The sequence below is a fragment of the Accipiter gentilis genome, chromosome 26 (genome assembly GCF_929443795.1).
Source record: "Accipiter gentilis chromosome 26, bAccGen1.1, whole genome shotgun sequence".
In the NCBI taxonomy this organism is placed as follows: Eukaryota; Metazoa; Chordata; class Aves; order Accipitriformes; family Accipitridae; genus Astur; species Astur gentilis.
Window position 1 is genome coordinate 7777386 of NC_064905.1, and position 71019 is coordinate 7848404.

Consider the following 71019-nt stretch of genomic DNA (forward strand, 5'->3'; position numbering starts at 1 on the left):
GGAAATTATTGCAGTTCAACTGCGCATTTGTCCCTTTGTCTGCTTTTGCCTGCAGAGAGCACATGGACTGGAAGAAGCAATAGCTCAGTTGACCTTTGAAACCAAAATGCTAATCCAAGCCCTATATCACGTGTGGCTCTGAATCCTGTTATGCTTTCCGTTTGTTCCCAGTGGTACCATTTAAGTAGCTCAGTATGAACTTAAATTTTTACTTCTTAACAGCCAGCATGAGCAAGTGCAGCCATTGTGTGTAGAAAATTTATTCAAAGCACTGGCACTGAGTCTTATGCAGTTTTCCTTTTATAGGGAACAGGAGGAGGGCTCTAATTAGGTCAGCCAGGTTGAGGATTCTAGCAGCTCTTCGTTTTATGTTTAAACTAAGTACAACCCCGATCTTCCTACAATACAGAGAGATGGATGATCAGAGAAATAATTTCTTGTAAAATTACATCTTTTTTCAATTAAAAAATGGGTGTGTTCTACAACATGAAAGTAATTGATTCCTGCAGTGAATACTTAAGTCAGATGAGCTACCAGTATCAAGGTTTCGGTTTTTAATACGTTTCACATGTGCATGAAACTGACAAAAGCACTTAGATTGAAGTTGACACAAAGCACTCAAAATTCCCCCTTTAATTCCACTTTTTACATGTCTCCCCACCTGCCCTACGGTATTTATCTATATTTTAAAGCTAAAACCAAAATCAACATTGCTGTAAGGCTAGCATCATTATTTGCTAGAATTTCCCTATTCTTTTGTCAACATAAGCATGCTCTTGATAGCCTAAAAAAGATTTAAAAAATGACACTTAAGCATAACTGCCAAATAAGCTAGAAAGTTTTAAAATAAAGGCTGCGGCCATCATAAAAGCATAGTCCTGCAATATCTGCAGTATTTTGCTTCAATTGGTATACTTTCACCTTTGGACAAACTCTTGCTAACTTGACACATCAAACACCAGAACTGAGGTTCAGTTAAAAAATGTACCTTAAGTCAGTGTCCCCATTTTCACATTTTGAGTTTTGTGGAACCTTCTGTTAACACTCACTTGCCCTCATCTCTCGAAATAAAAGGCTTATTCACATTTTTAAAAACACATTAAACAAAGGATGTATTTCATTTTTTGGCATGAAGGCTTTTCAACAGACTTTGACGTTCCGATTTATGAATAGTGATTTTGCCTTAAAAATCCCCCTATGAGTAGAATCCTGGAATGATTTTGGTTGGAAGGGACCTTAAAACTCATCTAATTCCAACCCCCCCTGCCGTGGACAGGGACACCTTCCACTACGCCAGGTTGCTCAAAGGCCCATCCAACCTGGCCTGGAGCAGCACAGAAAGCGTGCAACTTCCAGCAACCATGCATGAAAGATTAATGCCACCTTGTGATAAAAACTCAGTGTGATTAGCTGTGGACTGTTACTTCGTCCATTTTCAGTTATTTACAGATTTCTACCACCACCACCCCATTTTGCTATTTCCCCTGCTGTTTGCTAGGAGTTTGGTTTAAGCAACTGCTCATTTCACATCCACTGGCTAGTGGCTATAAAGGCTGTGTAACATCAGGATTTCTAATAAGTCTGTGTTCTCATCAAATGAGTCACACTAATGGACGTTTCCTCTACGCTTTTCTCTCACCCCACTTACATCTTTCGGCCAAGAAAACTCTTATCTTTTTCTCCATAAGGAGAGATAACTCCAATATTAAATTCTTTCAGCCACTTCCTTATTAAAATATGCCTCTCAACACTTCAGGCAAACTGCTAAATTGAACACTAAGTATTTCTCAATTCAAACACCTGAAGTTAATCCTCATCCTTAGTCTTCAGAAGTTCAAATAATCCAGCAAATACACAAAGTTGACATTAACAGAGAAGACATAGCAATTTCTTTCCTTAGACTTAATATGCATTTTTGATATCTTATTTCCCCGTATTATCAATCCTCTGTAAGCTTATAATATCAGTATAAATGGCAATATAGTCAACATGCTAAGCTTTGTGTACTCTCTGCAGCACCCATATGCAGAATATTAGTAGATACAATAACAGAAACAGAGTTCCACATTTCACTTAAGTTTCAGTATTTACTTTTGTATTAAGAGAAATTCACAGGAAATGAGAGGATAAGGGAATTGCAGGTTGTATGTATTGTACAGCTCAGCTAAATAATTTCTGTAAGATTAGAAAATATACAGTCTGAGCAAGACAGACATTGGGCTTTGTTATGAAGATTTAAGCCTCGAACAAAGAACATTACATCAATTACATGATGGAATTTTAGTTTGGTTTTTATCCCTGATTTATGAAGGAAATAGACAAATTCTTTAATTTAAAATTTTTATTGTTCTAAAACTTTCTTAATTTTAGGTGCAGTTAAACAGATCCTTTCCACCCTGCCAAAATTCAAGTCTGTTCAATGTGAATGCCTGTACAGGGGGTATCCTCCCACCCAATTAAGACAAGTTCTGTTGTTATTCCCCTTCACTTAACATTGATCAATTACAACATTGGCTACAAAGATATGACAATTTAAAAGCCCAGTAAGCACAACACTCATAAAATAGACGTGTCTCTTAAAGCACTAATCTTAATCACAGTATGCAGACCTTTACATAAATGAAGTCAATTTGAGTTTGACCTGAAAAATCCTCTTCTGAAGATCAACAGCTGCAATATCTAGCCCCAGGATTTACATCAGCATGTCCTGAATATAGATACCATTAAGAATATCAAAACTAACTGTACAGTCCAATTTTCTACATTGGTTCTACATTATGTAGGCTGCAGAGGAAAAGGGTCGCTTGGCAGCATTCCTGCCATTGGTATTGAAGCAACCATAAAAAGCAAAATTAATTTAACATAAAATTGTATACATGAGATAGATGCAAAAAAAAATAACCTTCTATGAAATCAGATTTCATCTGTCATCCTTCTTCTCCAGTGCTTATTCACCCTTTTCTGAACTGAAGCTGCTCTGTAGAAATGAAGCTAAGCAGCCTCAGCATACAAAGTAAAACAGTGAACACTCTTCAGAGTTCAAGAGTGCGACGATGTTACTAGGAGTCTGGAACATCCAGACACCCGTGGCTTCTCAGTAAGAGTGTAAATAGTTTTTCTAAAAATGTAACATTTTAGACCATTTCTCTAGTACTACTACTAATCTGTAATGTATACAGCATCCAAGTTCACCTTGAACAAGTAGTCTGTTGAAGTCTTCGGTAGCACATGAATTTATTGGCGATTTATGTTATTTTTCTTAACACCAAGAAGAGATTAAATTTTGTTTTTATTACCTGCAATGGAAGAACGTTACTAAGTTTCGGTTTTTTCACTATTGCTCCCACCACATCAAGTAATTATTTGTTTGCTGAGGGGGGAAGAAGGCACTACACTCCACATAACAGGCAAGACAGAATCTCAGACCCTGGAATATACTATAAAATGAAGGTCTGGTTGAGATCTATACCCTCCCACACTCTCTCCTACACTGCTACCCTTTGTGTGCCCCTACATGCTTGCCATCCTTCCCTCCACTCTACATTCATCTGCAGGCCTTTTGCATCTTACCTTTACATCTGCAGCAGTATAAGGGCCCACCAGGTAGCAGCTAAAGAACCAGGGCTCAAACCTCTGGCTGAGCCACTTCCACCCCTACCACCCGTGCAGGAGACACGGCCTGTCACCTGACTGGCTGTAATGGGTACACTGTATGACAGAAGGAAGATTGTAGGTGATAAACAGTAGCAAAGCAAAGTTCACATCTTGCAAGATCAAGCAACCCAGCTGCTTCCCTGTAAACCACTCCTTCTCCCCTACAAACACACTTTCTGTTGTCTGACCTGACATACCACCTGCTCAGGTCAGGTTGTAAGAAACTGGGCTGGAAAGCACAACAGCAAACCATACACTGGAAGTGCGCCATTTATTCAGCCTTCCAACATCTGCTGTGAAACACACAAGAGATGCCATTCTCCTCCTTTCCCCAAATGCAGCAGACTATGCAAGACTGCCATATCTTTGGTTGAGTTTAGGAGGTATGAGGACATGGTTACATCAACATATAAGCTTACCTTCTTTAAGAGGAGTTTTTGGAGGAATGTTTTCCTTGCTATCATGCTGGAAGGCTTTGGAAGGATCAAAACGCCTAATGCCCTGAATTGCACAGAGTTGCTCCTGAAGATCTCTGTTGGTTTGCTTTTCTTTTGCTAGCAATGCACGCAGTTTTGAGACATCCTAAAGAAAACATAATACTTATAAGTTAGATTAAGAACAGGAGAAAAGCCTGCTTCATGATTTACTGAAGTAGCCCTTTTGACTAATGCTAAGCATAAAACATACACACACAAAATTATTGGTGGCATTAAAAAACAAACCATACAGTTGTAGAGAAACCAGCACCACTGTGTAATTGCTGTATAACACCACTAAGCAGTATGGTAGCTTGAAACTTTCCAGTGCTGCTTTCAGCAGCTAGTTTACAAAGTCTAGAACCTCCAAAAGAGGTAAGAAAAACCAACCAAGCTAAAAGTAGGGGTGGTTATTTGCACTGGTGATCCCTCTATGTATCATATATTCAGCTGAAACTGAAACAGATTATCTTGGTGTTTCTGAAGGCTGGTGGTTTGTTCTAATCTAGCTCTCGCAGGGAATTTAAGAACCATAGAAAGCAAGTAGTTTGCAGGACTAGTCTATAAATAGAGAAACAAACAAAGGAATCAAGCAAATGAATAACAGATTTCTAACTTTCCATTTCACAAACCTGCTTCAGGTGGGTATTGTCTTCCTTCAACTTCATAACATGCTTGATTTTTTGCTTCTGATTCTGGTGGCCAAGTAGTTTAGCATATGCATCACTTAGTTTATTCAGTTCTTCTTGGGCTGCACCGTGCTCATTTAAGAGTGCGTTCTTCTCTGCTTCAAATGCATCTAGCTGTTGCTGAAATATATATTGTATCTTTGAGAAAGCTTTAAAATAGCTTGTTATTGAACTGAAATCTATAAAGAAAGATTGGTTTGGGAAGGGGAATAGCTGGCTCAAGGGACAGCACCTTAGGAAATGGTTGCAGGATAAATGCCTTAGAATGGGAAATAGCAATGGGAAACTGCTCAAGAATAGAACTTGAATCAACTGCACAAGTCTTAAGTCAAGGTATACTAATAAACACCTACTTCATAACATACCTGAAAAGGCTTAGTTTTGTTACATAAATCTTCATATAGATTACGCCAGGTCTTTATCTCTTCTTTTAAGCTAGAGGTCACATCTTCATTTACGGTTTTCCTAAAAAGCAAGAAGAGGAGTTTCATTATGTTCATCATTAGCTTTCAGCACTTCTTCGCACTAAAACTTTGATGTGCTACAATATGCAGGTTTAGTTTGACAAAAGTCACCTTGATCTTTCCACTTCCAGTTTCCTTTTCAGATCTTCAGTTTGCTCTTCCAGTTCTTCCTGAAGTTTAGTCATTTGTGCAAGGCAAGACACTTTTGTTCTCTCTGTTTCTGCTTCTTTTAGTGCAAGCTTTGTCTGGACTTCTAAAAGCATCCTGAGGAAAATATCATCCATCCTTAATGAACCCTTAAATTTATTTTACCTTTTTACATTACTCTAAATCTGAAAACAAAAGTAACCATGATTGAAAAGCTGTTAGCAGAAGAACAGAAATAAAGGCTTGCACAAACAGTGCTATAAGAGAAGAACAGCAATGCAGAAAGCAATCAAGTTCAAGATGTACAACATTAACTTCTCCTATGAGGAAGCAAGCAGTACTTTTGAAGCAAGGAAAGACCATATGTTTCTTATTTATGGCTGTTTAATGCCAGTAGCTTTTAGAGGAAGACACTTTAGTAGTTAGACTTTACATACAGAAGTTTGCTCAAGCAGAAACTGGTCAAGACTGTTCAGTGTGGATATACTCAAGGGTTCAAAAACTCTACACCTAAAAGCATTGCCTTCCCTCTCCAAACTCAGCTGTTGGTTATATCACCCAGGTGGAGACTAAGAATTCTTTCCATGCCACACACAACCAGGAAATCAAACAGGAAATAACTCTTCAGTTGTTTTTCTTTTACCAGCTCTAACAGAAACTGGAAGGTGGGGAGGAAAGAAAGAGCAACATCTTAAGCAGCACAGATGTTTTAAAATAAGCTGGGATAAGGAGTAACTGTTCTTTGAACAATCTTAATATACTGGCTATGGGTGAACAAGACAGCAGAAGCATTACAAAACTTTACAGAAGCATTTGATAAATCAGCAAAGAGTTAAGCGTTGGGAAGATCAAAAATGCCCAATTCAGTTTGGCCAAAGCAGCATTTTAATGCAGTTGAGCAAGTAATTTATCCACATGCAACAGTTACAAGTGTTAGAGCATAGTTGTGATTTAAATCCAGCTTCAGCTTTAGAAGCTAGTTAGGAACTACATTAAAAGAAGTGGGAAAGAAAATCTTCCAGCACATACACAGAATTTTCCATAATGCAATTCGTGTACAGGCAGTTACCACAGTTGCCTAATACAGGTGATGGTACACTGGGACCTTTTAAGACCAAACTCCCCAATTTCCTCAAATAGTCAGTTACTTGCCCACAGCAAGGGACTTTCTCATGTTCTGCACAGTGAGCTGGAAGGAGAACATACACCGCTAAGCTGCTGTTACAGTCGGAGAAACACATCCTCAGCTAGTGGCCTAAGACAATTTTTCAGGTGTTACTACTTATCAGCTGCACTGTGGTGCTTCGTATTTGGCAGAGGGAGGACCTTTGTTTACCTCGCTGTGGTGTGGTAATTCATGGATGGTTAACTGGCACCTGCTTGTCAGCAGGATTTGAGGCAACACATCATTCAGAGTAGAGTGGCAAATGCCGAGCTCTGCATTAAGTATTTGTTTGTCTGCCCCTGTGGATCTTATTTGTGGAACAGTCACTGTGACTGATATTTCTGATAAAGACAATATTACAACATATTTCAGTTAAGTATTTTCCTTTTCCTATATGTTCCACTTAAAGGAAAAAGTCAAAGCAATTGATTGAACAAACCAGTTTTCTAATGCATATATAAACTTAATGAATTTGTTTGTCAATATTTTCAACCCTCTGCACTGGGAAAAGGAAGAAACTTAAGCTTACACCAAATACTGATTTTATATGGTAGCCCACCATGTTACATTCTAGTTAACAAGGCAAGCCTTAGTTGGCATTCTTTAGCTTAAGGAAAAGTTTGTCTCTCTAGTACCTTGCGCATTCTTCTTTTGCTTTGGTCTTAGTGTATTCTGCTTCCTGAAGTAGCTGAAGATTATCTTGGCCTATTTTTTTTAGGTTGGCAACTTCATCTTGCAGAGAGGTGTTCTCCAGTTTAAGACTGTGTATTTCTTCAGCTACTGTCTTCTTGTAGCTGGTATTACAATGCAAATAAGAAAAATCTTGTTATTTTAGGCAAAATACAGATTGACATGTTCAGGCCTTAAAAGATCAATACAAGCTCATGCTAACAAGTATAAGAGGTTTTATAATCTGGAGATATGGCAGTGTCCAGGCACTGATAAATCCAAAGTTTAAAAAAAAAGACAACAAAACCAAACCAAACCCCCAAAAACCCCAAGCAAAAACCCACACATTTCCATCAAGCCATAAGCAGTAACACTATGACAAATTCTGTGATACAGGTATTTTCACATTTTGGTAGATATTTTAAAACACAAAAGATCTACTATATGTAAAGCTTATTTAAAACACCAGAAGAGTTACTCTCTGCAGCTTGCATTGGCTAACATGCCAGTGGATCCTTCATGGGTGCATTGCGTACTTAACAATAACAGTATCACTTTTTAAATACTTTGACAACCTGAATATCTGAGAGGAAAGATCTGCAAGAACTGTAGGAAAACAAATCTCGATTCTGTGCAAGTTTTGAGCCTAAACAAGAAGTGTTTTTGCAAGAGATTTTAGTGCTAAGAGAACACCATCACTAGTTACAGCTCTCATTGAGATTCAAGAGCACTTGAGTATTCTAATTGGTTGCATTTTGGAAAAAGAAACAGTTTCCTGAACTAGATACCGAATACATCATTACACTTGACTAGTACTCAAAAAGCATAAATGAATTTCTTAATGCCATTAAATACTCCATCACAAAATCCTCTGCTCTAATACTGTACCAATGCTCATATATAGTGTTAAGTACCAAGGCACATGAATAAACAGCATATTTTATTGTAATCTTAGAGATAATCCCAGTCCTAAATCTTAATGAAACTTAAATACCTTTCAAAGTCAGCAACAGTCTTTCCAAGTTTACGCAATGTATTGCTATGCTCTTCTTGGATTTGCAGAACAGCATTACTGTGCATTTCATTGATTTGCTCCAACTCAGCATTCTTCCTGAAATAAAAATTCAGCATTCCACGCTGCAGATAAGTACGTCTGAACACATTACCAAATGCTGTTATCAGTTACAGAAGGCTTGCAGTGGCAGCAATAAATTGTGACAAACCAGTAACTTCTCTGACAGAACTTCTCAAGTATTAAAGCACAATCTTCATAACAGATTTAACTAAAGCATTTCCCTCTCCCCTTATTTTCCAACATAGCTATAGAATAGATTGAACACCTAATAGTAAATTTTCAATACGTGAAAGGAAGAAAAAACTTGCTTGAAAATCTTTCCTAGTCATTGCCCTCTCCAGGGCAGAAACATCCGATACAACATGCATGTAGTTGGCCCTTCACAGCAGCATCACTTTACTACAGTACTGGCGTTTCAAGCAAGTGTCAGCATATTAATTAAATATTTTTAAATTAAGACAATATAAAACTGATTCAAGTCATTTTTGATAGTGATTAGTTCTAATCACTATCAATAATCAACAACCAGGAAGAAATAAGTTTAGTTCTGTTCAGGTCTCTTTAAAACCTGAATGAGGCTCAGAAGCTTTGTTCATACTACTGATTTAACGTTTTTTTCTTTCAAAGCTTTACAATCAGAAAACTTATTTCACAAACCCTTTCAACTTTACTTCCACCTGCGCAAGCTCAAGAGCTTGAGATTTGATTTCTTGTTGCAATTGCTTCACCAACTTCTCAGCTTTCTTTTCCTTAGCATGTAATTTATTCAGCTCATTCATTGTATCATTCAGCTCCTCTTGAAGAAGTTGTCTCTCACTTGTTACCTCATCTTGAAACTCTAGTAGCTTCTGGTGCATTGACGCAGATGACTCCTGTAAGCCGAAGTACCACAGATTTTAAAACTAACAGTACTTCTCCAGACATTAAAGGCTAATTTGCAGTGTTCAAACTTTAAAGCACAAGAGTAAGGTCAAATCTACAGGAGGAACCATAACACCCATCATACCAGCTATGATTCTTAGATCTATTGGATAACACACGGTTTCTGCTGGCCAGCACCCACTTGTACATTCCACAGATTAGACCATTATTAATACAACAATCTCATGTGTAACCAAAATCAGAACCTTTAGTGCCAGTCATTGGGATTAGAGTCTATTTTTAGACTGTCTAAAAACATGTCTAAATTTATCTAAAAATTTGTCTGTATTTACCTTCTCTTGCTGCAGCTGAGAGACCATCTCCTCATGTTTCTGAAGCAGGTTTTGGTGTTCTTGTTCTTCTAAGGCAATTTTTTTTTTCAGGTCTTCTAATTCAGCACTTATACTCAGGTATTTTCCTTTGGTCTCAGACAACTCTTTCTCTGCACAGAGGAATTATCAATACAACACAAATCCCATTCTCTATATTCAAAGAGCTACAACATCTATTCTTCATAGTACTTTGATTCTAGCTTTAAAGTTAAGCTAAGTAAGGAGAAAAAAAACAAAAACACCAAAACAAACCAAAACCACAACTTTAACCCATCTGGAAACTCCTCAAAATTGGCTGCAACTTTGAAACCACTTTGAAAATTATTTTCAAACAGCAGGAATCTTTGGATCAAGCAATTTGCCTTCATCAGAACAGCAGTATGGCTGGGGAAGAACAACTAAATGATTTCCCCAAAGCTTCTTCCACATAATACTGGCACATACAAGCCAACTGGTACACAGAGAACTGACTACCAGTCTCAGGCTGCAGAGTTGCTAGTTTGGGGGGAGAAGGGGGAAAAAGGTGAAGAAGGATTCCTAGGCACATTCACAATACCTCAGTGAACTTGCGCACAAGCTGCTAACAGTGAATTGAGACAGTATCATACTTCTTCTCAATGAAGAGTAAGGAACAAGTAATTTGTGTTCACCTTTTAGATTAAAGCTATTCCCACTACGTAAACAATTTTCATCCTATACTATTTACCTTAGTAACCCTCTATGGCAATACAAATTTAGACTTAACAGATGTCAGATTCAAGGTGGTTTCCATACTGTTAGAAATATTGCCTAGCTGTTTTCAGCTGGAGCTCAGAGACATGACTTTCAACTCGGAACAAAGCTGTCAATTGACTTTTTAGAACTAACCTATTTGAGGTGCTTTAAGACACAGTAGTGATCCCCCCATATGGGAACAGCATACAAGTACTAACAATTACCTTTTTCTTGTTGAAGCAATTGACACCTTTCATTAAGTTCTTTTATCAGTTTAAGTGATTCTTCCTCTTTTGTTTTGAGAGTACCCCTTAGGAGCTCAATATCTTGGTCTCTCTTCATCAGTGTCTCTTCCATCTGGGCAATATCTAGTTTGTATTTCTCAGCTGTTTCTGCAACACTACTGTAGGAGAAAATTCAGGTATTGTTACCACTAAATTTTGTTTGTAAGCTTACACTTCAGCACAAAGGAAAAATGCTTAGGACTGTTGGTTTCCAACAGGAAAACTGCCTTTACCTAATTTCCCAGACACAAGTTTTTGCACATTAAGGCATGTTAATTAAAATTAATAGCAATTTATTTCAACATTATTTTTTTAAAAAAGAAACATACACAATCACACAAATAATATATAAAGGTTTGATTAAAACAGAATTAGTCAGTATAACTGATTTACAGATGACTGCTACATCCAGGTTTTTTTTACAAAGCTGAGTTTTCACAGAAAAGCATACACATTAATAAACCAGATTTTACAAGAATAAGCAGGATATTAAGATACATAGCCAGTTGATGAGGTATCTCAATGAGTAAATTGACAGTGGGGGTGCGCAAAGAGTGAACGAGTTAAAATTAAATACTGTTGTATTTTCACCATGTTCTGAGCTAGGGACACATTACTGTGAAGACCGGTTAGAGTTTCAGTCAGTTACAAAACACTGGATTAGTAATTTTTAGAATCAGACTGATGCTCATACATACATAATTCATCGCAGCTCTTAAAGACAAGTTGGAGTATTGGAAAGTTCACTGGAAGCCAAGATTGTGTGGGTTTTTGCCCTACTGTGCATTGTTTTACAAGCAAGGGCTAAAAGACATTACTGACAGTACCTTAGAGAAAAAAGATTTAGCTTGATTTATGTACAAGTAACTCAGGCTAAAAACATGATTTCAGGACCCTGATACAAAGCTCTTCCAGTAGTATTGCTTAGCCTGGAAAAGCACAGAGACATTTAGACAGATAATTAAAATAATACCTTATGACTCCTTTCCATTGTGTGGAAAAATACCTGATTTCTTTTCCCCCTCTATTTTAATACTGTTAAACAGAATTGTTGCCAAGGTACTACTTCACCAGTCATAAACGAGGCTTAGTTTTACTGGCTTTTAATTTACCCAGTCCAACTCAAGAACAATTTGTTGTTACCTGAGCTCTGTGATATATTCCAGGAGTTTTTCAGTGTCAGACTTTTCTTCAACTTTCTCTCTCTCAGTAGCAGACCTAAACCCAGGAGGTTTTCATGATGGATATATTTAAACAAATTCAGAGCTACTTGTAAGCTGTTTGTTTACAGATAAGCAAGTAGAAATAAACCATTGAATCACGACTTAGGAGTAGTAAAGATGCTGAGCCATATTCTGCCACAAGCAAGAATGCTAGAACAGCTGCATTAGCTAAACAAATTATCATTTCCTCCCTTTCTGAATTGTACTACCTGCATTATTACCTTTGTGTATTTTAATTCTAACATAAATATAGAAATTTCTACTCGTATTTGAGTACTTGGATGTTAAGTAAATGCAGAAAGCTTAAGAAGGATACTGCAGTGCAAAATTGGCATAATATACCTTATAAGTTCATCCTCCTTAGATTACCATCCTCAGAAATAGCCTATATGGTAGTGCACTGTTCCTGTGCAGCAAATGACATTATTTGGGCAGAATAGAAAGCATTGATTTAGAACTCTCTCTTCTGCTTCTTTCTACAGCTGCTTAAGCCAAAACACTTGGTAGTCGCCTTTCTTCAGAGAATCTGGCTGCTATGAAGCAACTTTGAAGGCACCACAACTCTTCAATACACTTAGCTGGAGAATACACACACGTCCATCAAATTTGTGTCAAATGCCTGGCTACTGAATTAGGATCTCAACTCCTGGCCCAACACTTTTTCATTCTTGCTTATTCCTAACTTACTAGTCTAAAGGGCCAGACACCAAGGTATCCAATCTACACGAATGTCTTGGTCCAAGATGAACAACAATTCTTTTCTCAAGATAAATCTTCCCTCCCCACTCCATACCAATGAAAACTCTACCTACACCATGCTGGAAGACAAAGGGTTGAGATGATACATTTTTTTGGAAAAAGGTTAGATACACACAGCAGTTCCTAAAACTTCATTCCATCAAATTTATTCCAGGCTACAAATGCTAATTATTTCTGTTCCTTCTTAGTAGGGAGACCACCAGTATTTTCCCTAAACTACATGCCTACCATAAGGTGTAAGCATGTAAGCACAGCTAGATGATATAATACCATCTAAGTCAATTCCCTTCCTTACTACTTACAGTTTTTCTTCTAACTGTGCTACTTTTCCTTTTGAATGCTCTAGATTCCTTTGCACTTCCTGCAACTTCACTTCCATGTCTTCCTGCTTTGCAAATGCAATCTTAAAAAAAACAAAAAACAAACAAATATTACCACCAAAATGAGATTTAGTAAAAAAAAAAGAAATCTATCATCTAAGAGACAGTGGTAAACTGAAATTAATTTGTAACTACAATTTAATGATAGTGCTTACTACTACACTAAATGTGATTCCAAGTACCCCTCTGTAAATATATTAGCCATTTCTTAAAACCACCACCACCACAATCCAAAAACTGCAAACATGCAGAAGAGTTTCAAACTATACCTAGGACCACTAGTTTTCAAAGAAATTAAGTCTGACCAACAGATTAATATTGTAACAGAGGTATTTCTAGGCTTCCTTACTTTAACTCAGATTTACTCTGTGCATCAACAGCAAAATCAAGAACATTCATTGTTTGATCTTTCTCTATTTTCACTCTACAGAAAGTAGAAGAAATTACTGAGTTGAGGACAGAAAAAAAACACATAATCTGCAGTTCTGTGGTAAGCCCTTCATTGTCTGTTCCTGAACAGCTCAGAATTACTATCCTGTACAGTGCAAGTGGTCATACCTTTTCCTTAGCATCCCTCTTGTTTCTGAGCTTCATTAACTCCATGCATAGGCTGCTCATTTTCTTCTGCATGCCATCTTCAGACAGCTTGTTAGAGATGAATATAAAACCACTAAGCATAACTCCTTCAAATGAATTACTTTTCACACTCTTTAAAAGTGTCCCCCTCCCACCCACAACACTTATCTCTACCCATCCTTGAGATGGATGTTAGCAAGTCCCGCTCTCTCTTTAGACAGAGGCACACAAGATCACAAACCAGACATGCTCTATCCCCGTGCCAGTGAAGGGGCACAGGGAACAAGAAAACAGATGCTGATCAGCAACTAGAGTTTGTTCTTGCCCAGGGAGCTTAACAACAGCAAAGGAAAAGCAAAGATGCACTTATCTGTCTGAATACCTTTGACTTGAGAAGTTCATTGGTTCTCGTTAGTTCCAGAAGCTGTTTTTTTAGGCATGCAACATTTGCCAAAAGAGATGTTTTCTCCTGAACTGCAGCACTCAGCTTTGCTTCAATCTTAACAAAATCCTCATCCAGAGCCTGAAGTTTTTTATCCTGCTCTCCACGCTCTCTCACTAATGCACGAATCTAAAACAAAAGAGGTATTTTCTTAATTTCCTATTATTCTTCTTAGATTACATCATTAATTTATACCTGTGGTTTTCTTGGAGAGGCTAAGTATCCAAACTGTATTAACCTTCATTGAGAATACATATCTTCAACTTTGTCATTCACAGGAAAGGAGGTAACAGAATCACCACAATTCTCTCTTATGACACACCACAGATTTACAGTCCTAGCATTGCATCTGACTTATTTTATGCTATTGAGCCACTACAACATGGTCAAGTTAGAAAAGTCTTAGCTTCAACTTGCAACAGAAGCCAACTCTCTCTCATTTTTGGCTGTGGAACAGAAAAACAGAATGCGACATTTGAGACACGAGGCAGAGATTAGTACACGAAGTGTACTGATAAGGTAAAGCTAGCTGCCTCTTAAACTTTAAAATTATGTTAATTACTAAGCAAAAATCCCAGCAAACAGTTGCTAAATAAAACAGAACCTTTTTGAGGCAGAGAACATAGGACTTGGTTCTTTAAAAAAAAAAAAAAAAAAAGACTGGCTGCTTAGCTGCTCACAATCAACAGGAATTAATGTAACTCCATTAACAAACGCAGTGCTTTCTACATACCATAACATTTGATAATCGCTGCTCTGCACAGAGCTGTTTGCAAACTACTTGTATACTATGTTATGCAAAGGAGGCTAATTTTACCAGCTTATTTTTTATTACAGTAAGTGGGAAAAACATTACAGGACTCCACTCGCATAATGTGTTCGTACCTCCTTCTCCAGTGTCTTCTGTTTCTTTTTCTCTTTCATAAGGATAAGATCTTTCTTAGGCTTCAGAGTCCCATGAGCTGGCTTTGAAAACAGATGTATTAAAAAATTTAAACTGATCTCTAGCTGCATACTAGTTTAACAACACAGTTAAATATAGGAGTGGATGCCTTCATCTAGACAATACATTAAAGATACACACACACAAAATAAAAAGCAAACATCTCTCTCCCACACATAGGGCAGACAAGTATCAGACTAGAGTGGGTTTTACTATTGTACATTCTCATAAGCATTACTCTGAATGGACAGCACACAATCACCGTGACAGGAAGGAGATTAAGAAAGTTTGAGATATTAGTACCCCCTAAACTCCATAAAAACTACTTTAATCTCTTAACCACAGGTTGGTTTGCAGAATTTCATCCTACATCATGAGTACTAGTAAACAAAACTAGTAAGTCAGAGTTATCATTTTTCAACTTGTTAAGCTATGCATCTTCAAATCCACATCCTTGCACATTGCACTGAGAACCTGTTTATACAGTATCATCCCCTCTTTCTTTCTTTTATGACTAGGTTTCTGCTCCACCCTGTCCACCTGCCCTGTATGAAAACAGAAACAGGGTCTTCTTAAAAAGAAGCAGACACAGTGTATTTACGTGGTGAGCAAGAGGCAAAAAACCCCAGTATTGTAACACCAAAGATTACAAGCCACTCTGTAGTCCCAAGTAATCATCATGTGATTCCCAAAGACGCTGCAATTTCATTTTTCCTTCTTAGTTACTAAGGAATACAGGCATAATACTGTGTTTCATGGTTTGCTCAGGTAGGTTAATAGTAACTGTGTAAAGGGGCAACATGATTTAACTAGTCACAGTGTGGTTTAGCTGGAATTTAACAGTGCTACAGACACTACAAAAGTCTTACTGTTGATCCGAGAGATGTGAGCCTCCTTCCAATTAGAGGGGTCGGTGCACTCTTTTCACTGTTCAGATTTACCTCACCTGCAGAAGGATGCAGAACAGAATGGTGAAGGAAAAGGGTGTGCATGCACACAGTGAGGGAAATTTAACCAAACTAGACAAGGTTAATTAACTTTTTATACAAAAGACAGAAAGCCACCTGATTATTAAGACTATGCACTTCACCACCTAACGCCAGCTGTTTTCTTACTGCCAACAAGCAGCCCAATATTAGTCATCTGGGGACTTGACAGAGTTTAGAAAGAGACTACCCGATGACAGCCAGCTTTGAGAATTCAGCTTCTGCCAAGTTTTCCCCCCACCTTCCAGATCCATGCTGTCAGTTTTCAACTGAGGGATGCTTTATATCTGAAAAACCCATCAAAATATCACTAAAGCCAAGGTTAAGGAAGTAGTTAAATAATTTATTTCATCTCCAGAGGTCCCCCTAATTAACAGAAGTCATATAAAGCTATTTTTGGAAGATTCAGTTAGATGTGTTTTTACAGTTGCTGTCCTCTTGACCTAGAAGGTAGGCAGTGAGTCCCTTCAACATAAAATAATTTCTAAACAAGAACAGAGAAGCAATAGCATGTAAGCACTAACACTTGTAGCATTCAAAGATATTATACCATTGTGTTCTGTGCAACTTCTATGACTACTTACCCTTCTGTTTCCTAACCCGTTGACATGTTTCAGAGAACAGAGAACTTTTCAGTGCACCTGAAGATTTAGCATCATAGGATCCTTGCAGTGGGGTACAAACTAGAAATGAGATTTTCAGAACAGCAGAGAACTATTAAGGTAAATGATAGGGTTTTCAACTTCAATGAGTTGAGGCTTGTAACACATTTAAGTTAAATCCGCTTAAAAAAAGAAAAAAACCCAACCAACAACTGGAGTTTCAGTTCTCCTCATCCTCCCCACAGACATGAAAATTATACAGCGCACATGGTAGGGGAAAGGGTTGATTTATTACACATTAATAAAATTAGAAACTGTGATTTACATATACAATATTGCAAGGCATCTTACTAGTGATAGCAGTGCATTAACTTCCATAAAGAAAAAACGCAAACGGTGGGAAGATCTTAATGGCAATTGGTGAAAAAGGCAGCCTAAAGCGTTAAAGGATAAAAAGCAAACTTAACTGGGTTTTTTTTTTAAAACATCTTCTTCCAGTTTAGAAGACACTACTTAGATGTTGTTAAATGCCAAACTTTTCCTCCAAAGAACTAAGTTACTTAAACTTTTATTTAAAAAAAAAACCTAAAAGTTCTTCTAAAAAAATAAACATTTTTAAAGGGAAACAGCAGACAGAAACAAGATGGCTACAAATTCTTCATGCAATTATCGTTATAGTCGGGTGGTCTCAAGCCCAGTAAACGCTTACCTACTTGCTTCAGCTTTCTGCAAATAAGAGCAGCTTCATTTAATATGAGAACAGGCAACGGTAGCAGAGAGGTATTCAGCTACAGCCAAAAACTCATTGTGAGAAACTTTTGCATTAGAAAATGCTCCCAGCAGCAGTACTTCAGTTGTGACTAGCTCTGTAGGTTTCTCTTGTAGTTTTGTATCAGAAGGCTAGCAAATCCTGGTTTGTCACTGTTTTATTTACTACGTACATATATATGCGTGTTCGCTGCTGTATTTAGTAGCCCTTTACCTACGACCAGGATTCGACCTGTGGTTGGAATTTTTTTTCCTCAGAAGAAGACTCCTACAAGGGCTTGGACAAGGGGCTCTCAGATACACCGTTACAGGCAGCCGCCCACACAGGGAGAGCAGAGGCAGAAGGACTGGGACACGCGGAGGTAACCGCAGCCGGTGCTCCTTCCCCCGGCGCTACCACGAAGGACCCGGGGTCCCTCCCCGCCCCCGGAGGACCGCCGCGCACGTACCGGAGCTCTCGTTGAAGCGCCGGAGCGGCGCCCTGGAGAAGGCCATGGCGGCGGACGGAGCCCGGCCCGGCACAGCGCGGCCCTCTCGGCGTTCAAAGGGACCAACGGCCACCGGCGCGCGCCCCGGCGAGCCAATCACCTCCTCCCGTTCCGAGGCTGGCTCAGCCAGTCAGCGCCGCTGGCACAGAGCACGCGCACCGCCGCTTCGGCGAGATGCCGGCGGGTGGGAGGAGGGTGATGGCAGGGCTGTGCGCATGCGCGGGGCGGGCTAGTCGCCTCCGGGCCCGGGCTGCCAGGTGCGGGGCCGCCGTCTCCCATGTCGGCCCCGTTCGAGGAGCGGAGCGGGGTGGTGCCCTGCGGGACGCCCTGGGGCCGCTGGTATCAGACCCTGGAGGAGGTGTTCATCGAGGTGCGGGTGCCGCCGGGCACCCGGGCTAAGGACGTCCGCTGCAGCCTGCAGAGCCGGCACATCGCCCTCTCCGTGCGGGGCCAGGAGGTGCTGCAGGTAGCGGGGGAGGGGGGGGCGGCCTGGGGGGGCGGCGCGCTGTGAGGGGGCCGGGGCCGGGGCCGGGGATGGGGGGGGTGGAGGGCAGCCCGGGGGTTGCCGCGCTGTGAGGGGGACGGGGATGGGGGGAGGCGGCCCGGGGGAGCGCCGCTGCGTCCCGAGGAGATTGGAATACCTCTCCGCCGTGTTGCGCTCTTTCTCCTTCTTCTGTAAATATCTGGATTTTGCTAAATTAAACGTGAAACTCGCCCGAAACGGTTCTGTCCAGCTGGACGATCTTTAAAAGACAATGGGAAAAACAGAGGCGACGCGTTCAGGTGGATTCGCATTCCTCTTTTGCAGTGACTTGGCGGTGTTGAAGTGCATGGCTTCGCTCACCGCTGAAAGCCAAAAAAAAACAGATCAAAAGCAGATTTACTTTCACATTGGTAGCGAACAATTCTTCGTAGCGTAACATGTATACATTGTGCCATAGCTGTACGTTACCCTTGGCAGAGACCCTGGCATTTTCATGGCAAGTCTGTTAAAAATGGCATTACCCTCTGAGAAACACAAGCCCTTTCAGTGAATTGATGTAGTGGAACAGAGACAGGTATTTTTACTGTATTAAATGTTTCATTAAAAAAAAAAAAGTTGTGTTACAAAAAATAATTCTTTGATAGTCTGTGTGCAAGTCTGTACTTGGAGGGCCAGATCACCCTGTTCATTTTCAGTAGAAAACAAGACAGTAAGTCAGGAGTAAAACTTCACAAGTCAATATGAACTGGATTCTGAACAGGTTTTCCTGGTTTGTAATATTGTACATGTCTTTTGCAGGGTAAACTTTTTGACTCCACAATAACTGATGAAGGAACATGGACGTTAGGTAATAACCTACATCTGAAATGACATTATGAGGGCAGTAGAACGTCTAAAAGTATGCTGCAGACGAGCTTACCTCCTTCTTTTAATGGGAAGGATTACTTGCTTCCCTGTACGTAGCTTTGTAAAAAAGACAATCATTATTGCCAGATTAAGGAACTGAGGTAGTACAAAAGCCCTTGAGATTAAAATTAACGGAAAAAATGCTGTGTCTTGGAAGGTAGTATTCAATGGATTACAAACACTTCTGTATAGCGAGAAGCTTTTTGCACACCCTTGTTAAAGCTAGACAGTTATGGTACAGTTATGTGGTCTGTGCCATACTGTTGCTTTTCTTGTTTTTTCTTCTCTTATGCATTATTTTAGGGGGATAGGTGACATCATAACATTATATTTTTGGGATGTGTGACAAAACCTACAGTCCAAGAGAATCAAAAGTAAATCTAAAAATCACACTGAGATACCTACAGATAATGAGCAAAAAAAGCTTCTCTGACCATTACATCATAAATATTGTGAAGTGTTGAGAATATTTTGGGTTTTGGCAATCATATTCATGGACAGTGTCTCTCACTTAATGTTTTCCTATGATGGATTTTGGTTTCCATTCAATATTTATTCTAAATATTGAGTAATAATTTAATAAGTTAAACATGAAAACTAGAAATGTAAACAAACGTTGTGAAGTGAAGACTACTCTTTTCCAGTATGTGAATAATCTTCAAAGTGCACTTTATGATGCTGTATTTATTCAATTAACTAGAACTAAAAATCCTACATATTAACTTTGAAACGTACTTCCAATATATTGTCTATAGGCATACTGTCTGTGTTTAAATAAATTGATTATACCTCCATATGTTGCTAAAACTTAATGCTGGCTTTTGTTGGTAATAACTCTCTGTAAAGCCTTACCTCAAATCCTTCATTATTGCCTTAGCTGAGAGGTATATGTTAATAGATTAAACATTTTCTCTGTTGTGAACCTCTCTAAAAGGTTAGTTTATGTTTGTAGTAGAGGTACTTATGAACTGTGTTTTAATCCCTGAAAACAGCTTCAGCATTTTACAGGCCAGAACGGGGAGAGGTGGCTGTATAGGCTATCTTTGCTTCAGCCCTTCTGCTTTTTGTTAATGTTTGTTTATTTACCAATAACCCTGTTGGCACTGGCGTTAAGAATTTAAATTACTTTGCCAAAAAAATGCTTGTTAAGGGTGAATTCAACAAAACAACAAAAAAGACTAGCAGATAGGACTGAGTTTTAATGGTTGTTTTATGTGTCTGTTTTCCTTCAACAGAAGACAGGAAGCTGATTCGAATTGTTCTAATGAAGACAAATCGAGATGCTGGAAATTGTTGGACATCTCTGTTAGAAGATGAATATGCTGCTGATCCTTGGGTGCAGGACCAGATGCAGAGGAAACTTACACTGGAGCGATTCCAAAGAGAGGCAAGTTAAAGGACCATAATTATTCCTTGTATTTCGTGTTTGCACACAGAGGTTACAGCCATGAAAGCTGAGCAAAATTGTTCTGCTGTCCAGTCCCATGGAAACATATGCTGTAGTTCAATATATACAGAATGCTTATGAGGCTTTATCAGTGTACTTTCAAGAGGTTATTCTGTCTGTAGTCTGTCTGAAGGTTTTGTAAAAATTCAAGATGAGTTGGGGTGGGTACTGCTGGTTTAGGGTTTGTTGCATATTAACAACTTTTCACTTAAATTAGGCTACACACAATTTCTCTTACTATCTGGAATTATGACACACCCATATTTACAACAAAATTCTAACATCAAGTTCTATTGAATATGTTTTGTTTATAATATCAGATGATGTAGAGTAGTTGGCTGGAAAATATTTTCCTTGCCCTTTTAATAAAATTGCTTAAATTGTTTTGGTACACCTTTAGCACACAACTATTTCTATGCATGTCTGCAGAGTTGTAGAATTACAACTTAACAGCTGAATCAGCACACTACATACTGCAACAAAGAACGTCATTTTTATGAAACTTGTTATCCAGCATGGCAGGTACTTATATTTTCAAATAGTGATTTCAAGGGACACCAGAAATTGTTCTTAAACTTTCCTTGCTATTTCTTTAGTGGGAGATCTAACTGCTTGCCAAATTGAGAACAGCATTACAAAATCACTTCAGCAGTAGGCAACCAAACTATGATAATTCAAGGGTTATTTGTTGATGCATTTTCCAAGAATCCCAGTGCCATGACAAATGGATGACAAGTTGAACATTACACGTCCTTGTTACATTGGCAGAATATTAACAGAAACAGTTTTGGACTTTTTGTTTGTTGTTTGTTTGTTTTTAAACATTTTTATTATGAATAAACTATCTATTAAACTTTTCTCTTACCTCCATCAGAACCCTGGATTTGACTTCAGTGGGGCAGAAATTTCTGGAAACTACAGCAAAGGAGGACCAGACTTTTCTAGTCTTGAAAAGTAAACTGTTTTTATATGTGTTCCTTGAGAGGAATTGCACATTACACTCAAAGTCTAGAATCATGTAACTGGTGAAGACTTCAGTGATCTCTTCAACGGATTGTCATCAAATAATTACTTCAGTGAAGAGAAAGAAGATCTCTTCCAGTAGAATGAAGACAAATTGTTAACAGCTGATTTATAAGCTGTGATAACTTTCTAATACTAAGGGACAAACTATAGAGAAAGGTGTACACAAAAAACTAACATCTTTAAGCAGAATGTTGGGTTTGTTTCGGGTTTTTTTTAGAAACACCATAGTAAACTACTTGGTTACAAACACACCACTTGTCTTTATGCAAGAGCGTCTTATTCACTGTTGAAGAACAGATGTTATATGCAAGATACTTAATATTTTCTCTTAACTTGTAACAGGAAGGATATTAGGATGGCTACAGTTACAATTTCCCTCTGTAGCAGCCATCTGAGAGCTCATATATATCCTTCTAAAAAAGTGATTTAAAAAAAGAAACTACTGCATCTTGCCTCAAATAAGTTTTTGCAATCCACTGTGCTGTCAAATATAGCACTAATGATTAATGCTTGCTACCAGGTAAACCATACTAGAAAACTGAAAGATCAGGTGAAAGTCTGGATATAAATAATTTTATGTGTTAATGTAATAAAGCCTTTCAGTATACATATTTAAGATTTTGAAAGTAAGAGAATATAATGACTTTTGGAAGAATTAGGAAGTCTATAAGTAGGAAATGGTATGTTGCATCTATTCATTACCAACATATAGCACAAGTTGTTGATAGTGCATCTACAAAGCTGTGGATTTTTGTAGATACAGTTTTCAATTTAATAGCCACATTTTAAACTTAGCTATTGCATGATATAATATTTTGCATGTGCTAATTATGTATCAGGAATTTTCTATTCCTGGTTAAGGATGCAGCTGAGAAGCACTCTAACCACAGCATTATACAGGATGAAGCCTGTGTCAAACAGACTAACAGAGTAAGAAAACATGATTGCCAAATCCTATTGTATTCTGAACACTGAAACTACTGCCTAGACTTAAGTCCTAAACAGAAGTCTCACTGGAGATAAAGTGCCAGCAGCTGTCCATCAAACTGCTGAACCTTATTTCTAAAATTGTATCATTATTTCAGTTAACATATGGCAAGAATAAAGCAATAGTTGAGGAAGAATGCTTTCACTGTAATTATAGCCACTGCTTTCTTGTTGTGCAAGCAAGCAGTAATACTCCTGAAATAATCAATCAAGTGTGTTCTTCCTACCTATTTCATCTTTACAGAATGTAAAGTAAGTCCCTATACTGTGCTCGGGTTTTAAAGAACTTGCCTTACTATACAAAGGAAAGTAGTGTGGTATCACATGCTGATTTATAGCTATGAAGTTTTGTGTCTTTACCATGATCCTAGAAGGTGGGTGGTATAGTTAAGAAATGAACAAGACTGCTGCAAAAGTAACTGAAGACAGAGGGAAGACAGAAAACAGTTAATGTTGCATCAAAATGCTGAAGTACTATCCAGTGAAAGTATTTTTTGTTACAGCAGTTGGTTTGCACAGGATAGTTTTGTAGGTCTTTTGCTTATAGCAGAAGTTTAGAATGGCATCTGACACTTTGGTGCATGAATTTACATTTACTATATGCACTTTCAAAGCTAAACTTTATTCCCCTACTTCCTGCTTTAGGAAGTAGCACGAGAGTCATCCTACAGCTAAGTCCAACGATGTGAAAGAAAGAGGACAACTGTGATGTATTCGGCATCACGGCCCTGAATTATTTTAAGAGGAAAGGTTTGAACTACTTGGTTAGCTACTTCTATCATCTACTCTAAGTTACAGACCTCCAGTTTTTGAAGAATCTAGATGAAAATAAAAAGATATTGATGCTATGACTTTCTTCAATTAGTATCTATTCAGTTCTTAGTCTGTATTTCAACAAATGGTGGTCTGTGTTCCATCTCACAACAGTCTCACTGGGATTCAATGCCTTGCTTAGACAGTAACAACTATTTGACAGATGCATAAATTGGGGTATCTGATATAGTATCAAGAGCAACCCACTCTATAGGAAATAATCCTCTGCAATTATTCAGAGTGCTAACTCTGCTATGTAAATGAGTGGAGGACAGTCTGCTGGCATTTTTTCATGTATCTGGTTCAAGATCAGCTTAGAGTGATGCCACAGCATTGAAATGTATAGTTAAACTTATACCTAGTCAAACAGGATGCTCAGTTTAGTGCAAAATCTCAAATCTTGGGATTAGAAATCTGAGTGGCAGATTTTCTTAAACAAGCATAATCCATGTTTTACTGCAATGTATAGAAACAGGTGATATGTACTGTTAGATAAATAATGGAAGAGGATTGAAGTCAAATTTGAACAGTCTAAGCTACTTAAGTCAGTCTTTTCAATCTTGACACTTTTGCATCTCGAAGGATTTAGAGTAATAGTGGGTAAAGTTGAAATAATTTTAATCAAGCACCTTGTGTTGGTTTCCTGTTGGTTCTCTAGTCTTTCCCATGCAGCCTCAACCTCTTAAGAAAAAAAAAAGATATTTGAAAAAAAATCTCCATCATCTCTCACCTCCTGCCTGGAAGTTTTCCAGGTACTGTTCTGATGTAAGTCACTTGATAGGCTTCCTACTAAGTTGTTTTATAACAAACGGGAAAAAAATTACTCAGTTAAGCACATTTCAATGTTTAATTGAAAGGTACATATCAAATATTGAGACATGACAACTAGAATTGCACATTAAATCTTCTCCATCTCTCCTAGTAGGCCGACCACACCTTTGTCCAAATCATTTGTATGCTTTTCACAGGCCAGCACAATGCAGATAGCACTGGCAGATGCAAAACCCAATTACAAGTTTTGCGGTGCAGTCACTCCCATGAGTTCATGAAAAGGCTTGATTTGTCCCGTATAGAGCTTTGGTACAAAGTCTTCTGTGAAAGGTTTAACTAGTTTGAGATATGCAAAGAGTGGTTTCCCCCTCAGCTATTGCTCTAAAGAGGAACGGGTTGGTTGGCTAACATCTAAGCCCACACTATATTCAGAACATTCTGATCTCTTCTCCACTGAGTCAGTTCATATGGCAATCAGTTATTAACAGCCTATTGCTAACAGCCTCTGCTCCACAGTGACACAGAATTGAAGAGGTCATTAGCAACATTCCCCCCAACACCTCTATTCAGCTTACATACAATAACACGTTCTTATTATTCACTTCCTTGTTAGCACCAGAAGCATGATATGCCTCGAGTACTGATCTGGTCTTCAGAAAAAACAGTTGTATTTTACAAAGCTTACCATTAAAGAGACCAGAGTTGAAGCACTCTTCAGCGTTTCTCAACTAGACTGCTCCCACATACAGGCCAAGATGGGACATTAGCCCTGCTCCTACTGTGCCTGTAAAAATGCACCTGTTCATAATCAACATTTACCTCTTATACAGTGAAACTTTGGAAAAATGATGTCAGATTTGGGGCAGGTGACCCAGTACTTTCCCTCAGCCCTTATTAGGTATCATGAGGTTTTTACACTCCATGAAGTAATTTGTAAATCTCAGTAAACTACACCTACAAAATTCTGAAGTTACTGCCTACCTTTTATAAGGCAATGAAATAAGGTTTCTCTTTCCTCCTGCTCTAGTGACTTGACATGTTCAGTGGGTATCACATTGCCTACTTTTTAATGTTTCTGTGGTAGAAGGCCAGTGCCCTGCCCAGCAGGAACATGCAGACATGTGACACTGCCCAAACAGCCCATCAGGTGGACTGACAGACATTTGCTATTGTCATCAGCATTGAGCGGGATTAGTCTTTAGTTTGATTGAGAGAGACACTGGAGCACTCTGCTGCTACTGCACATGATGTTTTCCTAGTGTCACGTAATCTTTGGAAAGTGAACCATTTTTAAAAAATTAAATATATAATTCACCTGCAATTACAGTAAACCAAGGTTAGACTATACAAGCTGCTCTACAAACTATAAGGTGTTAAAATTCCTTGTATCAGTATTGTGGTATTTCACTGAACAGTTAACAGTCTAACAAATAAGACTGAAAACTGACACTGAATATTGATGTAATCATAATGAAAAGAACATATTTGCTGGAATGATCTTTAGTCTGAAATGTTACATATTCTTTCCATGAGTTGAGTTCTTCATTATTAAGATCATGTTTCAGACTTTGTTTCTCAGATATTCATGTGTCTGTTAACAAGGTCACAGGATGGTTCTCTCCTCATTTTATTATACTCCTGTAAAACAAAAATAAAAATAACAGTCAACTGAAGGGCTTTCTACAAGAGCCAAACAAAGCATCAGACTTTCATATAGCAAGACAACAGCAAGACAGCTGTTACAGAAAATATGTACCTGTTGGACTTAAAGTCTAGATAAGGAAGTATTTCACAATTTCTACAGAGTAAAACAACAGTAATATGGATAATTGAATTACAGTTTTTAGACTTTACTAAACAGACAGTTATACAGTTCTACTTGTATAAAGCTGTCTTCCTTTTAAGTGGTTTAAGTGAACGATTACAAGAAACTCATTCTAATAGGCAACTGTTTTCTCTTAGCCAATTCTTTTTAGGATAGGAGCAAGCCAAGTTTTTTCTCTAACTTTTTGCCAGTTTTACTCCACATTTTAGTTTGAATGAGGTCCCAATGTCTGTAGAACACATATCTGCTCCCACAGCACACCAGAGGATCAGCTTTCTCCAACATTCATATATTAGGTTGCCACTTCTTTAGATACAGCACTGGCTCAAGCATGAACACGAGAATTGACCAGCCTCTATGACAGGCCTACTATGTTTATGTTACATGTCTTCAAGAGGTTACCTATACAGAATAAGAAACTTTGAGGTAGTTAACAGCTAATTACTTCTACATTATCAGAAGTTGATTTTTCAAGGAGTTACCTGTTATGAGCTGGTCTCTGGAATTGTAGGAAGATGTGTTATTCTGTAGTAGCTATGTTTAAGCTGCCGTGCTGTACGTCCAGACACAATCCATTTTAATTTCTGGACATTTGGTTTGGAACACTTGCTCGAGGAATATTCTGTAAGGCACTTTAACACCAGTTCCTTCCAGAAGGTCAAATCTCTGTTGCTTATCTAAATAGCAAGACAGAATCTCATATGTTAATAACTCATTAAATCCTTATTTCATTGGGTTTGTATGGCAAGGGTTTGGTAGCTGGGGGGCTACAGAGGTGAGAAGCTGCTAGAAGCTTCCCCTACATCTGACAGCTGGCTCCAAGATGGACCTGCTGCTGGCCAAGGCCAACCCCATCAGCAGCGGTGGTAGCACCTCTGGGATAACAGAGGTATAAGAAGGGGCAAAAAAGACCCTGCACAACGGCAACTGCAGCCAGAGAGAGGAGTGAGAACACGCAAGAGAAACAACCCTGCAGACCCTCAGGTCAGTGAAGAAGGAGGGGGAGGAGGTGCTCCAGGCACCAGAGCAGAGATTCCCCTGCAGCCCATGGAGGAAGACCCTGGTGAGGCAGGCTGTCCCTCTGCAGCCCATGGAGGTCCACGGTGGAGCAGATATCCACCTGCAGCCCAGGGAGGACCCCACACCGGAGCAGGTGGATGCCGGAAGGACGCTGTGACCCCATGGGAGACCCACACTGGAGCAGTCTGTTCCTGAAGGACTGCAGCCCATGGAAGGGACCCACCCTGGAGCAGCTCATGGAGAACTCTCTCCTGTGGGAGGGACCCAGGTTGGAGAAGTTCATGGAGGACTGTCTCCCTTGGGAGGGACCCCACACTGGAGCAGAGGAAGAGTGTGAGGAGTCCCCACCCTGAAGAGGAAGGAGCAGCAGAGACGACGTGTGATGGATTGACTGTAACCCCCATTCCCTGTCCCACTGTGCTGCTGGGGGGTTGGAGTTAGAAAAAATTGGGAGTGAAGTTGAGCCCAGGAAGCAGGGAGGGGTGGGGGAAAGTGTTTTAAGATTTAGGTTTTATTTCTCATTACCCTACTCTGGTTTGATTGGTAATAAATTAAATTAATTTTCCCCAAGTCAAGTCTGTTTTGCCCATGACAGTAATTGGTGAGGGATCTCTCCCAGTCCTTATCTTGACCCACGAGCCTTTCTGTATATCTTGTCTCCCCTGTCCAGTTGAGGAGGGGAGTGATAGAGCAGATTTGGTGGGCACCTGGTGTCCAGCCAGGGTCAACCCACCACATTCAAAGATGTACTTTTAGCTTCTTCACATAAGATAGGAAGCCAAAGATGGCAAGCCAAATGGAAAAAAACCCAAACAACTCAACAAAGCCACAAAAGAAACCAGTATGCCAATGGACCTCCTCCTTCCCCACTGTATAGGCCCTTGCATGCATTTTTTTCTTCCTTCCTCCCCTGAAACTTTATCTATACATACCTTGGAATGCAACTGCAGAAATTCCAATGCCTCTGTCAACTCCAGTAGTTTTTGTTCTTCTATCTCTAGTGCCATAATAGACAGTGCCAAGACAGAAGGCTGGAGAGAGAGAAAAAGTTTTTAAACACTGCTTTGTTAAGTTGCAGTAGTCTCATTGTCTTTGAGCTTTCAAGACATTTACCTTGGCTTTTGAAAACATGATTCTGCAGTGACATGCTTTGAGCTGGGTCTCAAGTCTCTCAAAACAGAGGTATTTTCTCCTATAATAAAAACAGATGAATGAATGTAGAAGAACGCAAGCTTGATTAAGGCAGCACCACCCTGGGAACTCAGAGAAGCAGTGAGAATGTCCATTATCTATACAAAGGCCTCATTTGTCCCAGAGGTTCTAGGGTTACAGTCAAACAGGTGTTCAGTTTTGGCAGTCCTAATGCCAAAAATAAATCTTGTCTTAGATTGGGGAGAGTTGCATTGTCAAAATAGGCTTACCAACAAGGAATTTTAATGCTTACTAGTGAAAGGAATCTCTTTCTAAGCCAGATTTTGAAATCTTTGCAATGAGGCAATACTTAGTGCAGTGTAAGCAGAGATTTATTATACCATCATTATTAAGCACTTTTTGTTTTCGGCTCAGAGAGCAATACTCTTCAGACCACTTTAGGCAAACATTTAAAATTAAAATAGGAAACCTTAGATATCCATATTTATGATATTTACCAATAAGGGAGAACGTTTGTGGGTTTTTTAAGTATAGAAAGTCAAGCAATTTCCCTGCTTACTTTTCTACATAGGCTTCCTGATCATATGCAGTCATAGCAAAATAAGTATTAGATATTTTACCTTTCACAGCTTAAATTCTCATGAATGAGCGAATGATATAGTTGTAGAAATTGGAAGGCTGTTGTAGCTTTGACTTTCCAAGACAGCTTCTCCAATATGATTTTCTCCATTCTCATCATATCGGAAACAGTGAACCTATACTGGCTTATTCGAATTAAGTCAGTGGCTAAGGGAACATTTCTCTCTTCTTCTGATGCCTTCACAGCCAAGTAGAAGCAGCTGAGTCCAACACAGCCCAAGTGTTTAGGTTGTACCTAAACAAAAGTAAATTGTTACTTTCAAAGAGGAAGGCCTTTGATCAGCCATTTCAACATGAAAGTACCAAACTGTATAGGCACCAGTGTATTTTAGGAAAAAATTATGGGGTGTGGGGAGGGTTGTAATGTATTTTGAAGATCAAGAAATGAGTCTTTCATCTACTTAAATTCTTATCTTTATTTAACTGAATGAGAAGACCATTACACACTACAAGTTCTGCCTCATTCATCTAAAAAGCAAGATTGCAGAACAATATATTTTGATTGAGGTAGAACTGGTTTCTTAATGGGTTCTATAATAGCCTAATCAGAAGCTTTTAGGACTTAAAAAGTGTTGTACATACTGGCTTATGCAAAAAAAAAAAATTTGTTTTTTTTTTTTTAACTCTTTTATATATATACACACACGCGCGCATATATATGTACATACATATATAGAAACTGCCTTATTTTATTCCATAGGCATTCCAGTCCCCATTTTTACTGCTTATTTTGGATTGGGAAGTCTTTCAAATCATCATTTTCCTATCCGCTCCATCTAGCTTTCTCATTTTTGTTTTAACACACAAGGAAAACAAGCTTTTGTTCTTGACCAAATAGTATAGTGGCAATCCTGTCTCGTTAGACTATTAAAACCAACCCAGGTCAGCATGCCACATATGCACATTAGAATGGAGCGCTAGCAAAATTTTTTACCAGATTCTAAGTGCTGAATAGCGTCAAGCCTCTTGATATACATGAGGCTTATGGGTAGGTTGAAACAGCAGTAAAATAAGAAGTAATTTAAGATGTTCTTGTATACATGCAACAAGCAAGACAATCTGTCTTGATCTAACCCATTAATACGGCCTGCATTTCCAAGCCTATGGGCATCCTCAAGTTGAAACCAATGCCCTCTTCCTTCTCTTCTCCAGAGGGAACAGCTTTCTTAACAATACTAAAATCTGAACAGGGAAATCCATTCTTTAGCTCTTGCACAATCAGAATCTCTGGAAGGAGCTTAACCTTTAGCCATCTAAACCCAAGATGTTCTAACTTACAATAGGAACAAGGTTGCGACAAGCAGAAGCTAATGACTGAAAGCCTATACTTTAAAAAGCCTTACCTTCATTTTTGACAAGAATCTATCTAAGAAATTCACAGCTAGTGAAAACGTCTCCGTATGGAAGCCAAAGAATTGAGTTAAGCTGAGGAGGTCTTTCACTTCAAAGTCTCGCAGCCTTGCAGTCATTCGGAGGCCATTATCGTGAGCAGATTCAATTAGTCTCAGGCCAGAGGCCTTTGGCTGACATCTTAACTCCTGTTCCAACAGGGCCGTGAGCTGGTACAGCAGTTCCTGAGCTTCGGTAGTTACAAGCGTTTCAATCATCTATAACCAGAAGGGAAAAATCAAAGTTACAGTTGCCTCTAGAGCAAAGACTGAAACTTTCCTTTCTCTGTAGGTGTGCAAACTACTCATTTGTAAGTCGAAGTACTTCTGTCAGCAAGCAGCCCCCTTGCGACGCTCGGAACGGATGCATCAGCTCGGGCACACACCGGGGCAACGGCGCCCGGCCCGCAGCGCCGGTGACCGGACAGACAGTCACACACCGCCTGCTACTCGGGCAGCGAAGCTCTCCCCCCCGTTCGGAGCGAGCGGGGCCCCACCGGACCCCTCAGCCGGGCGGCTGGGGCGGGTGCAGCCACCGTCCTACTCACCGGAGTAACGCTCCCCAGCTCCAGCTCCGGAGCTAACGCCGCCCGCCTCGGGGGCTGGCCGGCACCGCGGCTGAGCCAGCACCGGCCCCGGGGGCGTCACAGCCGGGGCCGGCCGGACCCCAGGTAAATCCCAGGCGAAGGCGCCCGGCAAGCGCCGCACCGACCGACCGCCCTTCCCGGGCCCAGCCGGGCCGCGCACGGCGCACGCGCCGCCTGCCCGGGACGTGCCCGGGCCTGCCCTTCGCCGCCGCGGGGGCTCCGCCGGCCGGCCGGAGGGGCCTGCAGCTGCGTCGGCGGGACGAAGGGGCCGCGCCCGCTCTACGGACGGGCCGGGCGCGGCGCGGAGAAGCGCAGACCCGTCGTCAGTGGGGCCCGGCCCGGCCCGGCCCCGCGCCACGCCCTTACCTTGTCGCCGTCGCTCCGCTCCCTTCTCTCGTGGAGGGGGGCTCCGAGCCGGTGACGACACGCAGCAACAGCAGCGCCGAGGGGTCACGCCAAAGCGTTGCCTGGTTCCTCGGGCGCCAGCGACCACCGAGAGAACGCCATGCAGCCGCCGCTCCACAGCCAGCCAGCCCGCCCGCTCACTTTCTATTCTCTCCGCTCCTCTCCTCTCGTCCCGTTCCGCCCCGCCCCCGGGCTCCGCTCCGCCCGGCACGGGGGTGGGCGGGGCTGAGTGAGTGATAGACCTCCAGGTAGGCCAATCACGAGACGTGGATGGCGAGAAGGGGCGGAGCGCCGTCGCTAAGACACAGGCGGGGCGGCGCCGGCCCGGTGGCGGTCTCTGGCGGCGCAGGGCCATCCACCCGCCTCATCCTAAGGCGAGCGCTCGGCTCCTTCCCTCGTCCTCGAGGCGCCAGGCGGGCTGGAGAGCGCGGGGACCGGGCCCTCGCGCCGTTCCCGCGCTGCGCCGGCCTTCTCCTCCGAGCGCGAGGGCCGCAGCCTGTGGTAACGGCGGCGGTGAGGGCCGGCCTCGCCGCGCCCGGGGCTGCCAGAGTCTCGGTACGGCCCCTCGTCGGAAGCCGAAAGCTTGCTGAGCGTGCGCCCAGGCCCTCGTATGAGTCGCTTTTAAGTGCTTGTGGCGGCTCCTTGCTGGGCGTTCGGCGCAGAGGAGTTGAAACCGCTTTCCTGCTGGGCTGAGGACTGGTGGGAGTCAGCTGTGAGACTGCTGCCGCCTCCTACAGGACTGACTTCTTTAGGTGTAGAGCAGTAAGGATTTTTTTCTTTTCTAAACACTTTCCAGTCCCCCAGAAATAGTCTTGTATGTTCATGGAAGGTCAAGACTAACAGACGGACCCAACCAACCTCTCACTTAAAACGGCCTGGGTTGGCAAGCTTTGTTTGGTGGCCATTTACAAGTACCCCTGCTTTCACCTTCCTTGTTTGTGTGTGTTTGGTTGAGTGAAATAACAACTATTCTTACTGCTCAGAAATCTGATGGGAGTTACTCAGGGTTACCTTAAGGTGAATGTGTTGCTGATGCAAGTTAATTCTAGTTTGTTGTAGGTATCGGGTCAGGTTGTGTATAAACTTTTTTTTTCTTCGATATAAGTAGTTATGTTACAAGACCTGGAAAAGATTTCAACAAAGGTATTGTTGAAAAACACTTAAAACAGTGCTTAAAACTATTCCAGGGGCAGAAAATGTTCCACTTCTGAACTGACATTAGGCAAGTAAAGGGAGTTGCTTACAATAGAGAGCTTCTGTTTAGGGCATGCTTGAGGCCCAAGACTTATTTATTTATTTAATAAATGTTCCATTATCTGGGTTTTTTTATCAAAAGTGAAGACCAGTTTGTTATAAAGGCTGAAAAATGGCTGAGGGAGGTATTTTGCAGATCTATAATGGATGCTATGACTTTTAAATGGGTTAAAGGTGCTTAAGTACTTGCTTTCCCAAAACTGTTGGGGTGTTATTTCTACTTCAGTCTCAAACTTTCAAGCTATTCTGTGGTGATTGCTATGAATTGGTTGAAAGGCTTAAAATTCTCTTAAGGAGTGAACTAACATTTTCTGCAATGCAAGGTTTTTAGGAAGGCAAACCTCTTAGCTATATTTGATCTTCTGAGTCCTCAAAAAAAAATATGTTGATATGTGACTAATAAAGGAGATGATATGCAGTGCTAAACCTTTTTTTACCATTAAATATATAGATGTTGAAGGTATATGCATCTTGCAAATGGGAGGAAGTACTCTGAATCTCAGAAGGGCTTGAAAGAGTTCAAATCCAGGTGGGCTTTATGGTTTTAGGAACTCCAAGATTTCAGTACAGCCTAGGTGATAACTGTTCTGAGAAGAATGCTTTTTTCAGTGATGTCTATCAGCTTGTCTGATGTTCAAAAATCTTCCTGAAAGGAAGGCTGAATGACTTATGTAGCTTTTGGGCAGCGTTCCTGGCACCACTTTTAGCTAGCTTTACTGGTAGTCTACAACTGAATGCACAAGTCATCTTATATCCTCTGAGACAGGATGTTTTTCTGTCTCTACATTTATCTGCTTATGAAGGTGTTTGTTTTGCATTTGCTGTAAGCATTATTTCTAAAGTACTTTACACCTTTCTTTAAAAAATGGAGGGAGGCTGAGTTGTGCTTTAAGTGGTGGCAAACTGCAAACAGCCAACACCTGTTCCAGGCAGTATTGTACCCTCCCTTATAGTACAGGGGGTTATATATATGAGTTACAATATTCATAATATTAGAGCTTGTCACATCTGCCAGGAGTACAGGACAAGATGAATTTAAAGCCCTTTGGGGTAAAATTAGCATAATATTTGTGAGACAAAAAAGGCATGTATCTACTCTGAGACAGTTTAGCTGACAGATGTGATAATACTGCAGTTGTTCAGAACAGGGTACTCTTGTTAGCTAGAGGTATGTCTAATATAGTTGCTACCAACAACAAACTATGATCTAGTGTGCATAAATTCTGGTCCATTTTACCCAAAATGAGCAGCATCATGGATTTGCTCTGAGCTAGGCTTTTGCATTATAGCTATGAGAAACTGCAGTTGTTTTCATTATCTTTATGTCTTGGAGTAATGTTGTGGAATTACTTTCACCTTAAAGCAGACTATGTGGAAAATAAAGATTAGTTATAAGATATTTCTGTTCGGCAAAAATTGTTCATATGTGTGGGTTTTTTACTCTTTAGAAACATTGGCTAAATACTGGCAAGAACATTATGTGTGTTTTCACCAAGAGTGAGACTCGCCAAAGCAACAGTTAGCCTGAGTTGCTCTAAATACAGTGATCCAAACTCGATTTTAAAAGCACTTTGCACATGCTCCCCTTTTCTGTTTTAATGAGTGTCATCATCACTTTTCATTGGTCTATTGTCCTCAAGGAAAGGAAGATGAGGGAGCAGCTTTCTTGGGAAGCCTCAGCAGTTGTGTTCCTTCATTTGAAGGAGTGTGAGTGTAAAACAGAGGGACTGTTTCATGCATCAATGAGCTTTATCATCTTATTTAATCAGTATATGTATCAAAAGCTGTATTCATCCTACTTTCTGCCATTGTACTCCTCACTGATTTGTTATGGGTTTGTTTCATTCTCCCTATGACTTAACTTTGGAAATTAAAGTTTCTTTGATTACAAGAATCTTTGTGATTCAGAAGGCTGGAATGAATGACAAGAAAGGCAAGACCAGAAAGAAGTACGGTTAGAGATGCAGAGATTTTTAAGAAAAATGTGTTTTGCATAGTAAGTGTTTGGATTTCTAGAAGGTTCAATGGAAGTCAGCATGAGTTAACTTGAGGGAGCCCTTGGGTGTGAAGGTGGAATGACCAAATAGTGCGTCTAACTCTCCCCTCTAAAGCACCATTCACTTGCACAGAATCTAACTTTTAGGTTTCCACTTGCTATTTAACTTTTTTCCTCAGACCTTTGTTAACTATTGGTAGAGTTAATGCATCTAAAAATCACTGTTTTGACCCTCATGATAATGACCTTGATTTGTATGTCTGTTACAAAAGAAAAAGTAATTTGTTCAAAAATGAGGGTGGAAGCATCAACCCCAAATCTTATGCCACAGCCCTTCTGAAAGAAAATGAATTGGCTTTCTGTGCTACAAACTCTTAAGTATAAATCAATCTGTTGCTGTTCTATGAGATTCCTGTATAATTGCCCATGAATGCAAACTCAAGTACTTCAAGTATTCACAGATGCAGAACATCAGAAATAAAGATTATAGTAAATCAGATCTCATGAATATGCATATTTTTGTTGCCAGTAAATAATCTGAGTTATCTAAATTAAAATTCAAAATTATATATTGCAAAGGAAGTGTTCTTCTTTTTTTTTTAAGAGTTGGAAAACATTTGTGGTAGTCTTCCTGTCATTACTATGCATATAATAATCATGTGAAGCAAATGATACTTCTTTTTATGCTGCTTGTTTTAAATAGCTTTTATTTCTTAAATTGCTGTTAAAAATAGACTAAGAACTCTAAAAAGCTGTGGGCCTTGGAGCTGGTTGGAAGCCACTGACAGCAGCTAAAGCTATTGGCCTATTTTGCGTTCTTAATATAAGGATTATGGACTGAAGCAACACTAAGGAAAACCAAATCATGTCAATTAAATGTAATACACAGGTTTTGATTTAAAAACATTCCTAGGGCTTAGACACTTAACAAGTGGAAGCCCAAAACACCTTCATCATTGTATGTAGTTAACATGCCTGGTGCAGAGTCTAGGCTGCTGTTAGCCACTTGGGCAGCAGCTGTGAGAGGTGTCTTGGTCTAAGGTGCCAGACTTTATGCTGAAGTGGCTGAAGCGAGTACGCACACCATCTGCTCTGCAGTCTGCTGTGTGTGGGTAGAAGACTCTTCAACAGAGTGGCAGCAAACAGTGAAGGCACCAGTAACTTAAATGTGTTGCAGCTGTTCACTAGTACCTCTGGATCTAGAAGTTGTAATTAACTCTTACTTGATGTTCTTATATTGATCTTAGTCAAGCATCCATCGCATGCTTTCTTCTCCCCTTACTTTCTTAATAAAGAAAATTTAAAAGGTAATAACAGGATATCTACTTTTTCAAACTGGAAAATTTATTAATGCTTACTTATGTGAAGTTGCTGAGTTAAGCAGACTTTTGCGTGTTTCTCCACCTTGATTGCAATGATAATGCACAAAATCCCACTTTGGATAGGGATAATAGCAGTCCATTAGCTTTTTTATTAGTGTATTGGAATAACATGTAATCGAAATGCCCCAATGGCTTGTATGTATATGGTATCTGATCTGTATGCTTGCTTATGTTTATTGTGATCTCTTTGAGTTGTTTTTGTGATGCACTGATTTTAAAAATAATCTCCTTTTACCGGAAAAGTATGTAAGTCAAAAGTCATTCAGGAAAATTCTTTGCTGTTTCACACCCCATTCCCACAACCTTTGTTAAAACAGTCACCAAGCACCATAAAGATGACTAGTGTGTAGTTAGCTGACTGATAGGCCTTGTGAACCCTATTAGCTGCATGTTGACATCATGGAAATATGTGGTTTGGTTTTTTTGTTAAAAAAAAATATTGGGAAGCAGATTAATTGAACTTGGAATCTTTTAACAAAAAAAATCGGCTTTTCAATAAATCTAAAATGAATGCAACTTGACAGACTAATTGAGAGCTCAGAGGCTTAAAAATAATTGAAAATAGTTTGCTAAAAGCAGTACCTGGGGATCTTTTGCACTATGCTTTGTTGATGAACCCAAAGAGATGGACTGAACAAGTGTTTTTGTTTGATGGATCATGTAGTACTTGGAAAAAAAGCAAAAATACACAGAAAAGATTGTCGTGAAAAAAAGTAACTGGGTAAAGACATTCTCCCTGCCACATCCTCCAAAAACAAGGTAACACCCTGGCAGCACTGTTTAGGGGAATTCATCTTTATTGGGTTTGTGTCACAAAGATTAGATGTTCCCTGAAGCACTGGAATTGAATGCATTGAAATGTGCAGTTAGGTTTCCCACCATTCACTCATCTTCTCAGTTCTGAGCTGATCTTCCTCCCCACCCCCAAGATCTGATCTAGAGGCCAGTTTCTTTAAACTAGTTAGTGCCTTAACTTCCCTATAGAATAATATTTACAGCTCAAGTACTTTCCTCTGACTCTAGTTCCATCCAACCTCAAGAACTATTAATTCAGATGTATTTGCAAATAAATCAACTCTATGGTGAAATTATTTTAAGCTTTTTGATTGAGAATTGTAACTGTCTCATGATACTAATGCAAAATCCTTGTTATTACCTTTAAAATTATGGGATTGAGGGTGTGCTTCCACACTGATATATTGGCTATTGTCCCTGGTTGCCCATGAATGGCCTCTCTTGGTTTAGCTTTAGCACTTAAGTGGCAAGTGAGACTGGAGAGCAGATTCAGTAGAAACCTTTTTTTTTTCTTTTTTTCCTTCCCTTAATCATTGTATTAAAATGACAGTAGAACAGTATCTTTAAGGGTTGGAGCCTGTGAATGTCTTAGCTTGATGGAAAGGAAGAAGCCTCTCAAGCCAGGCCCATACCTGTACCTTGCTGAAGAATGTCCTCCAATAAACGTTGCTGCTGTTTTTCTTGAAAGTGGAGCTCTGTCACACTCTGCAAAGTGTTCCACAAATAATCTGAGTATTCAGAACATTGCTTCATGTCAGACTGGAATAACTCATTTTCCCAATGCCCCTCTTTTTTTTTTTAAGAGGGAGTAGATTCCTGCTTATCAGTGTCTTATTGTCAAGATAAGAGGGTCTACTAATTGATTGTGATTGCTAACGTGCTTTACCAAATGAATGAATTAAGTAGTTCAGGTAGCAGTTTAAACAATCAAGAGTTAAATATCTTTTTCCAGACCATAGATTTAGAGTACAGCAGCTTGCCAGTCAGTTAGCATCCATGCTATTGTGGGAACTCAGTGGTTCAGAACACACAGCTCAGAGCATGAAGCATTTGGATATTTCAGTTCATGTGCAGAGCTACATTCTTCTTTTCAAAAGCTGTTTTAGGAGAAAAATGGACTGGTTTTCAAAAAGGCAGAGCTGTGATTAAAGGACAGTCTGCTTCCATGATGGAACCTTACAGTTTAGTAGAGGAGATTTTCAGATAACCTAATGAAGCAAATTTTGTTCTTGCAGTGGGAAACCATAGCAACCTGCCACTTTAGAATGCATAGTATATAATCTGTCTGTCCTTCAGATAGTATTTTGCAGTCCAGAAATAGTCATCATTTCCTAATGTGTGAATGTAAAATGTCAGACAAATGTAGCTGGAGTGACAGTGTTGTCTCTGAGGTAAACATAAGCCCTGTTATGCTGCATGTCTGTTGCTGCACATTTCGAAAGCAGGTTCCAGAGGAGGGTAAAGGTAGTCTATTTTTTATTTTGTCTTTTTAATAAATATGTCACAAAGGTGCTCTGAAAGCTGGTAATTGAAAGAGCTCTCTGCAGTCCCCTTAGTGCCACCCGTACCTTCCCCTCCAACCCATACATGTCCCTACTTATTTTTGGCACAGTTTTCTTAAATTACAGGATTTGGACTTCAAAGTTTTTTGACCACTGGTCTCTTTGATATCACTTTGTTCAGGCTCAAATAACCATAGAAGTACTTGGTAATTATATAGTGGGGTAAGTGCCCTGCAACTTGCTTGCAGCTGGCCAAAGCTGCTGGATGTGTTTGATGAAAACACAGAAAGCATTCTTCCTTGGTTAAATAAATAAAATGAGTGAGCAATCTAACTGGTTTCTCTCTTAATGTTTGTGTGTCATCTCCCCCCCTCCCCCCCCACCTTACAAGTTCTGAAAGAAGTATTTTGTAAAGAAATCAGCGTTGATTACTAAACAGTTAAAATTTAGCTTGTGGGTCCTAGAATCTGCTGCCAGTTTTAGAGATGGGACTACCAGTCTGGAAAGCAATGATTTAGTCAGCTTTTGTGTGAAGAAGACTGAATGAGTAGTGCATTGAAGGAATAATTGGCAAATATTTAATGATATTACTAGGGATTGATTTAGACTAAACACCCTGCATTTCCTTTAAAATATTATCCTGACTGCAGCTTGTTTAGGAGTGTTTAGTAATCAACTTTAATAGCACAGAATGTTCTTTATCAATGCAGATTTTGTGGAATAGAGCCATTTTGCATGTTTTTTTCTATAAATCCAATGCTAATAGCCAAAATGTATTGTTTAAAATGCAAAATTGTTTTGATGGGGTGTGATTCACTTTTACCTAAGAGGAGAGCAGAACAATATTTGATCAGTGTTTCTTTTGTTGATCATTCTACAGTTTCTGTGTGTAGTGGCCCAAGGCTGTTAGATTCCTTCTGCTCCTTTAAACTGATCTGGCTGCTTATTGTTTGTGAAAACAGTTTCTTTAAAAATTATGGTTAACGACATTTTTCTTGTTGCTTATGATTCCATTTCTCTGCCTTTTCTGGCACATTTTTTTAAAATCATGTCTCTTCAACAGCAGTTTTTATCCCCCCACCTCCTTTAGGTTTGTTTTTTATCCACCTTTGAGTAATTATGCTTTTATGAACAACAGTGGAGCATATTTAACTATTCCCATTGTCATTATTTTTTGTTCTAATATGTCTTTCTATGTGAACTGAATCCAAGTTGTTTTCAGCTTTTGATTTTTTTTTTTTTTTAATTGTATATTTGGTACTTGCATTTGTACATAGATGGATTCATCACTGAAATTTCTTGTGATCACTTGTGTCTAATCAAATGCTGTGCATTTCTTCATTTGTTTTTTGTTTAGTATACTAGCAGGTCTTTCACCCTGTCTTGCTCAGGTATCTAGTAGAAATCCCTTTTGCTAGGAGAGGACACTTCAATTTGAAAGAAAATGTAAATGACAGTACATATGCTCAGATATATACTATAAAAACTAATAATAAGAATAATTGTGTGGAAAACTATAGTCTTTTGAGAAAGGAGAATGTGAGATTCAGACTTCTCCCGAATGAGGGCAGTAGCGGCACATGATTTGTATAGTCCTTATTCATGTTTAATGTAACACTCATTAAAGACTGTGAGCTTTGGTATATTTATATTAGGTGTTTCAGTGAATGTGTTGTGGAATTACTTTTATAAATTCAGAGCTAAGAAATACCAGAAAAGACTGTGAAGGGGGATATTTTTATAAAGAGGACTTTAAACTTAACCTCCCACTAGAATGATTTTTGAGTTCCGAAGAAAAGCAAGACAACTGGCTGAGGGGAAGAAAATGCTATCACTTGACAAGTACAGTTAGCAAATCTGCATTTTAAGTTTTCTAGGATTTCAGGAGATGGTGAAGTTTTATAGAATGAAACTTAATTTTTACTGAAGGATTCTTTTCCATATTCAATGTTTCATTTTACTGTTTAGTTCAATACCCACCAAGTTTATTTCCATGTACTTAAATCATGTATTTCTAATTGTTACATCCTCATGTGGGTCCTTTGCAGCAGCAGTTATGGAGGTATTAGATGAATAATTACCCCTTCCTTCTGCCTTAACATAATACCTGTCACGTTTTCTTAGTTGTCTTTCAGTATTGAGTAGCATTAGTGGATTTGTGAAAGAACAGTATATGTCACTGTAGGTGTCTTAATGAGTGTTGTCTTCTGAAGTATGACTTCTCTACCAGGTGAAGGCTTTTTGATATGGCATCTAGTGACATGATTTTGGGGGCAGTTAATATATTGGTGAAGATAAGACTATAACTGGACAGGTATCTTGCTGAGGTGGTACAAGGACTGGCCTAGTGGATTGAATAATAGAATTAATAATGTAATTGGATATTAGAATTTTAAGAAACTGCTGATATGATGTCCAGTCTGCTTTTGTTTGTTCTCTGTGTCTGCTTAGCTTTACATAAGCTTGTTGTGCTTGTGTTCCACTGAGTCTGGGCACGCTGCAATTGCAAGCCAATAATCATGCAGAACGGTGAACTGAGGTCTCTTTACAGAGGACTCTGTAGATCTAGTAAATGAAGCGGAAAGAGTAACTCCATGCAAGCACAACTGCTGCTGACTTGTCAGTGGTGGGGTGTTTGCATTTATATGCTTGCTAACACCAGTGCAGATTGAGAGGTTCCTGAAGGCTTTGCTAAAGCAATGTGAAAGATCTATGTCTAATCCCTGGGTGATGAAAAGTGGTAAGGTGGAGTTACCAGCTTTGGCATGCCAGGGAGCACAAACCACAGTTCTGTTCCTAGTGTTAACTGTTAAGCGGAGCTTTTATTTTAGGCTGAAGAAAAACAAGTCTGTTAGCTTTGCTTGTATATAATTTAAACTAGCATTTAAGAAGTTTATCTAGCTAAATTTTTCTTTGTTGGATTTATCTGCCAGCATGCCAATGGAGTCTTAACACCCCATAGAATAATGCTTCCCACTTTCTATGCATGGTAAGCAATGGAATGGATGGACCTTGGATTTAGGAATCTAAACATAACATCATGTTTTCAAATGCATGTAGACAGCAAACTTCTGATGGGATGAAGAAAACATTGGGGGAGGGAGGGGCTGTAAGCTGTCAAAGGGATAACTGCAGGCTACATGTTGAGCTGTAATGTGTGGCTGCTGCCTTCACAGTGTGTAAAAGGAGAAAGTGGCACTTTTTAATTGAACTTTGCCCTCTTGTGTGGGACTTTACTCCTAGTACAAATATACCTTGTGTTCTGAAGCTGCCATTTTGTCACCTATATGTCTTCAGACACTCTGTAGACCTTCTTTTTATAAGGGATGTGTATGTTATAGCATCCTTGCTGGTCACTTCTTGTGCCTGTGTAAGGCACAGTCTGCCACATGTGCACTGGAGCCAGGAGGGACTGGCTAGCTGCTTTGAGGCTGGTATAAATGTGCATGGTTGGAACAGAGTGGTCAGTGATGGGAGTATGGGAATCTTTTCTTAGAAAGTAGACAGGGAAAACACCCCTCCCCTGTTTTAATGAGCTTTGTGGCTGCCGGGAGGATGTGTGCTTCATTAAGCACACCAGCTGTAAATTGTCAAGCCAGCTGAAACAGAGAACCTAAATTGAACAGTTAAATATTTGCTGACTCCTGACTGGATCATTGTTACATTGTACTGTAGTGTGGTGTTCAGGTTAAAACTGTGAAATACAATGTATCCTTATCTTTGCTTGGGACACCCTTCTCAGCAGGCATTTAGACTACACTAGCACCTGATCTGAATCCAGCACAATTACAGGTCCAAGGAACTGCAGCAAACACAGAGAAACTAGAAGAGCTAAACTTGTGCATGCTTGAATTATGTTAGTTTGAATTGGGGTGAGAAGTGGTTGGTCAATTTAGTGGAGGTTTGACTAGATCTTGCTTGTGTATTACCATGATTAAGGTAGTGTTTTCCTTGCAAACTTTCTATTTAACAATTATTGTGAGGTTTGTGAATTTGTCTAATGGTTAGTAAGCCTTGTACCATGTTCCATGTATGGTAGGGGTTTGTGGGTGGGAAGCCTGTGTTTTGGAGCTTTGACAGGTTATCTGTGTGCTGTGGGCTCAGAAACAAGGGGCAATACTCTTTATTGCCATTTTGGTTGCTCTTCATTGTCTCTGGGAAGCATAATTTGCAAATTAAAAGGCTGTTTATCAAATACCTGCTCTAAATAAAGAGAGTTTTCCATAAGGTTAAATTTCCATGATGTTATCTATCTCAACAAAATTACTGTTGCTTCTATCAGTTTCTTCTGTGTCACTTCTCCCTTTTTGATTTGTTCCTTGCTTCCTGTAAACAAGCTTATACATTATGCATCTAGAAGCTATTTTTCTGGTGTTCCCATTCAGAATAACTTAAAATACATGGCAATCAATGCTGCTCAGGAAAACTGTCATATTTGTGTTCCTAGACATCTTGGAAGGTTAAAACCCTGTAGCTGCCTCAAAGCTGATAGCATTCACTGTAATGGATTGCACAGAAAAATCAATAGGAAAGAGCTATTGTTTGAAAATGTTATTTCAAGCTAATGTCAGATTAAAAAATATATATCAATAAAGCCTCTTGTATTGGTTGGCGACAGGAGAACATATGGTTTACTCAGTTACTCTGTAAGCAATTTCATTTTTCTTTCGGAGTAAGGAGTATCTTTAAGCCTCTGCATCTCTAGCCTCTGCTTTTCTTGCATCTGATTTAATTTCAAGGTAACATGGAACCTTTTACAGATTGACAGAAGGAGACCTGTAGAAGTGTGATGGTTTTGGCTGGGACAGAGATAATTTTCTTCACAGTAGTTAGTATGGGGCTGTGTTTTGGATTTGTGCTGAAAATAGTGTTTATAAAACAGAGATGTTTTTGTTAATGCTCAGCAGTGCTTACACAGAGTCTAGGGCTTTTCTACTTCTCAGCCCACTCCACTGGCAAGTAGCCTGGAGGGGATACTGCTGGGACAGCTGACCCCAACTGACCCAAGGGATATTCCAGACCATATTACATCATGCTCAGCATATAAAGCTGGGGGAAGAACAAGGAAGGGGGGGACATTTGGAGCAATGGCATTTGTCTTCCCGGGTAACCATTAACACGTGATGGAGCCCTGCTTTCCTGGAGATGGCTGAACACCTGCCTGCCAATGGGAAGTAGTGAATGAATTCCTTGTTTTGCTTTGCTTGTGCATGTGGCTTTTGCTTTACCTATTAAATTGTCTTTATCTCAACCCAGGAGTTTTCTCACTTCTACCCTTCTGATTCTCTCCCCCATCCCATCTGGGGTAGTGAGCAAGCAGTGGCTGTGTGGTGCTTAATTGCTGGCTGGGGTTAAACCATGACAAGAGGCTGTCTTCATAATCATTGACATGAGATAAAGGCCTGCAGCATGTTGGAAGGAGTTTTTGCTTTTCTTCCCTTCTGTACTCATCCATTGAGTGTCCCAATTCCTGCTGAGGAAAAAAAAGAGATGAATTACCAATAACCATTTTCTTTATCCCCATAGATAAACAGATAATGTGTTTCGAGTTTGTCTTGTAGAAGAATGAATTTTGTTAGGAAGTATTTTGAAACTTTAAATGGAAAGAAAAGGAAGATCAACAGCTAATTCCATAAACTTGATATGAACTACTGTCTGAAAAGTTACCTAAGAAAGGAATAAGGTGAAAAACTGGCTAATAGAAATAATCTGAGGGATTTTAACGAATGTGATCCACAGACAACCTAACCTGTAATTTCTTGGGTCCTGTGGTGCTGTCTGTTTCCTTGTTTCTGGCAGGACACAGTAGCCAAGGTGGTACACTATTAGCCACTTTTGCCTCTGCTGGTCCAAGACTTCTTTTCAACCTCTTGCCTATACTTATGATTTCCAGTGCTTGTTATGCTGATAAAACTGCATGGGCCCATGTGCCTCAATCAAAAGCCACTTTGCAGGATAGTGCAGGCCCACCCTGCTACTGGGAATGTGACAAGAATTTCTGCTTTGCCAAAGATTTTCAGCTTTGCCTTTTTATTTCTTTTCACCCAGAGCTTTACTCCAAATCAGTATTGCTGCTTGTTTGCTAAGCAGCAGCAACATGTCAACATGCTGATGGCACACAGTTTGTAACCAGGTAAATTGGCCATAGGTAATGGAGAGTTTACGGAAGTGAAACCATTGTGGACACTTGTATTCAATTCTTCTTTGTGCATGGAAAGTTACGAACATCCCAGGATCCAGCCAGGAACTATGGTACTTATGTCTGCAGTCCCATCCTTCTAATAGTACCTGTAGTCATCACTGTACCAGGCATTCATTCACTAGACATAATGCAAGAATTCCCATCTTTAATAGCTGGTAACTAGCCAAAACTTAACTATGGGTAAAGTAAAATGGCAACACTTCTTTGTGAATCCTTAAATCCTCATTCAGTATGTTTCATCAGAAACTTGCCTTACATTTATTATTATTTTTTTTAAAAAAGCAGTTTTTCTACATGGATTTTCATAATTAATCAAGTGACTCATTCTGACTTGGTACATTTCTGAGACAGCACTGAAAGCCAGTAGATTTCATAAAGAACTCCAGAGAGCTTCTACGCTATAACTCATTGCAACATTTAGTTTGTAATTAAAAAGGCTATGCCTGATGGGCAGGAAAAAAGGGTTTAGAAAGAAAGATGTAGATGGGGTTTTGGTTTTCTTCTTTTTTTTTTTTTTTTTTTTTCTTCTTTTAAATTAAAACTCTTTGAATAGAGAACTGTTGATATGTTGAGAAAATCTGAAGTGGTTTCTCCATGTCATAGAAATCACATATTTACAACATATAGTTATTAGAACTATTTTTCCCTAATAGATCCAGAGAGCAGAACTCCATGCTTATCCCCCTACTCCTTAGAAATTGTACCTTGAGGCTTTGGGATACTTTAGCACTTAAAAAAAAATTAAGCTTTGTATGGTACCTATCATGTTCTAGACAGGCTTCTACATGTTTTTATGTAAATTCTCATGTAATAAAACTAGTATTTTAAGGCAAAAACTGACACAGTGGTTACTGTATTGTGGATACATGCAAACTAAATACTGCAGAAGTACTTTTTAAGTAGCGAAGTGCCTTTTGTGTGTTTTTGTTTTAATGGAAACAAGAATTTCAACAGAAGGGAGCTGTCTTTGAATGGAGAAGAAAATGTAGGTCATGACTTATTTTACCTGTAAGCCAAGAAAAAAATAAAAGGTTTTGCAGCAAGCCGTTCAGACCTACATTGGCTTTTAAGGTCAGTATGTTGAAATTCCCATCTCCTCATTAATAGTGTGCTTCAGTTTGTACAACAGAACTTGATTGGATGCGTAATTATTTTTTGAAATATCTGATAGAAACCAGTAAATGTGGGCTGTCGTCCTGCAAGCCTACAGTTTACACTTAGTTTTCTTGAGTGTTTTGTAAAAGTTCTCTCAGTCACTGTGCTTCATGGGGCTGCCTGCCTTGTTAAAATAGTTTTATGCTTCTGTGACTTTTGTAATTATGTGACCAGTACAGAATTGTTTTGCATGCTAAGGACTTGCTCTTCCAGATTTGTGTTGCTGAGCATTCACAACGACAGCAAAAGTCAACAGACATCCAGCATGTCTGAAACTTAAGCCCTGAGGCCCAATCAACCTTTTGCTGAAATCGGTGAAAAGGCTGGCAGCAGTGGGAGCTGGACTGAGGACAAAAAGTCTTTTGAGGCAAAAGTCAGAGTAGGAATATCATGAAATACTCAGTTCTGCTCAGCTCCAGTGCTGGCTATTGTCCAGAGTTAGTCTGTGCTTGCCTGCCTGCCCTCTGTGCCTCTGTTGCTTTGCTTTGTTTCTTTGAACAATCATTTTAGCACTTTCAAATGTAACATTTGAGAGCTCCCTCTGGCACTAGCTCTGTAAAGTGCACGTGTGGCAATGTTGTGTTTGTGTCTTTTTGATGTTGTTCTGTGAAAAATGATAGAACTTGTGTGCTGTTTGTTGGTTTAAAAACTGTGGACTTCATAGCATTTTCCCTAAGAGACAGAAGCAGACAGGCCCTTGCTATAAAGTAAGTGAATGTATAATCACACAGAGACTGTTTTGCACTTGTTCTCTTCTGCAGTTATTCAGGTCTCTTCAATGTCCTGTTCAGCACACTGCATCTGGTTTTCTGGTTAGTGTTCAAAAGAAGTAATTACAGGAGATGAACCTGAGAGACTTCCCCTCAGCACTCTTGGACAGACCTTTGAGTAGACAAATACTCGTTTGTCTCTTTTGAATGCAGAACAGCAGGGCAAGGCTTTTTGAGGCAGGCAGTAAATATTCCACTGTAACTTTGGGGTTCTTTTAAATAGAAAATAGCTCCTGTTTCATAGCTGGGGGAGCTGGGTTACAATGTGTCCCCAGTCACTTGTAGGCACAAGGGTGTTTTTGCTTATGGCTTTTTGCTTTGTTTTTATGATTTGGTGTTTTACTACATCTGATCTGGATACTTCCAGACCCCCAAATCATAACAAATGTATAACTTTGAACCGCAAATGAAGGGATATTTGGCCAGTCTGAACCAATTGCCAGATTTGGCTCCTTCTGCTTATTCAGTGGTGTTTAAACTTTTAAATCTATGCATCTTTACTTTTTTGTCAACTATCAGAAATAAATCTTGTTTTTTGTATATACAAACAGCAACTGCCAGGCTCTGATTTCTCACTCTTTAATGTAAAAATGCATTATGCTCAAATGTATGTGCTGAATTACTAGGCAGTTGTGCAAAGGCATGCTAGTAAGTGAGTCTTGAGCTACTTGAGTGAAATAGGGGTATTCTTACTGAAGCTGTATGAAGTAGCAACTGGAAAAAAAAAAATCTGCCTTTGTGAAACTAAGTGCATAACTGGTAAGCAAGAACTGGTTAAGAAATATTTGACAAAATAACTCTTCTTAGGATAGGCTAATTTCAACAAAAGGTTGATTTGAAAAGGTCAAGATGTTGCTTCTGGTCAGAACTCAAAGGAGAGACCCTTACCATCCACAGGTCAGATGCTTTACTTCTATACTTATACTTATGGGTAACTTCGGTTGAACCCTAGACTATTTGGACACTTTTAAGTAGAGGTTTTAATGGGTCTTTTCTATGTCCCTGGTGATAAACCAGAAGAATCTATTAATATTGGGTCCTTCTGGATCCTTAGAACCAAATTCTATTACTGTTTTTTAAATGCCTCAACTTTAATGACATGAATTCTATGCTGGCCAAACATAGATGTGAAAAACTCTGCCCTTTGACCACTGTATTATGTGTGAATATCAAGAGATGTTAAGCTGTGCTACCTCCTGGCACTTCAGTGCCTAATGATGGATCCTTCCCTGGAGTACCAGAGGAAGACTGGGAGGTATATTATCACTGCTCTATTCTTTTCCTCTCTCTTCCTGATAAGCTTCTTGATTACCAGAAGCAAATGTAAGTAAGAACTAGTGCTGCTTTAAAGCATTAAATCCCATTCATCTCTTTCCTAAGTCTGGTTGTGTACTCTCCAACTAGATGAGGGATCTCCCAAGAGAAAAGCTGTTCCTTGTGGATGCTTTATTACTGGTTTTGCTTCCGGATCTTGTGGAATTCAGTGACCATAGGGATAATGTACCTGCAAAACAAATACTGTTTGTTCAGGAGCTTAGATAATGCTTGTTAAAAGATGGTATAGTCCTCCTAAAGGTATTCCAGTGTCTGAATTACTTGTTCTGCTTTGTTCAGCATTTTGCACAGTCTCAAGCATGAGTAAAGCTATTAGAAGAAATTGGCATACAAATTACAAAGTCACTGAGATGAAAGTGAGGATAACAAAGAATAGTGGAAGGTGGCATGTGGGAAGCATGAAAATACCCATAGTACTCAGTGGTACTGCAGCTCAACTGAGATAGGATAAGTGTTTATGTGGGCTAGACAAAACAAAGATAAATATACTGATTTAAATGGTGTTCATGATATAACCATAGGTTGATCAAATTCTGCTTTGGGTTTGCAGTGGACTATAAATATGCATGTAACTACTAAACTGACCATCATAAGTCACTGAACTGTAGAAACTCTACTTGTCTGTAGCTTTTCTTGACCATGTAGTAGATTCTAATGTTCTGCTATCTTACACTGCAATATTTTGAACTTTCCCCAAATTCGTGTAATCAACATCCTTCTAATCTACAGAAAGGGGAGGTTTTAATGTAATGGCTTCCTCTTTCTAGTATTGGAGTAATTAACAAATTAGACCTGTATTTCAGATACTGTAGAGTAAGACAAAGAAATTATTTTAAGCCTTCCAACAGCTTCTGCTTAAAAATGAGAACATCATGCCAAGTGGCATCTTGTGTCATTTGCTGCCAAATATGATTTTGCGTCATAGAATTTGAATCCACTCAAGTGGTATGAAAGCAAAACTAAAAATCAGCCTACCACTGTTACTTAGAAGCTTTCAAGTATATTTGGAAAACTGATATCAATGGAGACCTTTACCAAAATACCAAATTAAAAATAGGGATTATCTCACTCAAAAGCTAATTTAAAAGAAACTGTCTGCAGTAGGGATTCCTGTCTGATAGTGGACTTAGAGATGAGCTCACATGGTTTCTGGTGAAACTTTTGTGGTTTGTTTTTTTGAAAAATGGGTATGAATGTGGAATAAAGTCTTCCAAGTTTATAAATATGGTAATACAGACTGGAGAGCAGGGTACAAACAGCTGCAACCGGTTTTCTTTCTTTACAGCTAAATCCAGGTGAACAGATCAAACTCCTCTAGAAATACTGTGTAGATACTCTAAAATCTCAAATTAACTTGCCTTTGGTAACATCAAATATTCTATTGGTGCATATACATAAAACTGATTCTTTAATGAATGGTGTCATATTCTGATAAAATCCTTTGTGTGGGAAGAAAAATATTTCTCTAAGGTATAGAAATCTATAAACCAGTGAACCTAAGTGCGGGGAAGGGATCCATGTGCCCAGAGTTGCCACAGAGTGCTCTTGAATGTGTGAGAACTTTCAGCTGGGAAAAATTATGGATGCTGTCACATGTCTGACAGAGCAGCTTTTGGTTTATGCAGTTGTGCTTGGATGGAAGTTGGGATCACTACTGCAGATGTGTGCTGCCTGTAGAGCTCTCCTGGCTCCATTTACACAGGCACAGAAAGGAGCTGTGGGATGGGAGGGTCCGGCTCGGGCCACCCCAGCATATCTCTCCAACTGAGAACCAAAGTGAAAATTGAGAGGTATGTAACACTAACAGCAGTAACCTGTCATGCTGTACACAACAGACCAATGTCTTTCTTTGATATATAAATTGATCAGTTGAGCAGTGTGTGCCAAAGGAGTTGGAGAGTTTACCTTTGGGGAGGTGCAGGGCAGGGGCAGAATGCCACGCTAACCTAATGTTAATTGAAAGTTTTCTTCTGCTGTGTGGGAAGTACAATACTTGATGCTTGCACTGTTTGATCAGTAGAATGTCTCTGATACTGACATATGGAGTTATCAGACTTCACTGGTGAAAACAGAGGAGCTCTCACTGAAGCCAAAACTGGTGTTCGGTTCAGTTCATGTTAGGAAAATGTTGTATTTTCCAGAAGGACAGAAATCCTTACAGGAGGAGGCTGCCTTTTTAAAAGCTATGAAAATAATGTAGAGCTATTGATTTCTTAAAAGGCACAAGAATTTTAAGTCATCTACTTCATTGACTAGCTCTGCTTGCTAGAAAATAGAAAAACTAAAAAAGTTTACAATTTGTTCCCAGAAAGTTACATAAACTTATGCTTATAGTTGTGTTAAGTGGAGAAAGAGCACATTAGCACCTCCTTCTGTATTGTTAAAGAGTGTGCATGGAGAAATGTATTCAGAAGAGCTTGCACAGAGGGATGACTTTCTGAAAGGTAAAACATCCCCTGGGAAGTTCACCTTCCTGTGCTGTCTTCTATTTTTGTTGAACTTCAGTGTCACCATAAAGGTTTTACAGTCGTTGAAATAGAACTTGTTTATTAATGTTTTTCATAGTTAAGAGAAAGATAATCCCAAGCAAGATGTGGGTACTGGGCGGACCTCACACCTCATCTTGAACATGACACTTGTTGTATGAGTATGTTTGGATTTAAGTTCCTATCTTTTTTCTCTCTCCCCTCCCACCACTTTCTAGCCTAAACACTCTACAGATACCCCAAAGTGTGGCTAAAGCTCAGATCAAAAGGGAGTAGCCATTTAATTAAAAGCTGACGTTAGAATCAGGTATTTAATTTCTTTGAACATATTTTAACTACACAGTTCCAAAGCCTCTCTCTGCTTTTCTTAAAACTGAAGATTTAAATGATTATTCCACCTGTACTCTTGATTTCTTTTTTCAGTTTTTCTATTTTTGCTCTTGCTTCTCTTGTGCAGATCTGTATGGTTTACCACATTACTTCACCTTTGTCCATCTGTGAACCAGTATTAGAAAGAACCTTTAGGAAAAAACCCCATTGTATGTATTATGTACAAGTAATTTAGAAAATAACTTCTAATGCTGGTTAACTGAATTACATTATTAAAAAAATTTATTAGTTTGCTAGTCAATACAAAGTTTCAATGAAGGTAAAAGGAATTGCTTTAACATTTGGGGTAAACATGATCATTTCTCAACACTTGTAATCACAGGAAACTTAGAATTTATTTGGCTTTCCTTGATATGTAAATGTGAATTAGATATATTGCATATATGAATGTTTTTGCAGTTGGGTGGCTTACTGGGTTCTCATTTGTTTTCAATTGATGTGCCAGTTGCGTCCGTAATACTGCATTTTCCTTATGATTTGTAGGGCTACTTCATTTATATTCTTTACATCTGTTCCCAAAAAAGCCCTGTTATATGATGAGTGACGCATAAGGAGTATATAGATTAAATGCCATTGGAAAATGAGCATGTGGGAGTTTTTTGTTTGGTTAGGGTTTTTTTGGAGAATAGTGATAATTAGATTTCAGGCAAAGTTTCATTTCCTGCTCATGCCACATAGCAGTATTGTTTTCATGCTTCATCACTCTTTTTTTTTTTTTTTTATTAGCTCTCTATTTAGAATAGGTTTTTTGGAAAATATTTTATCTTAATAAGAATAACCTATCAAGCAAGAAAGCCAGCAGACTTCACATTATCACATTCTCTGTACAGGAGTTTATCTTTTTGCTGCCACTGCTGCATTCCACAGTGCTCTGATGTTGGAAAATGGATTGGTTTTAATGGTTGATTTTTGACTGACAAAGGCAGAGAGGGCACCAGTGGCCTGTCACAAAAACGATGGGATTAGAACCAACTGAATAGACACAGAACAGGTTAAAGAGCTTTTGGGAGAGATGTGCTGTACACTGGCACCTCTGATCAGCATTAGCATTCTCTGCCTATTGCAGAGACTCTTTAAAATGCCATTTGCATTGATGATGGTATAATTGACATGGCTCCCCAAGGAGCTGTAGGGATTGTAGGAAGCTCAAATCTCAGGAAAAGTCATCTGTTCTTGGGACTCTTATATAGTCTGAGGTCGTGTTTGGTAGCAGGACTTGCATTGTTGTATGCTATCATTCTAATAATAAAGGGCCATCAGCATTACTGCTCTTCTCAATTTCCCAGCAGTGTTTTTGTTAAATCTAATTGAACATTAACTTGCTAATTAGCATTAATGGTTCATTCTATTGGCTAATTGACAGCATAGTTTTGTTTAGAGTGGCTTTTCTGGAAGATGTAGTGTAATAAACTTTTACAATGAAATTAATAACTTATAGAAGGTTTCATTATTTCAGTAGTAAAAGTAGGAGGATGTGCAATAAAAATTCTATATTTGCTTTCTAGAGCTCTGAAGACTAAGTGGTAAAGCAAGTGTACAAATCAATGCCTAATAACTACAGAAATAAGTAACTTAAAATATTAAAAGGGATTTGGGAAGGAATTGATAGAAATAAGATGACTTTTGGGACCTATGCATACTCGGAAGCTATGAGAAGATTCTGCATATTAGAATGTGGTTAGAAGGTACATTATTGAAGCTTTGCTGGTAAGTACAGTAGGAGATAAAACTGATTTGCCTGTAAAAGTTAGTTCCTGACACTATGTGGGTAAGCACTTCTTTTTTTGGGCTTGTGTATATCATATGCAGAAGATAGCTGAGGGTGCAAAATTTGGTTGCTTGCCTAGGAACTGAATACCTTATTTGTATGTCCATATATGTATTTAGTAAAAAGATCATTGTAATGAAAACAGTACCAGAAAGAGGAGGGGAGGTGCTGACTTAATAAATCTGTAGAGTGTAAGTGTGATTACCTGTCTTTGGAAACAAAAGCTTTCATTTGACTCCAGTAAAAGATATTGGATGAAATTTTGATCTGATACTTAAGTGCAAATTTGCAGTAATTTCACTGAAGGCTTAACTTAATCCTACACTGAATCAGCACTAAAAATTAAATTAGATTTTGTCAGTTCAGATTTATTCTTTTAACCTACAATTTAGGTGAAGTCTGTTGCTCTGAAAGGAGGTACTGCTCTTTGAGATGAATATTGGGCATCCTGGTAGTCTTAGGCACTCAAAAGAGAAATTGCAACAGTGAATGATTTTGCATGCTTGTCTTATGCAAAGGTTGAAATGAAGTTTCTGAGCATTGAAGTATTACTGTTGAAATTTTCAGCTTTTCTTATCGGTCTTGTTCTTAAGACATAAACCAACCATGTTACACATCAAATCGTGGAAGGGAGGGGGCAAAAAAGATCTTTAAGTGAATTTTTTTTGATTCAAGTTTTCTTGTGATTTTTGCCTTGAATTCCAAGTAAAAATACTAATGCTAATAATATCATGCTAATAATATCAGGTAATGAATTATTGAAGGCTTAGAAGTGGCTGTAGAGTATAGACAGTAGAAATTGATGGAGGATTTTTTTTTTTTCTTGAAAGTGTAATTGTATGAGGAAGTAGGAAGACAACATTAGAGGAATGTGGAGAGAAAAGCAACCAAAGTTGGACTAACTTGTATTAAGGTGGATGCAGTTTAAGACACAAAAGCTATGACAAATTCACTCTCATAGCTTTTTTTTTTTTAGTTTTAACAACCAAAAGAAAAACACTAGTGCCTTTTTACAGTTCTAACTAATTGTTATACCATTAGAAAAGAAAATTGAGGATAGAGGCATAACATAAACAGTTCAAGCACTTCACAAAGATTGCATCATCACATATATCTGACACACGGCTAAGTGGACTACGCAGTTAAGTCACCTCACTATTACTTCCCCTTTCTTTCTCTTTCATACATGTTTGCACTATACCATTATTTGTCTTTAAATTAATTTTATGTGTAATTTTCCGTCAGGTGGAAGACATCTACAGAAACACCAGCATGGTGTATAAAATGATTTAATGTTGGTGCTTCATATCTAAATAGTTTTTTCTCATTTAAATACTTCTGAACCAGTTTATAAGCCAGCATATGTTAAAGGTGATATTTGAGATTGGAAAATTTGATTCTGCTTGTTTGTACTTAAAAATATACAGATGCTAAAAAGGATGTCTGCCTTCGAACTTCTAAATTACACAGTAAATATGGATGGTCACCATTACCCAATGCAATGCGCTCTCTTCCCATTTTTGTTCAAGTAATTGCTGGCATTTGCAATTGTAATTCTCTTCTCTTGTCTTGCCCTGCATTTTCAAGTTGCTGATGCTGAAAAGAATGACCCTCAGACAATTATTAATCAATAAACATTTACCAACAGTAGCGTCTTTGTACCTTGATCAAATTCTAGCTCTGGTAATTTCATTCTTCTTGCCTCAGGTATCCATATAATTTCCTGGATTGATATATTTCGTGTCTCTTCTTGTTGCCTGTTGAACAGTTTCTGTATTACACCCTAGCTGAAGAATGTATTTCAGTGGGGGGATGAACTGTTCCTGACATTTCTCACAGCAATCTGAAAGGTTATAAGTACCTTTAGGAATTTTTAGAATTGATGTTCTGTAAATGCCTAAGAAATTATTATTCAAAGCTTAGCCTTATTCCAAAGAGGAGGGGGGAAGTTCACTCACGTAACTGGTACATCTTAAGCATGGAAATTGCTTACCAATCTACATTGTACAAAACATTCCCATGTTATTCAAGTTACATCTTCAGTATTCCTGCATGCTAGCATGGAAGAAAAAAAGAAAACCTTTTTCCCTATCTTTATGCCACATTGGAGAGAAATTCTTTGTTCTTTTTCCTTTTTGTTTTCTTTGTATGGACAACTGTTTTAAATTATACCTGATCTTCAGTAGCCTTGTCATAGGAACTGCTATGAATTTGTTTTTAACAAATTACGAAATGGTTCTTAGTTTAAAAAAACAAACCAACCAACAAACAAACAACAAAAACCAGCACCTCACACACAAGCCCCCAAACCCCCACCCAAACCAGCCAACCAAACAAATGCTTCTACTACTTTCCTTCTGTAGCTGTGTGACTAGAACCTGCATGCTGTTGATACTGAAGGAATGACCCCTTATGTTTTTGCAATACTGGTTCTGTATGTTTTCTCCAGGAAAGAGGAAATTCTGAAAATATTAAAATGAGTATTTTCAGGCTTGGCCTTTTTAACAGTCTGATGATAAAACTGATGCTTTCCAGGCCAAGGATATTTTCTCCAGGATGGGACATATCTGCAAATTAGGAATTTTGGATTTCTCAAGGAATACTATGATTAAATATATTAAAGGTGTTAAATCCAGAACTGGTTGGAGAGCCTTCAAAAACTTCACTTGAACTTTATGGGTCCTTTTTGGCCACAATTACTTGGGAGAAGCTTGGATTAATTGTTTGCCCTGACCACATGAATTTTATATGTTTAATATGTGGTTTATCTGGTAATTGTGGTTCATACAGTTTTCTCAGACAAAACTAGAGGATGTAGCTCAGCATCCACATCGAGTCATAGTTTTCTTTTTCAATCTGAACTCCATGCTCCATGTAAGGAGCAGCAAATGTGAACTCTCAAATTCCAGTGTCTATTTTTTGTTATGACAGGAAGTTGTCAGGTACTTGAGAGAGCAAGGCAATCTTCTCAGTAAATGAAGATCAGGGCTCCTAGCTGTGAACAGTTTACAGATTCACTTCAGCTAAACAGACAAATGTGAGAAAATGTTTGTTGTTCCTTTATTGTAGTTACTGTTCCACATCTTATTAGAGAGGAATTCTGTATTCTTTCCTACTAGGGTCTGATTTCCCTCACTCTTTCCCTGGTCAAATACAAGCCTATGCCAGTCACTTTTCAATTATTTGCAAGGTCCAGCAGAGGAAAAATTCAATCCTTTGGTGGTGGTTTTTTTTTTTTTTTTTGGTTCATTTAGATTGCTGCAGGCCAACCCTGATCTGGAAATGACAAGTTAGTTTGCCTCTGTCCCTATTGCAAAATTGAGAATAAAGTTTCATTGGCCTTGATAGTCACCATTTTGATAATTCAAGGCCAGTTACTGTTCTCTCCAGATTCATACTAGATATCCTGGACTGTGACTGCCAGGTGTGGAAGAGCTTCTCTGTTTCACTTGGTGAGAGAGCTGAAAAAAAAGTTTAAATTACTTTTTTTGAGTAGTCTTTCTCCTTGAATTTTCCCCCTCAATTATTTAATTGAATTAATTACTGCCTTGAACAAACAATAACTATAATTTTTGTTGCACTGCACTGGTACATCCTGTGTACGGGGGAGTTGGAGGGACATGTGGGATTAAGTTTTGCCAGATAGTAGTTTGGTACAAAGTATTTTGCTCAATTTAAAAGGAAGTAAGCATGTAAGGACTGTTCATCAAGTGAAAATGAGACTTGTTAATTCAGCATCTCAGGTGTTTTCAGCTCCAGATCTACAGATAGGGACACTTACTTGATGAACTGAATGCAAAACCAGGAGCTTATGTTTTTCAGTTTTGACACTGACTAAGGGCAGCCATATGGCTTTGCTTAACTTTGGTTTCTTACTTGACCCTTCTCCTTCTGCTCCACCTCACCTCTGTTGTCTTCAGTGACAATTATAGGCTTTTCAGAATGTCAGATTCACAATGTAATGGTGGAGGTACCACAACTGGATTGTGTCCTAACAAAGGTCACTTGTGAACAACTTTTTCAAAAAGGCAGGCAGGACATGGGTAACATCTCCCTCCTGTGTATGTACAAAGTGTTGGTTCTTTGTTGCATCCCCTAACAGATAGTTTTGCACCAGCAATAAACTGCTGCTATTTCTGATATCTGTGATGGAGCTCATGGATGTCAAATACTGTACTGCTGAACAGCAGTGCAGTCTGTATGGGTGCCATTCAAAGATGCCAAAATTATGCAGCATGCACTGGATGCTGTACCAAGCTGTGGCTTGGTGCTGTCTGAGAAGAGTTGATGATTTTCATAGAACTGCAGTTGCCTACATGCTGACCTAAAATCAACAGCAGTTTTCTGAATGCTTTCTATAAACTTATCTTTGGCACCTGGTAGCTGCTTCTGGTTCTGTCTCTGTGTCAGGATGATTATTATAGTTGGATGACAGGAATGTTACTTCTCAAGAAGACAAAGAAATCTTCTGTACTACAGAGGTAAATAAGCATGGTTAAAAGACAACTGGGCTTGGATTCTTCCTTGAAACTTCACTTTCCTTTTTAGCTTGTGAAACCAGAAATGCAATGAACAGAGTATTACGAAGCCCCTTGGTGGAAATGCAGATGTCTTGACACTGGAATACATGTCAATCCAGAGAGAGAGAGTGGCCTTTGTTGCCAAGTTGCTAATTATTCACGGAAAAGATGAAAGCTGAGCATGGATTTCCCAAATGATTTCATATTATACTCTGAATTAAAAATACATTAAATAGAAATGCTGATGTGGTAGAAAGGATCTTTGTCAGTACAAGGCTGCAAGATTGTCATGGTATTTAGATTAATAGAATCTGGGAGAAAAGGTAGAATGATCACAAGGAAATATACTGCAGCAAAGCAGATGTTCTCATGGTGACTATCACCTGTGTTCTGTCACAGAATTAATAGCTTATTGCTGACCAGCTCCCCTTTCTTGGAAGGTGTAGTAGACTTTGATCTCTGATACTGGGAGTAATTTGTATGCGTAGCCAGGGTTACTCTGCAGTTCTAGCCATGTAGCTGAGGTCAGTTTGACTCAGAACTATTTAATGTAATTTGGTTTTCTCAGCCTGCAGTGCTAGAAAACATTAGTTATGATCAAACCTGATGTTGTGAGCAAAGGTTTTGGTTGAATATTATTCCAGATAGGCACATCTGTGCATTTTGGGCCTTGTTATAAATTATGCAGGTTGTCTAGAAGATGTTGCTATAAGTGTCCTAATAGTATGGCTTTTTTACTGAATTTTACATATTACAATTTTCTTCTGTATAGTGAAAGCTGATGTATCTTGAAGACTATGTTTTTCTGTAAGAAGGCAGAAGTCATGTAGTATTATTATAATGTGTAGATTGTCCCACTCTACACTGCACTGGTGTGGCCCCTCCTTGAGTACTATGTGCAGTTTTGGGTGCCTCAATATGAGACAGACTTCACACTATTAGTGTGTCCAAAGGAGGGTGACCAAGATGGTGAAAGTTCTCAAAGGCAAGACTTAAGAGGAGTGGCTGAGGTCACTTGGCTTGTTCAGCTTGGAGAAAAGAAGGCTGAGGGGTGACCTCATCACAGTCTACAACTGCCTTAAGCAGGGCAGTGGAGAGGGAAGTGCTGATCTCCTCTTTCTGGTGCCCAGCGATAGGACATGTGGAAATGGAATGAAGCTGCATGAGGGAAAGTTCAAATTGGACATTAAGAAAATGCTCTTCACTTAGAGGGTGGTTGGTGATTGGAACAGGCTCCCCAGGGAAGTGGTGATGGCACCAAGCCTATCAGAGTTAAAGGAGCATCTGGACAATGCTCTTAGTTATATGGTTAATTTTAGGTAGTCCTGTGAGGAGCAGGGAGTTGGACTTGATGATCCTTATGGGTCCCTTCCAACTTGAAAGGTTCTGTGGTTCTACAGAGACAATTTAAAGAAGTGTTATAGCAAAGAACAGTGATACCAATTTGAACTGCAAACCAATTAAGCTATACAATTGTCAATACAAGCAGAGGTTCTCATTCCATAATTGCCTCAGTCTTCTATATGCAGCTTCAGCAAGGTCCTGTGGTCCAGGCTGTCTTCTCTACAAGAGGTCATTGTCCCTGATTAGACAGTTTTCTCCATCATTTCCTTAAAAAGCTTGTGAAATCAATGTTAGGTTTTTGAGCAAGCTACCCAAAGTCACTGGGTGACTTTAAGACTGGATCTTCTGGTGGCCTCTCAAAGATGTAACTGAAGGGTGTATGTTTTTTAAGTGGTCTTCCCATCCACCTGAAGGTTAGCAATCTCCATTCATATGCTTTTAATATGGTCATTCCACAGAAATTTTGGGCTTCTTATTGTTCATTCTGCTGTGACATATATAGCTATTTTATAGCCACCCTTTGAAAGCATGCATAGTATTCTATGTCTCTCAAGGATTAAGCACCTTTTAAAATCTTTACCTGTTACTTCAGATTTCTCTGTTTAGATACACACACACTTTTCTTTGAAGGATAGAGTAACTGTTATCAGCTGATATTAATGCATTCCCTTTGCTTTGTGTTGGGTCTTATCTATGATGTTCATCTGGCCTATCCTTTTCCCAGTTAAAAGGACAGGATGGCATACTCACTTGCTTGTCTCCTTTTGCTAACTCTGGAAATTGGTTGTGGTATGAAAAGAACACATGATACCATGTGATATTTTCTGTACTGATTTGAAAGTCAGTCCCTATGGGCCTGCAGCTAGTCTCACTGTGCCTGAGTAAAAAGGAGAAAGGCCTACCAGTTTAACCTGCTTTTTCAAAACAATCACATTCTGATTCTTTTTGTGAAGGGTGTGAAAAACAGAGATCCATCAATATAATTTCTTATAATCTCTAGTGGGCAAATTCCTGCCTTACTTCCACACTGCTGGGCCAACACATGTCCTTATCTCTTCATATTTTGATCCTGATATTCAGTATCAATATGATCAGTTGTATACCATGTTACATATCTACCAAATAGAACTTAACATGAAACATATTCTGGGTACCCAGGCATTGCTCCACTATTACTAAATTTTCTGGTTTTCCTTTCCTCAGCCCTTCCCTTGCCCTTAAAAACTGCAAAACCACTACTTGACTACTTGGAATATGGCCTTGAAGGCAGAGTGTTGTCTACATTAGCATAAATTATTCACTAGATATTTTAAATTCCAGAGTTCTGAATGATTGCTGGGATACCTGGGTTCTAACTAAAATCCCTCTAAAAAGACCTTGATAGCTACATAGGTAGTTTTTATATATGTTGATGTACATGATCATCGGTATTGTTAAGTCGTAGTAATTGTGGAGGTTTATACTAAGTATTTGGCCTCCTAGAGTATGACAAATCACAGGCTGCTCTTCATTCAAACCTCAAACTTGTGATATAAGTAACACTTAGCAATGGTTTTACTGATGGGATATAGTATTTCTTTAGTTTCTCTTCTGAGTCTTATTAGGAGTTGGGTGTGAAATTCTTTGCTGGAAATACTTTTATGGAATATTTATTCCCTGGAAACTTGAGCTGAGCAGGAAGATCAATACATTTCAGAAAAAGTGGTGGTGATCAGAACCCTTGGATGTTAAGAGGAAGAGGCAGCTGGCTACCTGGGATGAAGGGTGATTTGATTTCTTGGGTTCCCCACCTTCATATTCTGCAGTCTGAGATATAGGGAGCAGATGGTCATAGAGAGGCCAAGCAAGATAATGCTGAGGGAAGATGAAAGTAATTTTCAAGCAGAGGGCAGGTGAGATCTCTTGGGACTGCAGAGTTCATAAATCTGTGTCATGCACCCTTTGTGAATAAGGCAACACAGGCCTTTCACAGATTCGATGTTCATGGAAATGCTTTACCAGCTGTAACTAACTGCTGTAGCCCTTGATCCCTGCCCATTATTTCAAACTTTGGCTCTTGAGAAAAGAGCAAAGTGCTTGATATTTTTTTAAAAAAACTAGAAATAGAGCAGGGGGGCAGGGAGGAGGATTTTTGCTTCCTTCCTGGAAGGAGAGAAGCAGAAGAAATTAGTTTGCTGCTTATGCATTATTATGTAAGATAGATTTACAGAAAATATTTGGGAACTACCTAGTGTGAAAGGAGTACTGACTGTAAGTGGTGCTTTTGTCAAATCATTAATTATTATGTAGTCTGTGTCTCATTCTGTGCTTCTATCATTCCTGGATATTTTATAGAGACTTTTCCTGATGAACACCAGGAAATAAAAATATCATTTAAGTTGCTGTAATGGTGTTGTGGTTTAACCCCAGCCAACAACTAAGCACCACACAGCTGCTCACTCACTCCCTCGCCCCCACCCAGTGGGATGGGGGAGAAAATCGGGAAAAGAAGTAAAACTTGTGCGTTGAGATAAGAACGGTTTAATAGAATATAAAAAGAAACTAATAATGATAACACTAATAAAATGACAACAGCAATAATAAAAGGATTGGAATGTACAAATGATGCGCAGGGCAATTGCTCACCACCCACCGACCAACACCCAGCTAGTCCCTGAGCGGCGATTCCCCGCCCCCACTCCCCCAGTTTCTATATTAGATGTGACGTCCCATGGTCTGGAATACCCTGTTGGCCACTTTGGTCCAGCTGCCCTGGCTGTGTCCCCTCCCAACTTCTTGTGCCCCTCCAGCTTTCTCACTGGCTGGGCATGAGAAGCAGAAAAATCGTTGACTTTAGACTAAACACTACTTAGCAACAACTGAAAACATCAGTGTTCTCAACATTCTTCTCATACTGAACTCAAAACATAGCACTGTACCAGCTACTAGGAAGACAATTAACTCTATCCCAGCTGAAACCAGGACAAATGGTTAAACATTAACCACAGACTTCAATGGTTGACTAGAGCTTATTAGCTCTAGTTTATAGGATGAAGCATGAGTGCATAATAGCTACCAACTAAAGGCTGTGTTGGAAGTCTGGAGCTGATGTACACACAAAATTCTGGGCTTTTCTGTTAGATATTCAATGAACAATCTGGAGAATGTTTTCCCTTTGAAGTTAGAATCATCTATTCATGATAAGTACAAGGAAAACCTGGTCCCAGGTAATAGTTGGGCATAAGCAGAAGTATTTCAATCCAACCTATTTGCAAACTCTTGCATACTTTGCCCGCTTTACTAGAAAACACACTACTAATGTTTGCTTGCCCCCTCCTCATAGCATCTAGAAGAAGGATGAACTTGTTAAAGGTACAGGTATTGCAATTTGGAGATCTTTCATTATTTTTCCTTTTCAGTCAAAAAAACCCCCAAACCCAAATGTTTCTCGCCTCTTGTAATTTTCTCAATCCCTCTGATCATCATGTCACCTCCTCCCTCCCTGCCCCCAAAGTAATGTTTCTCTACTTTGAGAGATCAAAAAAAGTATCATGACTTTTCCAGTTTCAGGGCTCTATGCTGTCACTAGCTTGGTCCATCTGCTGTGATGTCTGTGGGATGGATTTTCTGCCCACCTCTACTTCATTCTGTTATTTGCACGTCTCTGACTCTGATTGGGCTTGTCTCCTAATAATTTGTTCTGTGATCTGTTTGCAATTGCTAGTAGCAATCACTCAGTGCTTCTCTTTCACCTTATTTCTGTTGGTGCATTTGATTAGTGTTCATGTTTTCTGCTTTGGGCTGTAGATGATGGCTGGGGAAGGAATAAGTCAGTCTTCCTTCAGCCAGAAATAAACAACAATGGCTGATAACAATACAGAGCTCACTTAAGGTAACTTCTTGCAACCTGCTTTCACATTGGTGATTTCTCTTGATATTGTCACTGCTCGGTTCATGGTTTTCTGCTTTAAGAATGGCTACTATTCAGCTGGTAAGACTCCTTTTCCTACTTCTTTCAAAGACAGATTTTCCCTGCATTTCTTTCTAGACCAACAATGAGTTTTAAGACGTGATCTTGAAAAGGGCTCAAGCATCGCCATTTATTTCAGCTGAAGCTTTGTGTGTTTAAGTCCTGTCTCTTTCATGTTCTTGTTAGTGTTTATATCTGTTTGAAAATGAGCAAGCTATCAGAATAAATGTAATGTAAGATGAGATGCACTGAGTCTTCACTGAGCTTTTCACCACTTTCTCACTAGCCACTAGCAGGCAGATCAGTGTATCCAGAAAAAAATTGCCCCAGTTTAAGTTCACCAAATTAAACCAGCGCAAATTCCCCCCAAGACCTAGCTTTGCAGCTCTTTAACCCTCCTTAAAGTGGCATAATCAAAACTGGTTAAAACATGTTGAAAAACATTTGAATTTGCATTGTTTTGTTAAAATCGTATTGACCATGTTACACTTGAATCACTGGTCTGTGGTACTTGATTGCCTGCTGACCAAATCCAGCAGGATGATTTCAGTGTTTCAGGTAAGCTACTGAAATCTCTGATGGTTGTTTGGGAGTTTACAAAACAGAGTGTAAAGGGAACTAGTAAATAGACCCAGTTAAATGTCTCTTTGTCTTGACCTCAGAAAAAGATGTGTAACTTTCTTGGTGAATTGTTTCTATGTGATAGTGACTATAAATTGTTTTCAGAATGGTAAGATTTGCCCATCTTTAAATTTTAAAAAAAGCTGTTTGCTGAAGGCACTTAGGTAGCATGTAGACATTCCACTTTGAATGTACATTCTATGTAGTGCGTGGTCCCTTATGAAGATGCTTTCACTTATTTGCCAAGCTTCTGGATTTTTAACGATGAAGCTAGATATGTTTTTGTGGGTTTGTCCTGGGTTCAGCTGGGATAGAGTTAATTTTTACAGGAACCTGGGAGGTGGGGGCATAGCCGGGGCAGCTGACCTGGACTAGCCAAGGAGCTATTCCATACCATGTGACATCATGCCCAGTATATAAATGAGGAGCGGGCCAGGGGGTGGTCTCGGTTTTCGGTGGGGAAAGTGGCGGAGCGTCTGGTCCTGGGTGGTGAGCAGTTGCACTGTGCATCACTCTTTTTGTATACTTTTTCATTAGTGCCGTTGTTGTTGTTGTAATCTTTTTGTGTTTGTCCCAGTAAACTGCCTTTATCTCAACCCTCGAGGTTCCAGTTTCTTTTTTCTTTTTCTCTCCTCCGTCTCCTCCCCATCCCACCGGAGGGGGGCGGAGGAGTGAGCGAGCGGCTGCGTGGTCCTTTGTTACTGGCTGGTCTGAAACCACGACAGTCCTTTTTGGTGCCCAACGTGGGGCATGAAGGGTTGAGATAACGACAAATCTGGCCAGAGCATGTTGAAACAAATTTGCCAAACGCATTTCTTAGATAAATAGATGTTAGTCACAATGTTGTTTCATTTGTTTACATGGTGGCGTTTTGTAAGCTCTTATATGCTCTATGTATTGCCTGTAGTTGCGTATCTCATCTCTGGGAGAGTGATTGGGATTATCATTTTGCTGTACTGGGCAATGTTGACTTATGAAATGATTACATCACTGGTCATGAGGTTAAGCTGGTATCTGTATGAGGCAGTGATAACATTTCCATACTTTGGGCCCTTCTGTCGGATTTTATTGGTAATTACACCCAATCCATGGGGAAATTAGGGGGGGATACCTCCCCCCGTCCGTTCACCTCCCTTTTCTCCTTCCGACTAATTACAACAGCTTTTGAGAATTTTGAATATCCTTGGGACGTGCAAGCCAGTGTGCTGTTAGTGCTATGCCTCCTGAATATGCTTCAGGTCTTCTTTAGGGCTACAAAAAGGCTCTTTAAGAGTGCCACTCAGAGATCTCCCCCAAAGCTGGATACTCATGGGTGGCACGGCATGTGGGAGGATATGGGCAGGTATCTAGAGAACTTCTCACTGCCAGTGACTTGGAAGTTCACTCCCGAACAACTACAGAACTCTCATGAAGTGACAGAATATTTGAAAGAAAAATGCTGTGGCTATCCCACAGACACACAACTCACTACATTGTGCTGGGCCCTGGCCAGTATCTACCAAACACTGCTTGATACTAGGCAGCACCCTCAGGGAGAAAAGATGGAAAACAGAACAACAGGCACCGTGGCTGCCCCTACCCCGACAACAGACACCGTGGCTGCCCCTAACCCGACAACAAGCACCGTGGCTGCCCCTACGCCGACAACAGGTACCATGACTACCCCTACCCCGGTGACAGACACTTCAGCTAAACCAGAGAACCAACCTGTGCCAGTATCAGTCGCCCCTGTACAGAAAAAGAAACACACAAAGAAATCAGTTCACTTAGTGAGAGATGAAGATGAACCAGGGTCATCGTGAGAACAGGAGATAGAGGCAGAACCTGAAATAATTACCCGATCTCTATCCATGAGTGAGTTGCATGACATGCGAAAAGATTTTAGCCGCCACCCACATGAGCACATTGTTACCTGGCTGCTCCGATGCTGGGATAGCAGGGCTAGTAGTGTGGAATTAGAGGGTAAGGAAGCCAAGCAGCTGGGATCTCTGTCTAGGGAAGGGGGCATCGACAAGGCGATTGGGAGAAAAACACAAGTCCTCAGCCTCTGGAGGCGACTTCTGTTAGGTGTAAAGGAAAGATACCCCTTCAGGGATGAAGTTACATGTCACCAAGGCAAGTGGACCACCATGGAGAGAGGTATCTAGTACCTGAGAGAATTAGCCGTGCTGGAGGTGATTTATAATGATCCAGAAAATGCGCAGTCACCCACAGATCCAGATGAAGTCCAATGCACACAACCCATGTGGCAGAAGTTTCTACGAAGTGCACCACCAACCTATGCCGACTCATTGGCAGTAACGTCCTGGAGAGAAGGCTATGGACAAATGGTGGATGAATTGGCTGTCCAACTCCGGCAATACAAAGGAAGTCTCTCTTCCTCCCTATGGGCCTGTGTCTCAGCTGTAGAGGAGTTGTCCCAAGAGTTCCAGCAATTCAAAGTGGATCTGTCCTCCTCCTCACCTGTACAGGCCCGCATCGCAGTTATTGGGAGTAAGCGTTCCTCTGCCCAAGAGAGAGGAGAGAGAAAGTACACTCGACGGGCTAACCTGTGGTTTTACCTGCGTGACCATGGAGAGGACGTGAGGAAGTGGGATGGAAAACCTACCTCAGTCTTGGATGCACAGGTACAGGAGTTGCGAGAAAAAGCAACCAGAAAAGAGAATTCTTCTTGGAAAACTGCTGCTCCAGTTTCCCATGAGCAGTCCCCCAGACGCAGTAGATGGGCTGATCTCATTTCTGATCCCCTTGAAGGGACTTCTGATTCACGTGTGCAGAAAGTGAGTAACGGATATTCTAACCAGGATTAGAGGGGCCCTGCCGCCAGCCAGGTGGAGGAGAGGGACAACCGAGTCTACTGGACAGTGTGGATTCGATGGCCTGGCACATCAGACCCACAGGAATATAAGGCTCTAGTGGACACTGGTGCACAATGTACCCAAATGCCATCAAGTTATAAAGGGGCAGAACCCATCTGTATCTCTGGTGTGACAGGGGGATCCCAAGAGCTAACCCTATTGGAAGCTGAAATGAGTCTAACCGGGAATGAGTGGCATAAACACCCCATTGCGACTGGCCCAGAGGCCCCGTGCATCCTTGGTATAGATTATCTCAGGAGGGGGTATTTCAAGGACCCAAAAGGGTACCGTTGGGCCTTTGGTATAGCTGCATTGGAGACGGAGGAGCTTGAACAGCTGTCTACCCTGCCGGGTCTCTCCCAAGACCCTTCAGTTGTGGGGTTGCTGAAGGCTGAAGAACAACAGGTGCCAATTGCTACCACGACGGTGCACCGGCGACAATATCGCACCAACCGAGACTCCCTGATCCCCATCCATAAGCTGATTTGCCAATTGGAGAGCCAAGGAGTGATCAGCAAAACTCGCTCACCCTTTAATAGTCCCATATGGCCCGTGCAGAAATCTAATGGGGAATGGCGACTAACAGTAGATTATCATGGGCTGAATGAAGTCACGCCACTGCTGAGCGCTGCTGTACCAGTTATGTTAGAGCTTCAATATGAACTGGAATCAAAGGCAGCTAAGTGGTATGCCACCATTGACGTTGCTAATGCGTTTTTCTCAATCCCTCTGGCAGCAGAGTGTCGTCCACAATTTGCCTTTACTTGGAGGGGTGTCCAGTACACTTGGAATCGACTGCCCCAGGGGTGGAAACACAGCCCCACCATTTGCCATGGACTAATCCAGACTGCACTGGAAAAAGGTGAAGCTCCAGAACACCTGCAATACATTGATGACATCATTGTATGGGGCAACACAGCAGAAGAAGTCTTTGAGAAAGGGAAGAAAATAATCCAAATCCTTCTGAAAGCCAGTTTCGCCATAAAAGAAAGTAAGGTCAAGGGACCTGCACAGGAGATCCAGTTCTTACAAGTAAAATGGCAAGATGGGCGTCGTCAGATCCCTGTGGACGTCATCAACAAAATAGCAGCTATGTCCTCACCGACTAATAAAAAGGAAACACAGGCTTTCTTAGGTGTCGTGGGGTTTTGGAGAATGCATATTCCAAATTACAGTTTGATTGTAAGTCCTCTCTACCAAGTTACTCGGAAGAAGAACGATTTTAAATGGGGGCCTGAGCAACGACAAGCCTTTGAACAGATTAAGCAGGAGATAGTTCACGCAGTAGCTCTTGGGCCAGTCCGGACAGGACAAGATATTAAAAATATGCTCTACACTACAGCTGGGGTGAATGGCCCTACCTGGAGCCTTTGGCAGAAAGCACCTGGGGAGACCCGTGGCCGACCTCTGGGGTTTTGGAGTCGAGGACATCGAGGATCCGAGGCTCGCTATACTCCAACTGAAAAAGAGATACTGGCAGCATATGAAGGAGTTCAAGCCGCCTCAGAAGTGGTTGGTACTGAAACACAGCTGCTCTTAGCACCCCGACTGCCAGTGCTGGGCTGGATGTTCAAAGGGAAAGTTTCCTCTATGCATCACGCGACTGACGCCACGTGGAGTAAGTGGATCGCACTGATCACACAGCGAGCTCGCATAGGAAACCCCAGTTGCCCAGGAATGTTAGAAATGATCACGGACTGGCCAGAAGGCAAAGATTTTGGGATGTCGCCAGAGGAAGAGGTGGCACGTGCTGAAGAGGCCCCGCTGTATAATAAACTGCCAGAAAATGAGAGGCAATATGCCCTGTTCACTGATGGGTCCTGTCGCATTGTGGGAAAGCATTGAAGGTGGAAGGCTGCTGTATGGAGTCCTACACGACAAGTTGCAGAAACTGCTGAAGGAGAAGGTGAATCGAGTCAGTTTGCAGAGGTGAAAGCCATCCAGCTAGCATTAGACATCGCTGACAGAGAAAAGTGGCCAGTGCTCTATCTCTATATTGACTCATGGATGGTGGCAAATGCCCTATGGGGGTGGCTACAGCAATGGAAGAAGGGCAATTGGCAGCGCAGAGGTAAACCCATCTGGGCTGCCGCAGTGTGGCAAGATATCGCTGTTCGGATAGAGAAGCTAGTGATAAAAGTACGTCACGTAGATGCTCATGTACCCAAGAGTCGAGCCACTGAAGAACATCAAAACAACCAGCAGGCGGATCAGGCTGCCAAGATTGAAGTGTCTCAGGTGGACCTGGACTGGCAACGTAGGGGTGAGCTATTTATGGCTCGGTGGGCCCACGATACCTCAGGCCATCAGGGAAGAGATGCAACATATAGATGGGCTCGAGATCGAGGGGTGGACTTGACCATAGACACTATCGCACAGGTCATCCATGAATGTGAAACATGTGCTGCAATTAAGCAAGCCAAGCGGCAAAAACCCCTGTCGCATGGAGGGCGATGGCTGAAATATAAACAGTGGGAGGCCTGGCAGATTGACTATATCACACTCCCACGAACATGCCAAGGCAAGTGCCATGTGCTTACAATGGTGGAAGCAACCACTGGAGGGCTGGAAACATACCCTGTGTCCCATGCCACTGCCCAGAACACTATCCTGGGCCTTGAAGAGAAAATTTTATGGCAACACAGCACCCCAGAAAGAATTGAGTCAGACAACGGGACTCACTTCCGAAACAATCTCGTAGACACCTGGGCCAAAGAACATGGCATTGAGTGGGTGTATCATATCCCTTATCACGCACCGGCCTCCGGAAAAATTGAACGATACAATGGACTGCTGAAAACTACATTGAAAGCGATGGGGGGTGGAACTTTCAAGCATTGGGATACACATTTAACAAAAGCCACCTGGTTAGTTAATACTAGAGGATCTGCCAATCGGGCTGGCCCCGCCCAACCAAGAGTTCCACATACTGTAGAAGGGGATAAAGTCGCTGTAGTGCGCATGAGGAGTATGTTAGGAAAGACAGTCTGGGTTAGTCCTCCCTCAAGCAAACCCATTCAAGGGGTTGTTTTTGCTCAAGGACCTGGGTACACCTGGTGGGTGATGCAGAAGGATGGGGAGGTTCGATGTGTACCTCAGGGAGATTTGATTTTGGGAGAGAATAGCCGGTGAATTGGGCTGTATGATATTTAACTGCTAAATAACCTGCCAATGCATGTCATTGTATCTACAGTGTCTATATGCCATATCAAGGGTATTATTGTGAGAATTATCCAAATGACTACAGGATGGACTTTTGAAACTGAGCCAAGTACAACAGCGATAGAACTTGAACGGGCACCCAGCAATTTCCTCAAGATCAACATCTTCGACCTGCAGACCAAGGGCATGAGTTGCACCAAATGTACTAGCCACAAGTTCCAGAGGCAGCATACAACAACCCAACATCTCACACCATCTCTCTCTTATCCTGAAGAACTGTTACAACAGATAGAGCCCCAAAATCGATGGACACATTAGAGGGATAGCCCATAGGCTAAAGGAACACCGTGTGTGTGTGTGTGAGGTCGGGGGGTGGAGTCCATATACTTATATATATGACAAGGAAAGTAGTAGTGGTTGATTGGAAAAAAAAAAAAAAGTAAGATCTGGGCATGATGTAGATAGTATAGAATAAGGGGTGGATAATGTCCTGGGTTCAGCTGGGATAGAGTTAATTTTTACAGGAACCTGGGAGGTGGGGGCATAGCCAAGGCAGCTGACCTGGACTAGCCAAGGAGCTATTCCATACCATGTGACATCATGCCCAGTATATAAATGGGGAGCGGGCCAGGGGGTGGTCTCGGTTTTCGGTGGGGGAAGTGGCGGAGCATCGGGTCCCCGGTGGTGAGCAGTTGCACTGTGCATCACTCTACAAAAAGAGTGATTTTTACAGGAACCTGGGAGGTGGGGGCATAGCCGGGGCAGCTGACCTGGACTAGCCAAGGAGCTATTCCATACCATGTGACATCATGCCCAGTATATAAATGAGGAGCGGGCCAGGGGGTGGTCTCGGTTTTCGGTGGGGAAAGTGGCGGAGCGTCTGGTCCTGGGTGGTGAGCAGTTGCACTGTGCATCACTCTTTTTGTATACTTTTTCATTAGTGCCGTTGTTGTTGTTGTAATCTTTTTGTGTTTGTCCCAGTAAACTGCCTTTATCTCAGCCCTCGAGGTTCCAGTTTCTTTTTTCTTTTTCTCTCCTCCGTCTCCTCCCCATCCCACCGGAGGGGAGCGGAGGAGTGAGCGAGTGGCTGCATGGTCCTTTGTTACCGGCTGGGCTGAAACCACGACAGGGTTGAATGTTCTTTCTTCATAAAGAGGAGAAATACAGAAAATACATTTCTCCAGAAAATCACTCTACCATTGTAAGTCTAGAAACATCAGCTGTTGGTTTGGTTTTGCTTCAGACTGTTTGAAATTGTATTACCAGTGTACTTGCTTACTACCTGCATACGGTTGGATCCTGTTAAATGTAGTTAGTGTAATTTTGAAAATCTGGTATTTGTGGTGCTTAGTTTGTAGAGGATATCAGCATCCCTGTAATGTTTGTTGTTTTTTTTTTCTTGAGCTCCAGTTTATGCTCTGAGCCATGACTTAATGTAGCTCTTTGCCTTAAGGATTAAGCCCCCTGTCAAGGGCTTTTCCTCCAGCTTGCTTGGTCTCTGAAGCAGAGAAGTGTTCAGCATTTAACTATTCCTTATGTATGGTATGTGTAGAATTGAGTGTTTTCAGTCCTACATGCCTCCTACTAAGTTGCATACTGGTCATCTCTTTGCCAACTTTTTCCACAGTGTCTTACTGAGAAAAGTGTAATGGTAAAAAGATTTTTCAAACTTACGTCCACTTGAAGTAAACAGAGCCTATATGAAGCAAATCTCTAGTGCTTCTTCTTCCTGCTCAATAATGTTACGTGGAATTGGTATTCACTGGGTGCACTGGGATATAGGTTTTTGTCTGTAGAGGCAGGCATGCTGATAGTTTTTGTAAAAATCATTTCAGTGTCAGTCCAAGATAAAAGTAGTAATAAAAAATTCTTTTCCTTCTGAAAGTCAGTGTGGACCCAGTCAATGTTATGATAATCTTGTCTGCCGTATATGAGAGTCCTGGTGGATATGTTCTTAGCTTCTGCTTCATTACCAAAATATGAACAAGGAAAGTAAAACTATAAAAATATTAAAAGGCAAGAGCATATCACAGTCTCCTGGAGCTATAAGAAAATGATAAGAGCTGGGGCATGAATATGTAGAAGAATTTACTGAAAATGTAATAATTTTTATCATGTCTACTTAATCTCTCTGTGCAACAGCACATAGCCCTTAACTTTTACTCTACTTGTGAAATGTAGATTAATGTTCTGAGTCAAAGTATTGAGATGGAAAAAAAAAAGGTCCTGAATTTGTATGGAAAATACAACCTGTTTCATGCTTATTTTTCTTCCATTTCAGGCTGTTGCCTGAGTGGAGTCGTTCTAGTTCCTGAGACCTGTA

At 40.1% G+C, this 71019-nt stretch overlaps 4 protein-coding genes across 11 annotated transcripts in view; 1 reads left to right on the plus strand and 3 right to left on the minus strand.

The window, feature by feature from the left end:
• The window catches only part of MAT2B (methionine adenosyltransferase 2B), a 14414-nt gene extending 14174 nt beyond the window's left edge, over window positions 1–240 (minus strand). Inside the window, exon 1 of the mRNA XM_049829117.1 lies at window positions 1–240. This exon is cut by the window's left edge and continues 64 nt beyond it. The gene's annotated coding sequence lies outside the window, so the exon portion shown is untranslated.
• Window positions 241–1747: 1507 nt separating this feature from the next.
• HMMR (hyaluronan mediated motility receptor) lies at window positions 1748–17832 on the minus strand. 7 transcript variants are annotated; one of them, XR_007509649.1, is made up of 19 exons: window positions 17719–17828; window positions 16484–16582; window positions 15783–15859; window positions 14856–14936; window positions 13911–14099; window positions 13511–13597; window positions 12875–12975; window positions 11734–11808; window positions 10531–10709; window positions 9554–9702; window positions 8997–9211; window positions 8259–8375; window positions 7231–7389; window positions 5395–5547; window positions 5185–5284; window positions 4763–4939; window positions 4074–4236; window positions 3571–3708; window positions 1748–3296 (listed from the first exon to the last, which is right to left on the minus strand). XR_007509649.1 is itself a non-coding variant. In XM_049829114.1 (19 exons), the coding sequence occupies exons 5-19, from the start codon at window positions 14892–14894 to the stop codon at window positions 3683–3685; spliced, it is 1929 nt and encodes a 642-aa protein (XP_049685071.1). In that variant the 5' UTR covers window positions 14895–14936; window positions 15783–15859; window positions 16484–16582; window positions 17211–17289; window positions 17719–17764; the 3' UTR covers window positions 3304–3682. The 7 variants fall into 7 exon arrangements, 6 of the variants coding, with proteins under 6 accessions (XP_049685069.1, XP_049685071.1, XP_049685068.1 ...); XM_049829114.1 differs by lacking the exon at window positions 1748–3296 and adding an exon at window positions 17211–17289 and having other exon boundaries at window positions 3304–3708; window positions 17719–17764; XM_049829112.1 differs by lacking the exon at window positions 3571–3708 and having other exon boundaries at window positions 1749–3296.
• Window positions 17833–17959: 127 nt separating this feature from the next.
• Window positions 17960–21809, plus strand: NUDCD2 (NudC domain containing 2). 2 transcript variants are annotated; one of them, XM_049829120.1, is made up of 4 exons: window positions 17960–18223; window positions 19040–19088; window positions 20383–20534; window positions 21469–21809. In XM_049829120.1, exons 1-4 carry the CDS (start codon window positions 18035–18037, stop codon window positions 21550–21552), a joined length of 474 nt encoding a protein of 157 aa, XP_049685077.1. In that variant the 5' UTR covers window positions 17960–18034; the 3' UTR covers window positions 21553–21809. The 2 variants fall into 2 exon arrangements, with proteins under 2 accessions (XP_049685077.1, XP_049685078.1); XM_049829121.1 differs by having other exon boundaries at window positions 17960–18214.
• A 2439-nt stretch (window positions 21810–24248) lies between these two features.
• CCNG1 (cyclin G1) lies at window positions 24249–31357 on the minus strand. Its single transcript, XM_049829119.1, has 7 exons — window positions 31169–31357; window positions 30171–30434; window positions 28809–29062; window positions 28150–28228; window positions 27969–28067; window positions 26499–26693; window positions 24249–25829 (listed from the first exon to the last, which is right to left on the minus strand). The coding sequence occupies exons 2-6, from the start codon at window positions 30432–30434 to the stop codon at window positions 26502–26504; spliced, it is 888 nt and encodes a 295-aa protein (XP_049685076.1). The 5' UTR covers window positions 31169–31357; the 3' UTR covers window positions 24249–25829; window positions 26499–26501.
• Between the last annotated feature and the right edge of the window lie 39662 nt (window positions 31358–71019).

Bases quoted from the DNA above. Each gene is read 5' to 3' on its own strand.
- CCNG1 (XM_049829119.1), bottom strand. From the start codon at position 30,434: ATGATTGAAACGCTTGTAACTACCGAAGCTCAGGAACTGCTGTACCAG. The intron at 29,063-30,170 runs GTAAGGCTTTTT...ACTTTTGTTTAG, and splicing joins GATTCTTGTCAAAAATGAAG to GTACAACCTAAACACTTGGG. The intron at 26,694-27,968 runs GTATGTATAGAT...CTTGCTATTTAG, and splicing joins TTCTGCAGTTGCATTCCAAG to ATAAGCAACAGAGATTTGAC.
- HMMR (XM_049829110.1), bottom strand. From the start codon at position 17,764: ATGGCCTTCTCCAGGGCGCCGCTCCGGCGCTTCAACGAGAGCTCCG. The intron at 13,598-13,910 runs GTATTCAGACAG...ATCTCTAACAAG, and splicing joins ATGAACTTCTCAAGTCAAAG to CTGTCTGAAGATGGCATGCA. The intron at 7,390-8,258 runs GTATTTAAGTTT...TTGTAATACCAG, and splicing joins ACTGTTGCTGACTTTGAAAG to CTACAAGAAGACAGTAGCTG.
- NUDCD2 (XM_049829120.1), top strand. From the start codon at position 18,035: ATGTCGGCCCCGTTCGAGGAGCGGAGCGGGGTGGTGCCCTGCGGGACG. The intron at 19,089-20,382 runs GTAATAACCTAC...TTCCTTCAACAG, and splicing joins TGAAGGAACATGGACGTTAG to AAGACAGGAAGCTGATTCGA. The intron at 20,535-21,468 runs GCAAGTTAAAGG...TACCTCCATCAG, and splicing joins TGGAGCGATTCCAAAGAGAG to AACCCTGGATTTGACTTCAG.